Source organism: Coregonus clupeaformis, unplaced genomic scaffold (assembly GCF_020615455.1).
Source record: "Coregonus clupeaformis isolate EN_2021a unplaced genomic scaffold, ASM2061545v1 scaf1604, whole genome shotgun sequence".
NCBI lineage: Eukaryota > Metazoa > Chordata > Actinopteri > Salmoniformes > Salmonidae > Coregonus > Coregonus clupeaformis.
In genome coordinates, this window is record NW_025535058.1 from 3898 (window position 1) to 74147 (window position 70250).

Here is a 70250-nt window from a genome sequence, read left to right on the forward strand (position 1 = left end):
AGATTGCTGTACACCAGCGGAACCCATCCAACTTGAAGGAGCTGGAGCAGTTTTGCCTTGAAGAATGGGCAAAAATCCCAGTGGCTAGATGTGCCAAACTTATAGAGACATACCCCAAGAGACTTGCAGGCATACCCCAAGAGACTTGCAGGTAGCTCTACAAAGTATTGACTTTGAGGGGGTGAATAGTTACGCACGCTCAAGTTTTCTGTTTTTTTGTCTTATTTCTTGTTTGTTTCATAATAAAAAAATATTTCGCATCTTCAAAGTGGTAGGCATGTTGTGTAAATCAAATGATACAAAAAACCCAAAAAGCCATTTAAATTCCAGGTTGTGAGGCAACAAAATAGGAAAAATACCAAGGGGGGTGAATACTTTTGCAAGCCACTGTATGGGGACAATTAGAGGAGAATAAATTGCAGAGCAATATTTGAATTTACTCATACCACCCATCCTCTTTTGTTCGCTGTTTTCCACAAGAAAGTGAGAAAATACACATTCTTTGTGGGGACAAAGGGTTGATTCTGCTGCACCAGAGCCGACAGTGAGGCCCGAGTCAGAGATGGGGCCATGGGTCTACTGGGTGAAGGCTAGTGTGGTTATGCTGGACTGGGACAACACATTCCACCACTGCAGCACTGGGCTCTGGGGCTCTCTCAATGCCCTCTCTGTTTCTGTCACCTCAGAAACGACAAGAACTCTGGTCCCCTCTGGGCGAGGCCTGTGGCCACAGTGCTTCTGAATGTGAGAAGCAGGGGAGGGCTTTGAGAAAAATAGAAAATATGAGAGTGAAAGAGAAATAGGGGAGGGGGAGAGGATGTGCTAAAGTTGTTTCGAACATCTATTTCTGAACATTAAGGCACCTATGAATATCTTGAATTGAATTTATGTATTTTTTGTTTGTAGGCCTCATTGCTTTGGCTTCTATGGTAGGCCCTTCTTCAGTCCAGCAGCTCTGAGACCCTGGTCTGCTTGTTTGTTCAGGGGATGTCCAGGGACTGAGGGTAGCTTGACATTTCCTGTCAGTGTGTCAATTGAAAGACACATTCGTCTGTCGGGCACCCCATATTTCCTGTCTCACTTTGTACCATAACTGAGAGACACATTCCCAGTTAATTTATTACTATTAAATATTTTTATTGTGCCTTTTTTGTAATTATATTTTTATTAGAATTGTATTTCTTTTTTTGATTAGGGTTCACACAGACAACAAAACAAAGTGCACCACAAATATAGAGTACAGGGAGTTAACACACTGCCAGTTTAAACCCCCCTACTGTGCTCAGGCCAGACGCACCAGCCTGTATGCCTCTGCAATGACACTGCTGACTTCTGTTGTAATAACACAGTATCTATCTTAACTGTACGCGTTGACTGTGCTTATCTGAACCTCATTGCTAAGGTAGCAGCAGCCTTTCAAAAGTAATTAGATAATATTGAAATTAAATGATGTGTCATTGTGTATGTAAGGTGTGTTCCCTCTATTGTAGACTTTTGATGACTAACCTTTATACTGCTACAGCAGTTTTAGGTAATAGGTTTTCATCATGATTCAAGACCTTGTAGTAAAGGAGAGACAATGAATGAGTCAGTGCTCAGTGGACCAGGCCAGAGGAGTCACATGCTGGGCAAGAGCCTCAGGGTATAGCTATCTAACAAAACATAACATAGGACAAAACTGAATTAATCAAAGATGTAATAAAAACAACTGGTGTTATTGGTGTGAGCAAAGGAACTTCCAAAGATATTGACGAAAGAAAGAAAGATAAATTAAACTGAGCAACTTTGTAAAGCAGTGGGTGGATTGCTCCACCTTGTGGAAAAGCCCTTCTCAATCCCCTCTTCAGCTTTAATACCCAATTGCGTTGAAGGGAGTGAAATCTAAAAGTTCAACAGCGAAAATTACTGACCTTCAAGATCTTAGATCTGTATGGCCTGTTGAAATGGAAGTTGTCTTCTAGGCAACTGATGTCTGGTTACATTTTAACTATGGTAGGCTTTCCTTTTTAACAACATTTGTTTAAAGTTAACCATACACTGTGTGCACACAAATATCTATTTCCAAAGACCAAGACCACTTTATTGCAGGAAATTAGCTTTAACGGTCGACTTTGGCCATGAAAAACGGTCCTAGCTCCTCCGCTTTCTCAATTTTCAAACAGAAATGTTCCGGGGGAGCACCCCCAGGACCCCCGTTTACTGTTCGTCCCCCCCAATATCTACTCCACAATTTCGCCCTTGCATTAACCAGAGATACAGTATTTGGGTTAACCTGGCTTTAACCTAAAGTAGCAGGCTTAAAAGAAAACGCATGAGAGAAGTACCACAGCCTATGTTGAATTAGCTGTATCCCTGAAAAAAGGATACATCCAGTTGTTGGAAATGTATCCTGGTTTGGTCATCTGGAATGATCGGGCCAGTTGTGAACAATTGCTGATTGGTGGAATATGGCATGTGCAGGCGATTGTGAGGAGGCAGGACCGCAAAGTTGGGGAGGAGTGTGATACTGCGTCCCATGTACAACACAACCAGCTTCTCAACGCAATAGCATAGCCAGAGTGGAATAGTAGTTTACGGTTCTATCTCATTCTTGACTTTAAAGACTCATTCATCCTTTTATGATTGATCGAAACGAAAAGTGGAATATCTGTCTGAGGAGATTGCTTACAACATCCTTGACAATGAGTGGTAAGTGTGAAATTAAGATTTCATTTTGTCATGTTTTTTGTTTTTTTACAGATGATGTTACAGAATTTCTTGTCTGACTTTTTCAGATAAAGTTAGACGACTCAATCGGGGTTGAAACGGTGTGGCACTGAATGACACTTCTCCCTCCTTATTGTCTTGTCAGTCACACTTATTTTTGGTATTGTAAACTCCGGTCAAATAATTTAGCAAATATTCATATAGCCAAGTAGTCTAAGGGGTGCTTTTTTATTTTGAGATGTTGACACTGCTCTGGAAAAAAGTTGTTCTTGACTACATGATATAGTAGCCTGCATGGGCAAAAGAGAGAGATGACAGGAAAAGATTCCACAGATGTGTCTCGACTTGTTTGTTTGTTTGCCTATATAATACAGGTGCGCGATGGGGTCAGGGTTATGGAGCACATACCCCCCATTGTCGGTAAATAGTTAACTTAAAAATATACACTATGTTGCTTTAGCAGCATATGGGCAATTCCATGGTAACTGAATTATGCTTTGACTCAGTTTTTTCACTTTAAAATGTATCTCAAACGAAAACCATTGACTTCAAAGTTTAACAAACCATACAACTCTATGCACAAGGACTACTTTTAACAATTTCCACTGAACATTTTACAAAAACTAATTTAGTGGAAGAACTGTGCAGATGCAAACTTTGGTAATGGAATTATGGTAAAATCTTCATCAGGTTTTTATGAGACCAGGTTTAACAAAAATTATATTAAATATCTGCTCCGAATTAAGATCCAAAGAGTTCTGCAGAAAGAATGGGGTGTCAGCTATGACATGTCACCTTGAGTTGGAAAAAATCTATTTTGGTTATTGAACTACAGTAAGTGAAGTGGAATTACACCCGGGAACGGAATTACAGTAAACGGAATGACATGTACTACTAAACTTGTTTGTTTGACTTTTTGAGAGCTTTTTTCTCTCCCTCCATCTTCTTGTGGAGAGTCTCAATTGAACATGTTTTTTCTTAGTCCAGGGAGTTGGTACAACTGCTCCTCAGTAGTTGAGGAGGTATTTTTCTGCTATCACAGTAGGTTTTTAAGTGTAAGATATGAATCACAACAGTGTTTGCATTCTTGAGCTCTGAGACAGATTGAATGTCCTCCCTATCATTGTTTATGACCTACCAACCAACATTGTGCACCACCAGGAGAAACTTGAGTAAATCATTGGTGCAGATAATGCACCATCAAATGTGTTCATAGTACTGGAGGTTAATCCTACTGCCTGGTATATGTTAAATGCCAAATAATCCCCTCCAGTTTTCCTTAGAGCACAGCCAGAAAAGCACCTCCTTCTGCTCCTTCTCACAATGCAGCAGACAATGGCCATAAACTGTATTATCAACATAGTTTGAGCCTGTTCTCTTTATAACACAGAGTAATTTTGGCTCCTCTTTCAAACCAGTCCTGTATTAACTTGCTTCCTCTGGACCAGGCATCACAGTATGGGTGAAGGATTATGACACGGGACAGGAAGAGGGGCGGCCGGTGTCCCCGTTCTCTGAGGAGTGCTGTGAGGAACTGTGGGACCGGGTGGAGGGGGTGAGGCAAAAGCTGACCCGCATCCTGAACCCGGCCAAGCTCACCCCCTACCTGAGGCAGTGCAAGGTCATCGACGAGCAGGATGAGGATGAGGTCCTCAACTCCACCCAGTACCCACTACGTATCAGCAAGGCTGGTGAGAGAGAGGAAGGAGAGGGAATGGGTGGGAGTGAAAAAGAGAGGGAGAATGAGAGAAAATGATGGAAGGGAATGAGAAGAGTGTAAAAGGTAAGTGAAAGGAGGCAGGGAGAGAGGGGGTAGGTCGGAGAGAATGAGGTAAGTAGGGGTTTGTGCCGTGTGAGAAAAAGATGGTTAGGAAGGATAGCGAGAGGGGAGTGAGAGACAGAGGGAGGGGAGACGGGTATGAGTAACGAGGCAGGAGATCAAGATGAAAGGAATGAGGGGGTGGCCACTAGCTAAGTAAAGGAGAGGGAGAGATAAAGGAGGAGGTAGACAGATGGGGAGGGAAAAAAGATGGGGAGAGAGAGAAACAGAAAGATGAGGTTAGAGAGGAAAAGACAACAAAGGGAGTACCTGGAACATGAGCAGCTTTCACACTTGTGTCAGTACAGTACTTACAGTATCTCCATCTTCAGGATGTATTGTCGTCTTCCTCTTATAAACTTTAATGATGTTATAACTGTTTATCAGGCCGTTTGATTGACATCCTGCATGGGCGGGGCCAGCGTGGCCTGCAGGCCTTCATGGAGTCTTTGGAGTTCTACCACCCAGAGCAATACACCCAGCTCACTGGAAAACAGCCCACCCAGCGCTGCTCCATCATCCTGGGTAAGGATATGTCCCCATATGTCCCCCTTCTTTGACCAGTGTTCCCCCATCCCCCATTTACCTCCACTGCTGTGTTCCCCCCAGATGAGGAAGGTCCAGAGGGCCTGACTCAGTTCCTACTGCTGGAGGTGCGTAAGCTGAGGGAGCAGCTGCGGGGGAGCCGTGTGTGTGAGCGCCGCCTGTCCCAGCGTTGCCGTGTGGCCGAGGAGGAGCGCAGCCGGGCTGAACGCAAGACATTGGACCTACGACACGACCGGCTGCAGATGGAGAGGTACACCACACGGGACCACACATACAGGGCTTAAAGCACTGTGAGACAAATGACACGATGAGAAGCACTAAACAAACAGAGTTTGATTCATTGAACTTCACAGGTAAAACCACACAAACATCTGGTTGTTATCTACAGTGCCAAACAATGTGCAGTTTTTTTTTCTCTTCACACATTTTATTGTTGAGCGAAGCAGAATAGCAACTGTTACCTAAAGTGAATGACGGTATTCAGACCGGAACTTGAAACATCTAGAATGATATACATAAACTACATTCATGATGAGCCGTGGTCCATGGCTGTCATACATTTTTTAATATGGATGTACAGTTTCTATGTCCAGTGTACTGAGAGCTCGCTGAATGTGTGTCTCACATACAGGCTGCGTCAGGACTGGGAGGCAGGCAGCAGGGAGCTGGGCCGGCTGAAGGACAGGCACCTGGAACAGGCTATGAAATACTCTTGTGCCCTGGAGGATCAGGCCAAGGCCTCCGCACGCGAGAGAGAGCTACTGGAACAGGTATAGAGAGGAGAGGGGGCCAAGCGGGTCTGTTGGGTTGTTGAAGGAGAGGAAGGGTGACTGGGACAGAAGAAAGCAGCTGGCGAAAGATAAAAGGATGGATGGAGGGTATCAGCTTTTTATTAAGAGCTGTTGGGACATGCCTTTATAGGAAGCCTTTTCCCTGGTAGGATTCCCTTGTAATATTCCTACTCAACATTTTCTACAGGTGGAGCAGCTGAAGACCAGACTGATGGAGGCAGAGAAAGAGACTGACAGTAGCCCTGCCTCTACGACGCCATTCAGAAGGAACAGTAGTGTCCTCCACTGCACGAACGGCGCCCCCGCTGTTCCCGAGATAAGGGAGAAGCCACTACAGCACATTGACATTCAGAAGGCAGGTCACATTGAAACACAGGTGAGAGCCGCCACTCAGAGTGAATCTAATTCACCATCTGAGTTTGTGATGTTTTCCCGCTCCGACTGTGCTGCTCTAACTCTTGTGTTGTTCCGTTTTGACCTCAGGCTCTGTTGGACATCCTGAAGCAGGACCGCAGGGAGGCAACAGAGCAGAGACACGAGCTGTGTGGCGACATCGCCAGACTACAGGGAGAGCTGGAGAGCTCAGAGGATTTCAGGGACAAGGTGAGAGCAGCAAACAAGCCTATTCACGCCATTCTGGCCCATCTCCATGTGTGATTCACTCTCAGGAGTCACTGAGCTGGTGACAGTTTTTCAAGTTGTCTTTGTTAAGGTTTCATACAGTGTTAAAACATGCTTCTTGTATATCAACACAATTGTATTATTCTGTCTTTGATGGTGTGTTGTGTTGTGTTGTGTAGCTGGAGTCTCAGTGTGAGCAGCTGCAGCTGAAGGTGAGGACTCTCCAGCTGGATTGGGAGACGGAACAGAAAAGGAGCATTTCCTACTTCAACCAGATTATGGAGCTGGAAAAGGAGAGGGACCAGGTCAGTAGGTCTGAGTAGGGATATGGGTTAGAATCAATGTATGGTAAAGTGTTTGTTTCTGTTGGTTACAGTAATGGTTAAAGTGGTTTAAATAGTTCATGGCTGTTTGGACACTGAATGCACATGCACAGAGGAATGTTGAGGTCGGAGTGTTGAGTTTGAGGCCTTTTTGCTGGATAATATAAGGCCTTTCTTTGCATGTTTGCCCCATGCCATTACTCACCGTAATACATCATTTTTTATCTAGTCATGCAGGTGTTTCAACTACTCAGTATCTTCTCCACTCAGTGTCTGTCTCCTCATAACTCACCTCTCTGGCACGTTCTCTCCTCCTCCCTCTGATACTGTTATCCTTCAGGCTCTGCGCAGTCGAGACAGCCTGCAGTTGGAATATACTGACTGCCTATTGGACAAGAACCGCCTGCGTAAACGCATCGCAGAGCTTCAGGCCAATCTAGAGCAGCAGCAGAGAGAGCTGGAGAAAGAGAAGGACAGGAGCAGGGAGCAGAGTTCCCCCTGTATGCACTGTGTGAGTCTCAGCTATGCACACACATACAGTTGAAGTCGGAAGTTTACATACACTTAGGTTGGAGTCATTAAAACTCGTTTTTCAACCACTCTACAAATGTCTTGTTAACAAACTATAGTTTTGGCAAGTCGGTTAGGACATCTACTTTGTGCATGACACAAGTAATTTTTCCAACAATTGTTTACAGACAGATTATTTAACTTATAATTCACTGTATCACAATTCCAGTAGGTCAGTTGACTGTGCCTTCAAACAGCTTGGAAAATTCCAGAAAATGATGTCATGGCTTTAGAAGCTTCTGATAGGCTAATTGACATCATTTGAGTCAATTGGAGGTGTACCTGTGGATGTATTTCAAGGCCTACCTTCAAACTCAGTGCCTCTTTGCTTGACATCATGGGAAAATCAAAAGAAATCAGCTCTCAGAAAAGAAATGGTAGACCTCCACAAGTCTGGTTCATCCTTGGGAGCAATTTCCAAACGCCTGAAGGTACCATGTTCATCTGTACAAACAATAGTATGCAAGTATAAACAGTATGCAAGTATAAACACCATGGGACCACGCAGCCGTCATACCGCTCAGGAAGGAGACACATTCTGTCTCCTAGAGATGAACGTACTTTGGTGCGAAAAGTGCAAATCAATCCCAGAACAACAGCAAAGGACCTTGTGAAGATGCTGGAGGAAACAGGTACAAAAGTATCTATATCCACAGTAAAACGAGTCCTATATCGACATAACCTGAAAGGCCGCTCAGCAAGGAAGAAGCCACTGCTCCAAAACCGCCATAAAAAAGCCAGACTACGGTTTGCAACTGCACATGGGGACAAAGATTGTACTTTTTGGAGAAATGTCCTCTGGTCTGATGAAACAAAAATATAACTGTTGGGCCATAATGACCATCGTTATGTTTGGAGGAAAAAGGGGATGGCTTGCAAGCTGAAGAACACCATCCCAACCGTGAAGTACGGGGGTGGCAGCATCATGCTGTGCGGGTGCTTTGCTGCAGGAGGGACTGGTGCACTTCACAAAATAGATGGCATCATCAGGAAGGAAAATTATGTGGATATATTGAAGCAACATCTCAAGACATCAGTCAGGAAGTTAAAGCTTGGTCGCAAATGGGTCTTCCAAATGGACAATGACCCCAAGCATACTTCCAAAGTTGTGGCAAAATGGCTTAAGGACAACAAAGTCAAGGTATTGGAGAGGCCATCACAAAGCCCTGACCTCAATCCTTTAGAAAATGTGTGGGCAGATCTGAAAAAGCGTGTGCGAGCAAAGAGGCCTACAAACCTGATTCAGTTACACCAGCTCTGTCAGGAGGAATGGGCCAAAATTCACCCAACTTATTGTGGGAAGCTTGTGGAAGGCTACCCGAAACGTTTGACCCAAGTTAAACAATTTAAAGGCAATGCTACCAAATACTAATTGAGTGTATGTAAACTTCTGACCCACTGGGAATTTGATGAAATAAATAAAAGCTGAAATAAATCACTCTCTACTATTATTTTGACATTTCACATTCTTAAAATAAAGTGGTGATCCTAACTGACCTAAGACAGGGAATTTTTACTAGGATTAAATGTCAGGAATTGTGAAAAACTGAGTTTAAATGTATTTGGCTAAGGTGTATGTAAACTTCCGACTTCAACTGTACTGTGTACACACTTTTGATTATACTTGTGCAACACAAGTGTGTTTTCCCTATTCTGTCAGACATACAGTTTCACACACTCACAAAAACGGATAATCAAATTACAGTGTGGACCTGTTAGCCTTCTCCTATACTCTTCCAATTGTCTCTCTGTCCCTCTCCTAGTCTCACCTGTCTCTGTGCAGTGAGGACCAGTGCTACGGGCCCTGCTGCTCCCTAGACCTCAGCCCTCTGCCCAACTGCACTCACCAGCTGCTCTGCAAGGTCAGAGTTCATCTCCATCTTATCATCTTCATTGGCCGCAGCTAGAATATTAGCAACATTATACTGTTACCATCAACAGCAGCCTCAACATTTATCTCTTCATTATCATATAATAAATAGTCATTGAGGGCTGTTGCAGTGTTGCTGTCCAACCCGTCTTTTCATTTTACTCATTCACAGAGTTGTAATTAAGTAGATACCATTGAGCTGATCCCGTAACAATAATTGTACTTGTTATGATTATTCATGGTCTACTTATGGAGAACTATGTGGGGAATATTATTTTTAGACCAGGGTGAAGCAACTCCTGTGTGCTAATTAGGTCTCATTGTTGTTTTGCATAGAGTTAGAGATATGATGTTGCCAGAGATGAATTTGTGTAACTGTCAGCATGCTGGTACCTGTAGGATATCTTTCAGTGAACAGATGTTGATGATGTCTCTGTTTTCATTTCTGTGTCACAGTCTCCCTCTACAGGCCAAACCCATGACCACTCCAAAGGTAAGCCTATATTTCAATTGAGATGAATGCAGTGTTTCCCAACCAGGGGTACTTGGCCTATCCACAGGGGGTACTTGAGAAGACTGATGAGACCATAGGCTTACTGGTAAAATGCACACGAGGGGGTACTTCAAGGGTACTCTGGGCAGAGCAAAATGTACTTGGTGGTACAGTAACCAAAAAAGGTTGGGAACCACTGGATTAGGGGGTTGGGGTTTGTAAGGATAGCATTGTAGAAAAGAGCATTCCTGAGTTAATCCCTCTTTTTGGATAAATTCAGTTTTCATGTTTGCTTAATTTATTCTACGTTTACAGCACTGTAACTGATTAAGGATAAACCTTGTATTTGAACTACTGTTTGAATAAGACATAGTAGAAATAGGCATGGCCAAAACAAATGTCTTTTTTTGACAACTTTGATGAGAGAGGATAGGCTTAGACTTCTAAATACCAAATTTTGTCTGCAGGTTCCTGCTCAAACTCAGAAGAGAATCTCTTGACACCAGTGAGTTGTTACATTACTCCACAACACCTTGTGACATGCCGACATATCAAAGCATCATGTCTCATCTAGCGTTCATCTATATTATATGAACAAATGTGTTTTTCTCACTGAACAGTGTAGCTGTTAATATACACAGTATATGTCGATTGTTGAATAATCAATCAACTTTTTCAACTTGTCAAGGAGGCAATGAATAGGTTTAAATTATGGGCCTGCATCGACACTTTAGTCATTCTCTATTTCACTCTTTGTTTGTGTCCTGTGTGTTTTACAGACAGTGGACAGTGAGAAGGATGTTAACAGGCTCTCCATATTCCCCTTCCCTCCCTGTATGAACTCCATCAACCGCAGGGTCAACATAGAGTATGTCATACCCATAGAATAAGGAATTAAAATTATTACAGTGGCTTGCGAAAGTATTCACCCCCCTTGGCATTTTTCCTATTTCGTTGCCTTACAACCTGGATTTGGGGGGGTTGTATCATTTGATTTACGCAACATGCCTACCTCTTTGAAGATGCAAAATAATTTTTGGGGTGATACAAACAAGAAATAAGACAACAAAAAAGAACTTGAGCGTGCATAACTATTCACCCCCCCAAAGTCAATACTTTGTAGAGCCACCTTTTGCAGCAATTACAGCTGCAAGTCTCTTGGGGTATGTCTCTATAAGTTTGGCACATCTAGCCACTGGGATTTTTGCCCATTCTTCAAGGCAAAACTGCTCCAGCTCCTTCAAGTTGGATGGGTTCCGCTGGTGTACAGCAATCTTTAAGTCATACCACAGATTCTCAATTGGATTGAGGTCTGGGCTTTGACTAGGCCATTCCAAGACATTTAAATGTTTCCCCTTAAACCACTCAAGTGTTGCTTTAGCAGTATGCTTAGGGTCATTGTCCTGCTGGAAGGTGAACCTCCGTCCCGGTCTCAAATCTCTGGAAGACTGAAACAGGTTTCCCTCAAGAATTTCCTTGTATTTAGCGCCATCCATCATTCCTTCAATTCTGACCAGTTTCCCAGTCCCTGCCAATGAAAAACATCCCCACAGCATAATGCTGCCACCTCCATGCTTCACTGTGGGGATGGTGTTCTCGGGGTGATTAGAGGTGTTGGGTTTGCACCAGACATAGCGTTTTCCTTGATGGCCAAAAAGCTAAATTTTAGTTTAATCTGACCAGAGTACCTTCTTCCGTATGTTTGGGGAGTCTCCCACATGGCTTTTGGTGAACACCAAACGTGTTTGCATATTGTTTTCTTTAAGCAATGGCTTTTTTCTGGCCACTCTTCCGTAAAGCCCAGCTCTGTGGAGTGTACGGCTTAAAGTGGTCCAATGGACAGATACTCCAATCTCCGCTGTGGCGCTTTGCAGCTCCTTTAGGGTTATCTTTGGTCTCTTTGGTGCCTCTCTGATTAATGCCCTCCTTGCCTGGTCCGTGAGTTTTGGTGGGCGGCCCTCTCTTGGCAGGTTTGTTGTGGTGCCATATTCTTTCCATTTTTTAATAATGGATTTAATGGTGCTTCGTGGGATGTTCAAAGTTTCAGATATTTTTTTATAACCCAACCCTGATCTGTACTTCTCCACAACTTTGTCCCTGACCTGTTTGGAGAGCTCCTTGGTCTTCATGGTGCCGCTTGCTTGGAGGTGCCCCTTGCTTAGTGGTGTTGCAGACTCTGGGGCCTTTCAGAACAGGTTTATATATACTGAGATCATGTGACAGATCATGTGACACTTAAATAAAGTCCACCTGAGTGCAATCTAACTATTATTACTATAATTATGTGACTTCTGAAGGTAATTGGTTGCACCAGATCTTATTTAGGGGCTTCATAGCAAAGGGGGTGAATACATATGCACGCACTACTTTTCCGTTATTTATTTTTGTAGAATTTTTTGAAACAAGTTATTGTTTTCATTTCACTTCACCAATTTGGACTATTTTTGTGTATGTCCATTACATGAAAGCCAAATAAAAATCCATTTAAATTACAGGTTGTAATGCAACAAAATAGGAAAAACGCCAAGGGGGATGAATACTTTTGCAAGGCACTGTAGTAATTGAATAGGATATCTATGGTCATACCATTGCAAGTCAACTTTTACATTATTCTCTAATATAGAAATATCACTCTTAAATCACACGTTATGCTGTAAATGCATTTAAAACTAAATAAATGATGATGAAAACTCCTCTCTTGTGATCTTATCCGTTTACAGGTTTGACCTGGACTCCTGGGGCAGTGATGAAAATGAGAACCTCACAGGTTTGGTTCAGTTCAGTACATCCCCTCCTGTTTGTCTAAGTCTATAGCTACCTGTAATACCTGTAACCCCTGCTAAGTATAGATATGTGTAGTGATGTCTCATTATATTGTGTTTCAGGAGTCCAAAGTGAGGTCTCCCTGTCAAACTCCTGTAGCTCCCTGCATTCTCACCTCATCCCCCCTGACCTCGTCAACCTGCCCCCTGTCCCACCCCACAAACCCAACTACAACAGTCTCGGGTATGTCTCCATCTCTTTGCTGCCTACATCAGGGCAGCTAATCCAACGTAGTGTAGGTACACTTGCTAACCCTTTATGGTGTGAGATATAATCTAAACTGTATACTAAGAAGTGTAATTACCATCTCTCTTTCCACTTCCTCTTTCAGTTTAGAGCTCCTGTCCCCCTTACCTAGTCCCCCCACTACGCCCAAAAGAGGAAGAGGCAGCCTGGCAGATGACATCACCATCATTGGGGGCAACTGCACAGGCATCTTTGTTAGCAGCATCAGAGCTGGTTCTCCTGCTGAGCAGTGTGGTCTGAAGGAGGGCAGTGAGTTACTGGAGGTGAGAAACAGAGGCATACAGACAGATGGACAGGCAAACAGATTGTAGAAAAACAGCCACACAAGCCTGAGTATAACTGTCTCTTTCTCCCTGCCCAGCTGGAGAAGGTTATGTTTGGTGGGGGCAGTGTGCTGCTGGGCCAGTGCACAGGAGAGGTGGCCCACTTCTCTCTGCAGTGGTGGACAGAGCCCTCCTCTCTCAAACATCAGAACAACACAGAGGGTGAAGTTCTGAGACAGCTTTTACAGTGGTTTTCCTTGACTGATGTGCTTTTTCAGTACAGTACACCTTTATAGTGCATGGCCTTGGCCTTTATCCAGGTGTCAGACTGTTTATAAAACAAAAAAATATGAAAGAATAGAGTGTGTGTAACTAACTTCCCACCCCTTTTCCTCTTCTCAGCCTACTCCAAGTTATGTTCCCTGCTCCCTTCTCCTACCTTCTATGGCGCTGACTCTTTCTATGTGCGCGTCAACCTGGACCTGGACCCTCATAGCGACCTGCCCTGTCTGGGGGTGCGCTGTGATGACATAATACACGTCACTGACACCCGTTACAACGGGAAGTACCAGTGGCGCTGCACCCTGGTGAACCCCCACACAGCCAAGCCCCTGCAGGCGGGGGTCATGCCCAACTACAACAGGTAAGGGAGAGGTACCATGCACTGTAATAATACCTTTGTGACAGAGTTCAAATGAACGGGTTATGTAATGTAATATATTTTAATATGCATGAGAAGAAGATTAAACGTTCCATTAATCTATGACATTTGTGCAAATGTTTTGCTTTGTTAGACTGCACTCACAGAGTACATGGGACACGTGGTGATGAATGTGTATCCCCCTAAATCTTTCTCTCTCTATCTCAGAGCCCAGCAGCTGTTATTGGTGAGGTTACGTACCATAGCCCTGGAGCAGAAGGATTTCAAGAAGAAAGTAAGTCTCCTCTTGTCCCTACTGTGTGTGAATCTCTGGTAACCAAGGGTAACCAGACTACTGATTCCTCACTGTAGGTATCCAAGAAGGGCTCTGAGCGTGTGCGATTGGTCAAGGCTGTGTCCCCCAGCTGTCGTGGGATTGGTTCCACCCCACAGATCCTTTACACACTCAGCAATCGTAAGCTCCTCCCATATGACTTTATTGATCTTTTTTTGTCCTTTGAAGACAATAGTAAGATAAAAATGCATGAACCTAAATGTGTATGTGTGTCTTTGCTCAGGTCACGAGGAGCACCTGATTCCTTACAGTATGGTCCAGCCAATACAGGTCAAGACCAAACGGCCTGTCATCTTCTCCCCCTCCCTGCTCTCTCGCGGCCTCATAGAGAGACTGCTTCAGCCAGCAGAGTCTGGACTGGACTTCAACACCTGCCAACCAGGTACACACACGCATAGTTATTGACATACTGTCACTACACACTCAAAATCTCAGAAGCACTAGTTGCATGCTTGTTGTCCTTCTTGCATGATCGGCTGTGTTTAAAAGTAATTACTTGATATGTTGTCTCTCTACCCCTTCTCATGGAGTGATGTATTTCAGAGCCAATCCAGGCCACAGAGAGAAATGATAAGAGTGTTTTCCTGCTAGATGCTTCCACCCCAGAGCAGGCTCTTGGGATCAGGCTGCAGTCTATTCAGGATGTAATAAGCCAGGTATACACTCTTTCATTCATCCTCTCTCTCTCTCTCTCTCTCTCTCTCACACACACAAACAAACACTTCCCACTGGGCAAAAACTGGTTGAGTCAATGTTGCTTCCACGATATTTCAACGAGTTGTGTGTTATGTAATGACGTTGAATCAACTTGGGAAAATGATTGGATTTGAAAAAAGTCATCAACGTAAGGGAATTTCTTTTTTTCACCAAACATTTAACCTAAATCCAATGACATGGTGACATTTTTTGTTGATTTCACGTTGAATTTACATTAGTTGACAACTCAACCAAATATAAATCAAAACTAGATGTTGAAATTATGTTTGTGCCCAATGGGTTACCTCTCCCATATCGGTCTCTGTGTCTTGTCTCTCAGGACAAGCACTGTCTGTTGGAGCTGGGCCTGAGCAGTGTGGAGGGCCTTCTGAGGCAGGAAGTCTACCCTATCGTCATTAATATCCCACCCAAGAACAAAAAACACAAGAAGCTAAAGTAAGTGACTGGCTGTCTGTATTTGTGTGTGTTTTCAATACACTTTTAGCATCATAAGTTATTCTATTTTTGTAGTTTTCTGTTCTCTAATCCAATTTAGAAACAGTAGTAAAAATGTATGCACACATGACTGTAAGTCGCTTTGGATAAAAGCGTCTGCTAAATGGCATATCATTATTATATTATTAAAGTCTATCTATTTTGGCCCATTGACAGGAAGTTGCTGACCGGGAGAGGGGAGGATGGTGTGATGGAGGAGGTGTGTCAGGCGGACGAGCTGCAGCTAGAGACCCTGCCCCTGCTCTACCACACTTTGGAACCCAACACCTGGAGCTGCACCGACGATCTGCTGCTCGCCATACGCAATGTCATCCACAGCCAGCAGAAAGCACTGCTGTGGGTTGAGTTGGAAAGGCTCCAATAGATCTCAATGTTATCACCCAGTGTTATTGTTTTACTAAACTAAATTTGATACAATTAAAGATACATTTCACACACACCCATTTAGATACCTAGTTCTACCACATAAAATATGAAGTTTCATGTTCATATGATGAATTGAACCTTCAATTGTTACAAGCTCAGTAGTAATGTATCTTTATGTTGTAATGTTATATTTGTCTACCTATGCTAAACATCAGCATTAAACAACCTTCATTAGTTAATAGAGCATATTTTTTAATTCTTGAATAATTCATAACAATACATGGAATTTGTATAGCGCTTTTCTAACACCCAAAGACATTACTATTAGTAGTTGGGATTTGCCTACATTTGCCTTCGGTCACTAGTCACAATACATTAGCTTTTGAAAGTTATTCTAAAAAATAAAGCAAAAACTTAGGACTGCTTTATGGTTAGGAAAATGTTGGCCTTTAGAATGTTGCTTTCAAGACAACTGGGAACTTGGGGAAAAAACGAGGTCAAATCGTGACGTCAGTTATCTTCAGGTCAGAAAGTCGGACCTTAAAGGCGCTGCATGGTCAATACATCTGCATTGGCCATACAGCATTTACTGCGATGTGGCCTCCGCAGAAGTCAGAGCAAACATACTTTTTGCGCTTTGCAGAGCAGCCCAGAGCTGTTGTGAAGGAAGTTGTCAAGGAAGTGAGTTTGTGTTTATACAGGACCTCCCGCACTCATCTACTGTCAACCAATCAACCCTCCGCATTGTTACATAATTTGAGAGGTGCATGGTGATGCAGTACAGAGCTCAATTTGACCTCTGCATGCCTATGGAGACTCCGCAATTGTGGCACACCATCCATACGGCGCCTCCGACCACATTTTCGGATCAAGCATAAATTGGCTCTTAGGATGATATCGCAGAGGTATAATAATGGCGAGTTCAAAACAACTGGGAACTCAGAAAAATACGAGGTCAAATCATGACATCAGTGATCTTAAGGTTGGAAAGTCAGAGCTCTAGAAAGAGGCCCGAGTTCCCAAGATGGAATTCCGAGTTGGATGACCGTTGAAATCGATTTTTCCCGTCTGAGCTAATTTTTTAGGGAGTTCCCAGTTGTTTTGAACGCAGCATAACTCAATAATTCTCATCACTGTACACTACTTTGCTCTGTTTTCCATTATTTTGAACAATACTCCAATTCTCCTTGATTCTACCGCCATTGGATTCAGAATCCACTTCATTGTCCGCTTCCGCCATCTTTTTCCGCTTCAGAGCTCCCTTTCGTCTCTCAATTCTTCTTCTTCTTCTTCAATGAGGTTTAACGGCGGTTGGCATCCGATTTGTTGCATTACCGCCACCTACTAGACTGGAGTACATCTCCCTTATCTTTTCTTGAAAAATAACATAAAACAAAGCAAAGAAATATCCTACCATCTAACACTACACTCACAACTTCAAAACTACTACTAATAATTAACCCCACCCTTCTCCACTATTTAAATATACTCACTCCTACCTCTTGCCCTCAACCTGAAATGATGGGACATCACCACTTAACACTCCCTGTAACTCTTCTGCTGTCAAGTCTCGCACACCCAAATACCTCTGCAGCTGCCACCACAACCTCAATTTTCTTCGATTTGCGTTCCATTCCTGCAGTACAATGAATAACCATTGCTATAAACACTAAAAACCCAATCTTACTGAAACATATATCACTTGCTTGCCTATCCCACTGTACTGGTATACATATCCTACTCTCACCACTCCCCCCCTTGACCCCTCTTCCTCTACTTTCTCCACTGCCTCCGCATATGACAACTTCTTCTCTACTCTTACCCTGGAAACCTCAACCTGCCTCTCTCGCACTGGACATGTCTGATCCCCAGCCCCATGGCCACCCCTACAATTAGCACATACCACCACTTTCCCCACTGCTTCACACTCCTTAGTCTCATGCCCTTCTGCACACTTCTCACACCTTGGAATCTCCCTCCTACATACTGCTGCCACATGCCCATAAGTTTGACACCTGTAACATCGTAATGTACTCGGCACATAAGCTCGCACAGGATAATTGATATATCTTAACTTCACTTTATCCGGCAAAGACTCAACTTCAAAACTCAAAAGAACAGACAATGACTCTTCTGTTTCCCCACTCTCGCCACCCTGTTTACGTCGCACCAAACGACGAGCATCACACACACCGGGAATCTTCTCCTTCAGTTGATCCACTTTTACATTTACTGCTACCCCGTATTCACTCCTCTCAATGGCGCCCTTTTCTTAAGAGCGAAACAATTCACAATTCTTTCCCCCATTTGATTAACTCTGAGCGCCTTCTCCCTCTGCCCAACGAAACACAAACAATTATCACTAGACCACTTCTGGTTACCCTCACCGATTCCACTATACCCAACGCTTTTTTCACCCATCTTGAAACCACAAATGGATCAGCCAAAAGGCAAGGATCCACTTTTTCCACAAACTTCACTCCTACTGTCACAGACTCATCTTTATCCTGACCCTCTGCGCAAGCCTCTGGCTCCAAGCACTTCACCACACCTACCACCTCCGATAGGTCACCCTCTTCCATTTATACTCCTGTCTTCAGCTCACTTTGCTTTCATTTCCTACCACTCTTCTTTAACAAACCTTCTCCCCGCCATTTTTTACCGACTCAAACTCACAGTCTTCCTCCCTCTCTCTTAGACCTCCTCTGCCTCTCTTTTTCCCGCCATTCCTCCTCATTCATCCAAGTATACGTCTCCTTATGATAATACTGCATTTCTCCTGACCAATATCTATTTCTTGCCTTCTCAAAGGACTCCATTTCCCCCCTCCTTTCCCTTCCGGCGTCTATTCTATCCTCGGCTTCACAGTCCACAATGACCTCTTCATTGCTCCTTCTGGCGTCTATTCTATCCTCTGGACATCTTGGCCTGCGTCTTCCATCGGAAAAAATGTGGTCCGCCACATAGTCCCCAATCGCCCGACGTCATTCCTGATTACGGACTCCTCCACAAAAAACAGCTTAGTGACGGGTGCTTGGCGAAGAAATATGCCCACCAAAAAGAGTTCGTCTCTCGATGAGTCCGCACTTCATTGAAGTATCCCTGCTGTTGACCAATCACCGACGAAGGGGCGTAGACTTCGGCGACCGAGTTCCGCTTGCCTTGATAGAAAAAAATGGTGTACCCGAACAGCCGAAAAAAACCTTGCCGAAGTCCAAAACAAACAAAAACATCACAAAATGTCATCATAATATATGCAGGAACTGTTCTGAACTGTTTCGGCTGTGAAGCATGCGGACGCCATTAGGCTACAAAAGAGAAAAACAACAACATGCTGGAAATGTTAGGCTATATAACAAGAGAGTATCAATAAGTCAGATGACGCTGGGATTTTGAGGTCAGTCTTATGATACAGAGAATACATTGTGTTCTGGAAAAGGTATGATGACATATATCAACGAACTGGTGAGGGCACTAGAACAGTCTGCAGCACTCGGCCTCACCCTACTAGAATCTGAAGTAAAATGTCTACTGTTTGTTGATGATCTGGTGCTTCTGTCCCCAACCAAGGAGGGCCTACAGCAGCACCTAGATCTTCTGCACAGATTCTGTCAGACCTGGGCCCTGACAGTAAATCTCAGTAAGACAAAAATAATGGTGTTCCAAAAAAGGTCCAGTTGCCAGGACCACAAATACAAATTCCATCTAGAAACCGTTGCCCTAGAGCACACAAAAAACGATACATACCTCATCCTAAACATCAGCGCCACAGGTAACTTCTACAAAGCTGTGAACAATCTGAGAGACAATGTAAGGAGGTCCTTCTATGCCATCAAAAGGAACATAAAATTTGACATACCAATTAGGATCTGGCTAAAAATACTTGAATCAGTTATAGAACCCATTGCCCTTTATGGTTGTGAGGTCTGGGGTCCGCTCACCAACCAAGAATTCACAAAATGGGACAAACACCAAATTGAGACTGCATGCAGAATTCTGCAAGAATATCCTCCGTGTACAACGTAAAACACCAAATAATGCATGCAGAGCAGAAGTAGGCCGATACCCGCTAATGATCAAAATCCAGAAAAGAGCCGTTAAATTCTACAACCACCTAAAAGGAAGCAATTCCCAAACCTTCCATAACAAAGCCATCACCTACAGAGAAATGAACCTGGAGAAGAGCCCCCAAAGCCAGCTGGTCCTAGGGCTCTGTTCACAAACACAAACAGACCCCACAGAGCCCCAGGACAGCAACACAATTAGACCCAACCAAATCATGAGAAAACAAAAAGATAATTACTTGACACATTGGAAAGAATTTACAAAAAAACAGAGCAAACTAGAATGCTATTTGTCCCTAAACAGGGAGTACACAGTGGCAGAATACCTGACCACTGTGACTGACCCAAAATTAAGGACATCTTTAATTATGTACAGACTCAGTGAGCATAGCCTTGCTATTGAGAAAGGCTGCCGAAGGCAGACTTGGCTCTCAAGAGAAGACAGGCTATGTGCACACTGCCCACAAAATGAGGTGGAAACTGAGCTGCACTTCCTAACTTCCTGCCAAATGTATGACCATATTAGAGACATATATTTCCCTCAGATTACACAGACCCACAAATAATTCGAAAACAAATCCAATTTTGATAAACTCCCATATCTATTGGGTGAAATACCACAGTGTGCAATCACATCAGCAAGATTAGTGACCTGTTGCCACAAGAAACCAGTGAAGAACAAACACCATTGTAAATACAACCTATATTTATGTTTATTTATTTTCCCTTTTGTACTTTAACTATTTGCACATCATTACAACACTGTATATAGACATATGACATTTGAAATGTCTTTATTATTTTGGAACTTTTGTGAGTGTAATGTTTACTTTTAATTCTTTAGTGTTTATTTCACTTTTGTTTATTATCTATTTCACTTGCTTTGGCAATGTAAACACATGTTTCCCATGCCAATAAAAGCCCCTTAAATTGAAATTGAATTGAAGAGGGAATGCATTGATTATACTTATTCTCATTCAGGAGCTGAATGTAAATCAAAGATGAGAACGGACTAGGTTTTTGAATCGTTTTTTTTGTGCAATATCTAAGTTCACTGAGTTACGGCAGAGGTAGTTCAGTTTCCACTGTCTAGCTATGGCGCTGTACTGTTGCTTTGGCTTACAACTTTGTGTCATCTCTGATAACACTCTGGCTAATTGGATGTAAATGACGTCACGCCTGGGAGAGAATACGCCCCCTTGCTGCAGAGTGCAGATATGCATCCAGCCCCCCCATCCCTCCCTCTGGTCAACAACACAGCTGCACAGAGAAGCAAAATGGCCGATAGTAAACTAACCGATCTCACAGCGCTTTGCAACCACCAAGAGGTTATGCATGTGTAGTTTACAGCGAAAACTACAGTCGTCCGAAAGGTTATACGTTAACTGAATATGGCTATTATGAACATTTCGCCTTTTGGTGATGTTATTTTTTATTCGGTTTAGCCTTGAAAGCCTCGAACTACCGTTAGATTGCTAAGCTAGCGTTAGCTAACTAGGTCTGCAAGAATTTCATAAAGTACTTTATGTTGTGTGTGATTCCTGAGGTGAGTAACTAAAACATTTCACACTTTGTAACATTATGTTGTTTATTACAGAGTTGTAAAATATGTGTGCTATTGGGTTTTTTCTTACCTTGTTACGTTTCATACGTTATAAGCGACAGCTAGTTAGCGTTAGCCATCTAGCTAGCTACAGAGAACGTCACCGAAGTTTTATCGTAGCTTCTTTGGCCTTGTCAGTCACTTCAGTCCAGAAATGACAGTTGATTGTACAGACAAGTTATGCTATGAAGCAGTATTGTTGTCTAGTGTGTATGCATGAATTATTTGAGAAACTCAATCAATTCAATTAAAAAATTGCACAACTATTTTCGTTAGGCACGGAGTTCTCAGCTAGGTAACTGTACATATGTGTAGCCGATGTAATGTATGGGTATTTTTTATTTATTATATTTTGTATTTGTTGTTATTTTTATGCATGGCGCTTAGCTATGGGAGCTGGTTAGCAAGCCAGTTGTACGTCGTGTTCCCCAGTTACATGGCTTTACCTTTTTGGAGCGGTAGTTAACGACGTCAAAGTCGCTCGCACGAAAGCGCTATCTTACAGCTAGTTTATGTCTATTATTTTGACGATTTAGCTAGCTAGGTTAACACACTTTTGGGTCGTTGCGTGACTTTATTCACGGGGAGTCTGTTTCGTCCGTTTTTCAAGTCCACCGCTACCGGGTGTCCAGCTTGGGGCTTCTCTGTACTCGAGCTCGAGGCTGGAATAGGCCTTTGCAAACGTCAGAGCGAGACCCCCAGTCAAGCTTCTACTAGCTAGCTAGCTGATTTGTATTAAGTGGCACTAGCTAGCATAGCTAATGTAGCTAGCTATTATGGGAATTCTTTTTTTATTAAATGCTGCTTTAGATCCACATATAACATGGTTTAACTAGTCAATAAATAGCTAGTTTTTACTCTAACATTAGATTGTTAGCTAATTATTTTTCTCTGACAAACTTGACTGCTGTCCTTAAATTGTATTTACAGACTAGACTACTACTTCGCAATTTGGACAAGCTCTTGTTCAAATTGCCAAAATGCCTTCCATAGCGCGAACTTGCTTTGTTTTTGTTTCCCATACATACACTCAAAAGACCCCACATTTTCAGCTTACTAGCGTTTTCAGTGGAGCGCTTTTGTAAAGCTGAGTCAAACGGGGGTCTAAAACTAAATGCCACCCCGTGACACCTGACCTATCTAGCCAACTAGCTCGCTCTATCCTGCACACACTCACCTTCTCGCCATATCTACTAGCTCGCTAGGCCTTGGCCTACGTGATAATTACATATTTCTACTAGCAAACGGGTTCTCTTTTATCGACCAGTCAGGTACTGCCCAGTCTTACATTGCCTCTCTGTTGGTGTGCATGTGTTGCATGTTGGTTGGAGTTGTAATCGTTTGCTTTCAGATGAATAATTCAGGGTGGCTACCACAGACTTTTGCCAAGGTTGTCTGCTTATTACTATAGTTCTGACATTAACTAATTGTGTAAGAGTTCATTTTGATAAACTGTTGATAAAACGTTTTTAGGCAAGTTGCAGAAAATGTATTTAACTCGATGTTGATTCCTATTGCCCAATAGCAATGCCCACATCCATTTAAATGTGTTCCAGATAGGAGAATCAGGAAAGGGAACAGCCGTTCATGGAAGACAAGAAAAAGAAGAAAGAGGATAAAAAGAAAAGGGAAGCTTCCCAGAAGGTACATGATATAATATCAACTTTTCATCTGGAAATTAGGCCTACATAATTCAGAGTGCTCTGGTATGTTACTCAAAACAGAATTATTTGATCCAGTTCCATGGCCCATTGAAAGTCAGAGCCACACTGTTCCGGCTGTGTTCTAGTTGAAGTCGTGACGGCAATAATTATTTACTTGGCCTGCACTCCATAGGTGCTTGTGGTATTAGCGCTTGACATTCATTACGATAATCTGTGGGCTGTTTCATGGCACTGACAGTCTTCTGTACTTTCAGGTGACTGAACAAAAAGTCAAAGGTATGTTTTTGTTGTATGTAGTCCTGTATATACAGCATTTGTAACACCCCTTCCTTTCATCAACCAAGATAATGATGAGAGGAAATATTCAAGTTAAATTATGTAGCATAGCATTATGATTAGGATGCATTCCAATGTTGAGCAGCTTTGACTTTATTGACTTGGTTCATTCTTTTCATTTTCCTTAAGTGCCAGAATCAACTAAGCCCTCCTCCACGCAGTCACTAGCCACTCCTGGCTCTGTGTCTCCCAGCCCTGGCCCCGCTCCACCATCGTCCCCCTGCCCTGCAGCTGGGTTCGTTGTTCCTCCGGGCGGGAACAATGCAAACCGGACGGCTGTGGCCAACGGACAGCCCCCCACCGGAACTCAGCGCTACATGCCCAGAGAGGTGCCCCCACGATTCCGCTGCCAGCAGGACCACAAAGTGCTTCTGAAGAGGGGCCAGCCACCACTGTCCTGCATGCTGCTGGGGGGAGGCAGCGGTAGGGGAGACACCCCCCCCCTTTCACAGGGAGAGGCCCCCAATGCAACCACATCTGGAGCCACAGGTGGGTCAACATTGAATTGAAAAAATGTGGTTTGGATCTGAAGTCGGCAGCAGAGTGAATATTCGTCCAAGTGTAATTAACATGCTGTTTTAAACCAAACACGGTCCTCAAGTTAACAAAGTATGTTTGCTCATTTTCTACAGATCCCAATCTGGGTTCACCTTCTCCTTCACCCCCTCACTCCTCACCCTCATCTTCAGTCGCTGCTTCTTCTACTTCAACTTATGCAAATTCCACATGGGGGGTGGGCTCTGGCAGCCAGCACCCCTCTCAGGGCTGGGAGAAGGTGATAGTGGATGGGAGTGACCTTGAGGAGTGGCCCAGCATTGTGGGTGGGGGCAGAGCGGGTACCGAGGGAGCAGAGCAGAATGGCCCCAACAACATCAGTGCCTCACGGAGTGACAAATGCACCCAACAGCAGCTGAGGCCAGGAGGAGCAGGAGCTGGGAGTTCAGACAGTCCCTCCCCACCCCACTCCTCCCCCTCGTCACTCACTGAATGTGTCCTGTCTGGTGTCGTGTGGGGCTCTTCCAGTCAGCCTGGAATGGGAGGGGCCGCGGCAGCAACAGCAGAGGGGCCAGTGCTCTACAATTCCAAAGTCTCCTCTCTTCCTGGGACTCAGGAGAGCCCTCTTAGTGTGAACAGTGGGATTCCTGGTGCCAACTTCAACCCTAATGCCAACCCTTCAGCCTGGCCTGCCCTTGTGCAGGATGGAACGACAGGGGTTGGTGCAGCTACCACCGAAGCTGTGCCCTCATCCATGACAACCTCCTTCTCTGCCAGTACCACACATACTCATCCACTCTCCTCTGTGAATCAAGCTATCCATCAGCACCAACTCCATGAAATGCCTGGCAGGGATGGAGAGCATCTTCATGGGGATTGGGGGGGCTTGGGGCCGGAGCTCGGAGCAGGACCAAATCAAGGAGGCAGAGATCTTGTGGACAGTGGGGTTGTTGGAGGGAGCGGGAATCTCTCTGCCTCTTCTTCCTCTTCATGGAGAGCCTTGCCTCCCTCCTCCTCTAACCTCAACACAGGTGCCTCTAAGACTGACGGGTGGGACAGAGAAGGGGGAGATGCAGCTCAGGGGCAGGAGGCAAACGTGTGGGACTTCGGCAGCCAAGGTGAGAAAGCAGGGTTGGCAGGAGATGAGGCATGGGTCAGGGGAAATGATGTTGGCTCAAATACCCCAGTGGTATCTCAGGGAGCATGGGATGGGGGTACAGAGGAGGGTTGGGGTGGTACACAGGGGTCGACAGGTGTCAGGGGTTCCAGCAACCCAGCAATAGGAAGTAGCGGTGGAGGCGGGAGCAGCAAGAGCAGCAGCAGTGGAGGTAGCGGAGGCGGTGGTGGCGGCATATCTCAGGACTCTGCCTCACCAACGTTTGCTACTATGACAAGAGCTTGGGACAATCAGAAAGGGGTTGATGCTGACGACGGAGTGGTGGGGGAATGGACAGGCCAAGGTGGCAGAAGAAGTGGAGGCCCCTCATCCTCCAGTGGAGGAGGGTCCAGGGCTGGGAGTCACAATCGGCACCAGGAGCATTCCCGCCACCGATCCAGCAACCCACCCCCCAACCCTGAAGTGGCCTTACAGAGCATGCTCAGCCGGCCGGACCTGGATCCCAGGGTGCTGTCCAACACCGGATGGGGGCAGACCCAGGTACAGCAGAATGTGGCCTGGGACCTGGATACAGGAGCAGCCAGTCGAAGTGAGGGAAGCAGTTCCCCTGCATTTCCATCTCAAGCCGTGAATTCTACTGGTCGGGCTTCTACTTACCCCGCAAGCAACAGCGCAATTACTGATCCATCTGCTGGGGCCCACATGCCTACTATGAACACTGGTCCTGGCCCTGTACCTTCAAGGGGTGGCTGGGATGACGAGCCAACCTGTGCTCCACCATCCAACATGCAGAATTCTGCTGCCTCTAGGACGCCAGTGGAAGATATTGATGGCAGCCAGGGAAAGACGAGTGGAGGCTGGGGCGACATCAGTACTTCAAAGAGCCAAGACAAAGGCTGGGGCAATGAGGAGCAGGAGGGGAGGGACCGCAGAGGGGGCGGTGGAAGTAACTGGAGAGATTTTGGAGAACAGGGTGGCGGAAGAGGGAGTGGCTGGGGAGGTGGTCAGGAGGAGAAAGGGACTGCAGGGGGTTGGAAAGAGATGGGTAGGGAGGGATGGGGACAAAGAGGGGGAGGGGGAGGCGACTGGACGCAGCGTGAACCCAAGACAGTCAGTGGAGGCTGGGGGGAAGGGAGGGGCAGAGGTGGAGGCAACACGGACAAGGGGTCTTGGGGTAACCTAGATGAGGGAGGCCCACAGAGGGGTTGGGGAGGTGGAGGTGACATGGGTGGCAAACCGCACCAGGACTGGAGCATGAAGCCGCATTCAGCACAGATACCAAACAGCCAAGCGGCAACACTGAAAGCCCCAAATCAACAGCAACACCAATCACAGACCCAACAGCCACCAGGAGGCTTAGGCAGGTCAGGAGGTCCTCCCACCCAGAATCAGAACCAAAGCTCAGGCTGGACTGCTGGCCCCATCCCTCAGATCCCCGTTGGGCCTGCTGAGGCTCCTGAGCCCAGCGGTTGGGAGGAGCCCTCCCCTCAGTCCATCAGCCGCAAGATGGAGATTGACGATGGCACTTCTGCCTGGGGCGATCCCACCTGCTACAACAGTAAGAATGTGAACCTGTGGGATAAAAACAGTGCCCCCTCTGGTCAGCCACCGCCACTTCAAGGCCATGCTCAACAGGGTCCACCAACATCCGTACAACAGCCACCACCAAGGAGACAGCCTGGGATCCCAGCTAACCGGGACTCAAACCCTGGCAATGAACCTGGAATGGGTAAGAGATGCCAGATTTTTCCTTCAATGGCCAAAAATGTGAATATCCGGCAGATTTTCTTAATCTGGTATTCTCTGTATTACTAGGCCCAGGTATGTGGGGAGGGGGTGGCAACCTCGCTGGACAATCTGTGGATAATGGCACCGCTTCCTGGGGGCAGACTTCTGATGCACCATCTGGCTGGGGAGACCCAGACGACTCAAGCAAAGCCGCTGGTTGGGGAAACCCCTCATCCAAATCTGGTGAGACACTTCAATGAGTTTTCATTGTAAGGCAAACGTGTTGTTGGTTGTTGCTCCTTAGGACATTGCATGACCCCCCTATGCATGTCCCATAGGCTCAAAGTCAGTGCAAGAGAGCTGGGGCAAAGGAGAGGGCCCTGTTCCAGCCTCTCGACACTCCAGCTGGGATGAGGAGGAGGACGTTGGTGGAGTTTGGAACAGCACAGGCTCCCAGGGCAGCAGCAACTACAACTCTGGTGGCTGGGGGCAAGGCCCCGGGGGAAGGCGAGGCAACCTCAAGGTATGTTGTGATTAGGGTCTGCTTGCTCAATTTTGTTTTTATGTCCTAATCTGTTGATCTATGAAAGATATCTTTCTGATTGAGGGATTATGTTTCGCTACATTGTGTGTTTGTTCCTTAAAGGGTGGAGGTGGAGACCACTGGATGAACCCCATGACACGACAATTCCAAAATATGGGACTCATGGTAAGCCCTTTTATGTCTCGGAAGAAAGGATGGTGATGATGCATTTTATCTGTTGAAGGGTAGGTAGCATAAACATAACCACATGTAACATATGGATTTGCATTAGAATACGCATCAAAAGTCCCAATGCAAAGTTTCACCTCAGTTTTTCTGTTTTTCAAGTTATTACATAAAACTGATCAGAATGCCGAAGTCATGCCGGAAAAAACATTTGAGGGGTGTGACATAATATGGAGGACCCGGCAAGGCAGCCTATTCCCTATAATGCAAACCTTCTGCCTATTGGCTACTTAGCTTATTCCAGCCTGTGTCGTTTTGTGCTCTTGTTGGAAGCAATCACTCTTCTATTGCTGACTACAAATGATCTATAACTGGGCTAATAACTCACTAACTAGCAAAGGATATGAACAAAATGTGGCAACATGCAGCTCTCGCTTGGATCTCAAAACAAGCCCATCTACTCATGACCGCTCATGCTGTAAACACAGTCCAGTTCAAAGTAAATGGCACAGATCTATATATGGCAATGGTCTATTTGCCTATAGAGCTACTGCAGTTCTGATTTATGTCGCACTGGTACGGGCTGAGTAGTGCGTGTCAATGCAATAGAATTCTACTCCAATGCGTTCTGCCTACAACAAAATCTCTTACATAGTTCGTTTTTGTTTTGGTATGTTGCATTGAAGCGGCTACTATTGCGTTGATTCGATCACAATTGCCACAGTAAAGGCAACATTAACCAATTAAAAACAGTACTGTAGCAATCAGGTTTGTGCAGTAAGCTATAGGCCCAATACATTATCACCACATATTAGCTTCGCTTGAATTGCCCTGCCATTGCATTGTTGTTTGGGACATTTTTGAGGTAGGCTGTATGAGCACACCGGTAATAGATCCGTTGTTGTATTACTTGAGGCACAGCTGAGTGAGCATACATTTAAATAATTAGCATTGACATTTTATTTTACTGGGCTGATGGTGCCTGCATCTGATGGTCAGTCTCAGCGGAGGGAGTGAGCAGCAGACTGAGGGTCCGCCGCTCAACGTCCCTCCGCTCTCCATTTCCTCCACTGACACTGACCAAAAAGGGACACCGTCTTCCAGCTGATGGCGAAACTGGAGTCGCACCGCATAATTGCACAAATTCATGTTACTCCTATGAACAGAGTGAAATATTCCTCGATATTAAAAACAACCTAAGCCGCTAAAAATAACGCAAGCCTACAGATACTTTCCTACTCATCCATTACTGCTGCAGTGCTTGTTGTAGAGCTGAGTGGAAATGGGAAGAACGCTCATTTTATGGCTTGTAAAAGTGTTGAATACAAAGTGTTGACAGCGCTGAGGTAAGAACTTAAATATGAACTCACTCATAAAAACAATCTCTTTTGCTGTATTCGTTGAGTCTCTCGCTAGTCATGGTTTTAAACGTTTTGAAATCTCACAGTATCAACTTTGCTGTAGTTTCCTTTTATGCCTGCTACGTTACTGTAGACACGGTCATCTGAGCCATCCGATTGGCCAGCGGTAGGCCTATAGTGCACTTGATTTGCTCTCTGGGCCCGCCGGGAAGGCTGAGTTTGTACCTTCAGACACATGAAATGGTTCAAAATGGCAACCGTTTGCCTACCCGGCGCGCTGACCAGCTGAATCGGGTGCACCTACCACCAACAGCCCGAGACGAAAAAACAAAACAAAAAAAAGGAACACAACGCTTTATCGTTGGGTCTTTTACAGAAATGTTTGGCGATCGACTAGTAATGCCTTGGCGATCGACCGGTTGGTGACCACTGCTCTAGAAAGTTGAGTGAAGTTCAGTCTCGTGCTTCTCTCTGTGGGCTGATATTTCTGCGCAGCAGTCCCGGGGGAGCTGTGCTGCAGTCTTGGAGGGAACATTGGTTAGCACTGCTTGAGTCAGCCAGTTGCTGTCAACACCTAGCTTACAGCTACATTAAAGTAAACCAAAGTTTTGGAAATACATAATGCCATCTAACCAGTTATCAAGTAATGTTAGCAGTATATGCAGTTCATAGCAAGCCAGTTTAAAAAGTTAGTAATTTTAGCCTGCTAGCTAGCCTAGCCGGCTAACTAGCCTAGCTAGCCAATCACCACGGCCGACATGGCTAAGTAGTAAGCCAGAGAACAACTAGTCTAGCACGGGGAGGAACCCACAGTACATGACAAAAAAGCCAGAGTGGAGACTTAACAGTTGACGGCTGAGTTAGCTATCAAAGAGACAAGGAGAGGACTTCAGAGGGAGAGTCCGCTAGCTAATCGAATAGCGATATAGTGAGGTAAATCTACATTGAATTTACACGGTTTATCTCATCACTGCTGACACTATGTACCGGTAGGAAATAGAGCAGAGATCATCAACTAGATTCAGCCGCGGGATGATTTATTTAATTTTTTTCTTGAGTGGATGGTCGGGGGGCCGGAACATAATTACAAATAATTTGTAGACTGCAAATTGACCACGATAAGCCCAAACCGATATAATGTTTGACTAAAACATAATCATTTCAAACCGTGCTTACATTTTTATACGATCACGTGTCTCTTTATTATGCGTGGGAATACTTGAACAGATTTCCAATTTTTTAAATCATTTGGAACTGTTTTACTGGTATTTTTTGTCTTATGTCCAACAATGAACAATACAAATATATATATATATATATATATATATATATATATATATATATATATATATATATATATATATATATATATATATATATATATATTTTTTTTTTATATATATATATATATATATATATAATATAACAAAAGTGGACACACCTACTCATTCAAGGGTTTTTCTTTATTTTTACTATTTTTTACATTGTAGAATAATAGTGAAGACATCAAAATTATGAAATAACACATATGGAATCATGTAGTAAACAAATGTTAAACAAATCAAAATATATTTGAGATTCTTCAAATAGCCACCCTTTGCCTTTGACAGCTTTGCACACTCTTGGCATTCTCTCAAGCAGTTTCACCTGGAATGCTTTTCCAACAGTTTTGAAGGAGTTCCCACATATGCTGAGCACTTGTTGGCTGCTTTTCCTTCACTCTGCGGTCCAACTCATACCAAACCATCTCAATTGGGTTGATGTCGGGTGATTGTGGAGGCCAGGTCATCTGATGCAGCACTCCATCACTCTCCTTCTTGGTAAAATAGCCCTTACACAGCCTGGAGGTGTGTTGGGTCATTGTCCTGTTGAAAAACAAATGATAGTCCCACTAAGCCCAAACCAGATGGGATGGCGTATCGCTGCGGAATGATGTGGTAGCCATGCTGGTTAAGCGTGCCTTGAATTCTAAATAAATCACAGTGTTACCAGCAAAGCACCCCCACAACATAACACCAGGGAAATACACATGCAGAGATCATCCGTTCACCCACATTGCGTCTCACAAAGACACGGTGGTTGGAACCAAAAATCTCAAATTTGGACTCCAGACCGAAGGACCCATTTCCACCGGTGTAATGTCCATTGCTCGTGTTTCTTGGCCCAAGCAGGTCTCTTCTTCTTATTTGTGTCCTTTAGTAGTGGTTTCTTTGCAGCAATTCGACCAGGAAGGCCTCATTCACACAGTCTCCTTTGAACAGTTGATGTGTATGTTACTTGAACACTGAAGCATTTGTTTTGGCTGCAATTTCTGAGGCTGGTAACTCTAATTAACTTATCCTCTGCAGCAGAGGTAACTCTGGGTCTTCCATTCCTGTAGCGGTCCTCATGAGAGCCAGTTTTATCATAGCGCTTGATGGTTTTTGCGACTGCATTTGAAGAAACGTTCAAAGTTCATAATTTTCCGTATTGACTGACCTTCATGTCTTAAAATAATGGACTGTCGTTTCTCTTTGCTTATTTGAGCTGTTCTTGCCAAAATATGGACTTAGTCTTTTACCAAATAGAGCTATCTTCTGTATACCCCCCTACCTTGTCACAACACAGCTGATTGGCTCAAACGCATTAAGAAGGAAAAAATTCCACAAATGAACTTTTAAGAAGGCACACCTGTTAATTGAAATGCATTACAGGTGACTACCTCGTGAAGCTGGTTGAGAGAATGCCAAGAGTGTGCAAAGCTGTCATCAAGGCAAAGGGTGGCTATTTGAAGAATCTCAAATATAAAACACTTTTTTTGTTAATACATGATTCCAGATGTGTTATTTCATAGTTTTGATGTCTTCACTATTATTCTACAATGTAGAAAATAAAGAAAAACCCTTGAATGAGTAGGTGTCCAAACTTTTGACTGGTACTGTGTGTGTGTGTGTGTATATTTCTCAGCAAAAAAAGAAACGTCCTCACTCTGTCAACTGCGTTTATTTTGTAAATATGTGTATGAACATAACAAGATTCAACGACTGAGACATAAACTGAACAAGTTCCACAGACATATGACTAACAGAAATGGAATAATGTGTCCCTGAACAAAGGGGGGGGGGGGGGTCAAAATCAAAAGTAACAGTCAGCATCTGGTGTGGCCACCAGCTGCATTAAGTACTGCAGTGCATCTCCTCCTCATGGACTGCACCAGATTTTGCCAGTTTTTGCTGTGAGATGTTTTTTTATTTTTTTATTTTTTTGGCATTTTGTTTATTTTATTTGTTTTTTTTTTAATCTTTATTTATTTTGTAAAAAAATTTTTTTGGGGGGGAATGGATCGGCTTAATATTGCATCTTCTATCAATGTAATTGTCTGCATCACTTCCAATCCCCCATGTTGCTGTGAGATGTTACCCCACTCTTCCACCAAGGCACCTGCAAGTTCCCTGACATTTCTGGGGGGAATGGCCCTAGCCCTCACCCTCCGATCCAACAGGTCCCAGACGTGCTCAATGAAATTGAGATCCGGGCTCTTCGCTGGCCATGGCAGAACACTGACATTCCTGTCTTGCAGGAAATCACGCACAGAACAAGCAGTATGGCTGGTGGCATTGTCATGCTGGAGGGTCATGTCAGGATGAGCCTGCAGGAAGGGTACCACATGAGGGAGGAGGATGTCATCCCTGTAACGCACAGCGTTGAGATTGCCTGCAATGACAACAAGCTCAGTCCGATGATGCTGTGACACACGGCCCCAGACCATGACTGACCCTCCACCTCCAAATCGATCCCGCTCCAGAGTACAGGCCTCGGTGTAACACTCATTCATTCGACGATAAATGCGAATCCGACCATCACCCCTGGTGAGACAAAATCGTGACTTGTCAGTGAAGAGCACTTTTTGCCAGTCATGTCTGGTCCAGCGACGGTGGGTTTGTGCCCATGGGTGACGTTGTTGCTAGTGATGTCTGGTGAGGATCTCCCTCACAACAGGCCTACAAGCCCTCAGTCCAGCCTCTCTTAGCCAATTGCGGACAGTCTGAGCACTGATGGAGGGATTGTGCGTTCCTGGTGTAACTCGGGCAGTTGTTGTTGCCATCCTGTACCTGTCCCACAGGTGTGATGTTCTGATGTACCGATCCTGTGCAGGTGGTGTTACACGTGGTCTGCCGCTGCGGGGGCGGCCAGCGGTCCGCCCGGCTCCCCTGTGGCGGGGTCTTGGGCGTCTCTCGGTAAGGAAGTTGGATGTTTTGGTCCTCGCCACATCTGCAGTCCTCACGCCTCCTTGCAGCACGACGAAGAGGAGGCATCTTTCTTTTGGTGTTTTTCAGAGTTCGTAGAAAGGCCTCTTTAGTGTCCTAAGTTTTCTTAACTGTGACCATAATTGCCTCTGTCTGTAAGCTGTTAGTGTCTTAACGATTGTTCCACAGGTGCATGTTCATTAATTGTTTATGGCTCATTGAACAATCATGGGAAACAGTGTTTAAACCCTTTACAGGGGAACCCTGAAATGGAGCTAGCAGGCTTCACAAATAACACTCGGCACAGCACCTGGTTTCAGTCAGTCTTATTCCGAATCCTGCCTTCCACTGGTTATACTAAGCCATCGAAGTCCTCCGGGGTGAAATGAGCACCGCATACAGTAGATTCCCATATTCCACCAAACACACAGGAGGAGAGGCGTTGCAGTTTTTTGCATGAATTTATGCGTTTTCTTCTTCGTGGATGTACTTAGTATCTCACCATGGTTTGGAATGTAATTACATGCTAGCATAGCTAGTAGCTAACATTAGCCAGCTGGAACTAGCTAGGTAGCACCGATTCTCCATATGATGTTGAGAAATGGGTAGTTCCGAAGATATATACTTAAATAAGTTAATAAATATGTTTTAAAAGCTAAAACATAACCATGTTTGTAGTTATAGTTAACCAGATCGTGACTACAACTAAGTTACTAAGTCTTTGACCACACTGTTGTTACTTTGGTGAGTAAAAACTCATGCTTCCTACTCTTTTTTTAATAGGGCGAGGACTTGAGTCTTGATAAAAAGCTGGAAGGAGATAAGAGAGGGATGAACGACTACAACGGTGAAATGCGGAGAGGAGGAAGAGGTGGAGGAGGCTACCGTATGCCCAGTTCCAAAGACATGGGGCCTGGAGACATGGGGCCTTACAGTGACAAGGTAAGAGAGTCATACTCCTGTCAAAGGGTTCAAGGTGTCCTTGAAGCTGTGCTAAGCAATGTTTGCATGGTCCGTCGATTGGCCTAGGTGGAGGAGGCTAGACATGTTGACGTTATCATTAGCTAGCCAGCTAACATCAACTAGCTTTTTCTGTCAACTAACTTTATAGATATTTTCCTTTTATCAGCTCTCACTGTTCCTTTTTGTAATTTCATATTTAACTGTACTCTTCTGTATATCCATTATTCCAGATGGGTGGTCATGGTGTATTTGGTGGCAGCGGTGGGATGCCTCGGGGAATGCACCAGCCTGGGATGCATCCCATGAACCCCTCCCAAGGGTTACGCGGACAAGTGCCTCATCAATTCTTGTCTGCTCAGGTGCGTTACCTGTGTACCTCATGAATATTAATGTTGTTTATTTTGAAAGTTGTTCCACGTTGGGTATGAGCAAGTGCTCTAACAGTCAAGAACAATATTTTCTAGCTTGTCCTTCTTAGATCACCATTTTTGGAATATTGGCCAGGTTGTCTATCAAAACTCTGCATTCTATATCCAAGAGAGCATTTTTCTTTATCCAGTGTCCACAATGTTGATGCTTAATTTTTTTATTTCACGTTGCAGGTGCCAGGCCCTATGCTAAAGCAGGTTCCCTCTCCTGGCAGCAGTGTTGGAGGAGTTGGAGGTGTCGGCGGAGGGGTGTTCCCACCTCAGCTCTCCCCACAGCAACTTGCCGTGCTTAGTAACATTTACCCCCATGTGCAGCAGTTCCACCTGGTAAATATAGTCTCTGCCTCGGTGTTGTGATTCAGGCTGTCTGTGCAATCAGCACCATTTATCACAATTTTCCAAATTGCTCAGTAATTCCTTCTGACTTTAATGAATCTTGATTGGATATCAAGTAATTGCCACTGTAAAACGGCTACCACACTGTCTCTCTCAGTGGAATAGAATAGTCAAACTACTTACAATGCCTGCCAACCCCCATACCTTCCTCCACCCCCCAGGCTTGTCAGCTCCTCCTGCAGCAGCAGCAGCAACAGCAGCAGCAGCTTATGCAGAACCAGAGGAAGTTCCCCCAGCCCCAGCCTATACGCCAGCAGCCTGATCCACAGCAGGTACTGAACGTCCCATAGTAGTGTAGGGCCTTATCACTATACACATAGCAGTTCAGACTAATTTAAATATTAGATGCAATAGTTGTGCTAGACTTTCAGCATGTAGTAGCTTGCTAACCAGCTTGTCTTTAGTCTCTTGATGCAGTGTTTTGTTTGTGTATGTAGTTTTCAATCTTTTCTCTTTCCCTATGTCTCCATAGCTGGCTAGAATCATGGCTATTCTGCAACAACAGAGACAGCAACAACAGGGAGTGGTAGGCGGCGGCAGTGGGAGCTCTAAACTGTCCCCATCTCATCTTGGAGGGGCACCAAAACAGCCGATGGCAGACTCCATGCCCCACCCTGGTATGGGTGGGCCCTTGTCAGATCTTCATGCCAAAACACAGGGGATGTACTCTGGTAAGTTGCTTAGGTTTGGGCTTCGTTATTATCTCTCCAACATCTCAGTCCAATCTCTCAGTTTAGAGCAGTCTGCTCAGTATGAGGTCAAAGGCAAGGCATCACTAAATCATATCCAACTAATTTGTGTAAACAGTAGCTCATATATCACTGTTGCCGTGATGAAAGTCTTTCATTGAAATCACCTAGTCCCTATTCCGTGGTGTTCGATTTCAGGGGGATTACACTGGCCCAAGTTTTATCAACACAGCCATCACCTTTGCTCATGACTGCATTGAATGAACCATCAGGCTGTGACATCTGACCATGTTTTTTCCCGGTATCTCAGGGCTTGCTCCCGGAGGCAATCTGTCTGGGCTGGAGCTGGGCTCCATGGTGGGGGGGGTGAAGGATGGAGGAGGAGGGCAGCAGTCCCGCTTCAAATGGATGATGGAGGGTCACTCTCCGGCCCCCTCTCCCCCAGATACATCCCAACACAAGAATGGTGAGTCATTAAAATCCAATGGCTTGCTATTGAGATACTATTGACATGAATAATCATACCAATATAAAGCCATAAAAGGAAATGACATGTCAAACTGACCAAAATGATTTGTATTTCTGTTTTTGTCTTGTGTGCTATTGCAGGTCCTTTACCCATGCCCATGAAAGTTCGAGGGGGCTCCCCATATTCACAGTATGAGTTGCTTGGGGTTGATGGTTTGGGAATGCCCCCTCAGGGCCCCTCTGACAACTGGCACCGTACCCCTGGAAGCAAGATGGGCACCATGACTGGGACATCCAGCTGGCCCCCAGGTAACTTGCTTTCAGTACCCCAAGTGCCCAATGCACAATTTAAATGCACATATGAAACATTGCAGTAGCAAAGAATGTCAATATTGCCAAGCTCACTAGTCTTTCCTGTGGTTTCTGCGGTGACAGAGTTCCAGCCCGGAGTGCCCTGGAAAGGAATCCAGAGTGCCGACCCGGAGTCTGACCCTTACATGACCCCTAGCAGTGTGCTGGGCTCCCCTGGACCCTCCAGCCTCAGCGACTCTGACCACCAGTTACTGCGAGACAACACAGGTACTCACTGTGTAATCACTGCTTCTGTATAAGTATTGAATGAGATTAAACCTATTGGCACACCTAGGGCTGTTGCGGTGAATGTATTACCGCCACACCGGCGGTCATGAAGGCAGTCAAATTCCACGTGACCGTTTAGTCACGGTAATTAGGCTTCACCAAGCTCTGATGCTGCTGATGGTCATTAGTAGCCTACCAAACTTGCTAATTACCTGGTACTCAGCACTCTATTGTCCCTGGAATCACTCTGACATCAATGCAAATAATTTCGAAAATCTAATCAAACACTTCATGAGAGCCCATGAGCTCATGTTGCGCAACATTTCAATTGGCTATGCAATTGCGTGAGAAAATAGAGGAGGATCAGCTTTCTATAGGTTAGGCCTACTATATTTATTTCTCAACTTTCCAAATATTACGCACATTGCTTATATTTACAACAGGAGTATAGCCTACCTGGCTGGCATGAAAATAAACCACGGGGAAAAGCATCCTCCATTCGCTATTTAAGTGCATAGATGACATGTATTATTTCTCGCTGCCCCTGTTTCGATACAGGTGTATGATAATGGTCCATTCTAAATCAAAACGAATTTCACAAATTATATGATTTATTATATGTAAAGACAAGATTAAATCAAGAATAGTCTGATGGGTGACAATATTAGCCTATCACTTGTGAATTATATATTATCACCTGTGAATGATAAGTGAATGCCCAGCATAAACAATGCCTTTTTTTTGCGACTTTTTCTAATCATAGTCGCACACCTCATGTAGCCTAGCTCATAGGCCTATATGTTTTAATAAGGTTTGTATCACAACTAAAGTTGCCAAATAACTTCTTTAAAATTAAGCACATTAATCCGCTTTACAAGGGGTGTAGAGCCTAACTGGCATACATAAGCAGCACGTGAGTTTCAAGATTGGGGAAGATAATTTTCCTCATAAAAATGCACCTTTTTATAATACAAGCATTACATAAATAATTGCATTTGCGGTCATTTTTGATAATGGTGTTTTTCCGCTATAGAATAGGTAGACTTTTGTACTATTGGGGATAGTAGATTGACATAGGCTAGTGCTTTTGGTGTTTGTTAGGCCTACTCATCTTGTTGGCTGACGAAAAGTAAATGAATATCTTCCAAGATCTTAAATATGCACCTCGAATTGGATAAGGATGCACGTGAAAGGCGCCCCCAATATGTCTGTCTTCACTTGTAGCCTGCAGAGAAGGACCCGATCATGTGATGTAATACGCAGCAATCTTCGGGAGAAGTGCACAACGCCACTGGCCGCAAAACAGATTAGGGATGCCATTACGGCCACACAAAGGGATGGAAATTCAAGGTATTATCAAGTGCTTGTCAAATTGTAAATGAGTGATCGATGTAGTGTGTATAGCCTGCGCAAAAAACCAAGCAGAGCTCATGCCGTTTCAAGTGATTTTTCAAATCATCATTAGTCGCTGGCCATGCAGCCTTACAATGTGTGGGGCACCTAAACATAAAGCTCCAACGCTTGTAGGACAACTAAAGTTACGTTAATAACTTAAGCATAGAGGAATACTCTATTTCTTTGCTAACCGCTCAACACAGGTGAATAGAATGTGCGCACTCAAATCGGTTGGAGAAAATATTCTTATTTATTCAGCTTTGTTAATGTATTATTCGTGATTTCATAAAATAATGAGGAATTTGGGTAAATCTTGTCTGCTAAATTAACTAGTGTAGCATAGCATTTGGCATAGCAGATCAGGACCTAACATAAGGACAACTCAGAGTATGCTATTGTTTCTGAAATAGACTAATTATTCATATCATGCTTCTTAGACTGACTAAAATAAGTAATGAAATTGTGACGGTGTAGGCAATATTACATGGATCTATTAGACTTTTTAAAATGTAGATATTCCAAAGGTCTGCATCAGTGGCTTGTAGGCTGTGTGTGGAAGCCAGGAGATGCTAAATGTGCTTATGTTAATTAACTGTCAATTACTGTGAGACCGACAGTTAATTGCTTGGTAATCACTGACTGACTAAATTTCGTGACCGCCACAGCCCTAGGCACGCCATATGTTGTATTGCAGTATTTCTTGACACATTCTCTCTCGCTCGCTCGCTCGCTCACAGGGCCAAACCCCTCCCTCAACACCTTGCTGCCTTCACCAGGTGCCTGGCCCTACAGTGCCTCAGACAGCCCCCTTGGCAATGCACACAGCACAGGTAGCGGCACTCTCTAATATATGAACAGCTTTAAAGTCTCATGTTTGAAAGAATGAGCTTCTAACCAAAGCTCTGTAAATTGATAATATATAAAAATTAGCTATATTTCCCTTGGTCATTTATTTGGTATGTTGAAAGTTGTGCTTGTTTCCTCAGCAAAGTACTCTGAGTACAAACCCAGCTGGCCCCCAGAGCCCATTGGACACAACAAGCCGTGGAAGACCAATCGCGTCAGCTCCCAGCTGCCACGCCCCCCTCCTGGACTGACCAGTCAGAAACAGGCCTTAACATCCCCATGGGGCAGCGGAGCCCCACGGTTGGCCAGGGGCTGGGGAGAGGGCGGAGCCAGTCAGGATTCAAGATTTGGGACAGGTAATATTATATCTCTGGAACAACCCTGTAGCGATTTTTATGTTTCCTGGCCAACTTGATACGGAACCATTTATAGCTGTTGGTTTTCAGAACTCATTGTAGTAAGATATTTATTAGATACCCATGTGTACACTCACTGGCTTTACAACAGAAAAAAGATTCAAAGAGTACCCTTTGTTTCTGACTGCCCTCTCTCCTCCGTAGGCTCAGCGTGGAGTGATGGTGTGGCCTCCAGAGGCAGCTGCTGGCTGCTGCTCAGCAACCTCACCCCTCAGGTACAGACAGGGAGAGAATTGATAAAGATGTTAGCACTAGCACCAATGAGTAGAAGGATGAGGGGGGGAAAGGGGGCCCGGGGATTATGTTATGGGTGATTCAGAATTTTATGTTTTCTGACCCATCATCGAAGCGGAATTTATCACAGCTGTTAAACAAAATGGCCATTGAGAGAGGTGGGCATGAATTTGAATACATTAAATAATAATTTCTTGTTCATCAGCATTCTCCTTTGGTGTATCTTATGCAAATGAGCTGGTATCATGCGTGACCCAAGTGTTATTGGATTGTGAAGTTGGCTGATCCATTTAATCAATTAAGGATTGCATGAATGGCTTTGGCATGAAAGGGCTGCTCAGGGAAAAACAGGATGGAAAATGTTTAATTCTACTGCCCGCCCTTTTACAGTCTCACACTTGCCCACCACAGACACACTGGTATCTCATTTTAAGTTTTCCGTTCCCGTACAGATAGATGGCTCCACACTACGGACTATCTGTATGCAGCACGGCCCCCTGCTGACCTTTCACCTCGGCCTGACTCAGGGCAGCGCCCTGATTCGCTACAGCACCCGTCAGGAAGCAGCAAAGGCCCAGAGTGCACTGCACATGTAGGCTACTACCCCTCGACACACTAACACACACCGGGCTGCTGCCTAGTGTCATGCTTAACGCCTTTAATAAAAGATGTACAAATGTGCTGAAATGTAATCTCCATGCAGCATGTTTTCAAAAGTAGTAATTGCTCGATTTTATCATTGCAATGATTAATATATTTGTTGCAGTCTTGAGCATTTTTTCATTTACGCACACAAAGTACTTTCTTTTTAAAAACAAGTCTTCTCAGATTATAATGCTGAATCAGAGCCTGATGACCATTCAGTTAATGTAAAATGTCTACTACTTCACCTGTTTACTAAAGGACACTAGACTAAGCCAATGGCCCTATTTTTGTTTTCTCCAGGTGCGTTCTGGGTAACACCACAATCCTGGCGGAGTTTGTGAGTGATGAGGAAGTGGCTCGCTATTTTGCACATTCCCAGGTTGGAGGGACGGAGGGGGCCAGCCCAGGGGCAGGGGCAGGGGCGGCCCAGGGCTCGTCAGGAACGCGCACAGCGGTGGGAAACAGCGGAGGGGGCTCCCCGGGGAGTGAACGAGCAGCAGCAGTAGGAGGAGGAGCAGGAAACAATTCGGGTGGAAACAGTGGGGGAGGAGGGGTTCTGGGTAGTGTGGGGCCTTCCAGCTCTGGCTGGCAAAGTTTGGATGGTACGGGCAGCTCTCCGGAGGCCACCTCAGCCCAAGGACCTGGGCTTGGTATTTTTGCTCAGTGGAGCGCCAACGGGGCTGGGAAGGGGGTAGGGGGTGGGGTGGAGGCAGGGAGGTCTGGGCTCTGGGGGGGTGTGACCCCAGGTTACTCCAGCAGCAGCCTGTGGGGTGCACCCCAAATGGAGGACAGGCACCAAATGGGCAGCCCAGCTGCCCTGTTGCCTGGTGACCTGCTGGGAGGAGGGGCTGACTCCATCTGACACACCTTCACATAAGTATATATTTAGACACACTGACACAACATACACTGGGAAACACACATAAATACATATAGAAATTACAATATATAACCACGTTTAACACAAGCAGAAATGTGAGACATGCTTACACACATTCTCATGGCCAGACTTAAGCTATTATATAAACAAATGCAGGGACTGTTAGATGTGTATAAGGCCTTTTTCCACAGATGAAGATTTCAACTGCTAGACTTGAACCTGAAAAATTAGTCTGTCAGTCTGAGAGACTGGCTGGATTGCATTGTGCTTAGTAGGTGATTTGATGACAGACTTACATGCACACACCAAATATTAACTAGCCTTCAGACAGATGGGCACTGTAACAGCATTACTCGCATCATATAGGAAAACTCTACGTGATGCAGGACAACCTGCAGTTTCCATTCATGTCCCTTATGGAGACTGAATCAAAACACATGCAAACACACTGCTCTGATTGATGACAGAACTGTATCTTACTGTGTATGTTAGTTTTCTGTTTGTATGGTTGTTTTATTTTGAAAAATGGAATACTGAAATGTAATTGTTCCTTTCAAATGCTGACCTCCTACTGTTGTTTTTCTCTCAATCACGTGTGTTACTGTTACTATGATAATTGTTGAAACTCTGGCAGTATGAGGCAACGTTGCATTTCTCAGAGAGTGGGATACTGTGTGTGGAATACTCAGTGTGTGTGTGTGTGTATGAGTGCGAATGAGACCAAGTGGGAAAAACCCCTGTGTGTGTGTGAGGATAATGTATGTGTGCATGTTACTGCCTGTCATGAGTAGTGTGCGAGGCTGCTTACAGAAGATCTAAAAGTATGTTTTGAGTGCATTCGGTATACTGCTGACTGTTCAAGAACATTGGCACTAATGCTTTGTTTTCTCATTTTAAGATTTTTTTGCAGACTGTCTTTTTTATCGTCCGAACTGCAATAATAAAAAATAACATTTTAATGACAAAGAGCTGAAGGCATATGTATTGAAAAAAGGACATGCCAAATCTTATCAAACTGTGGAGTGGTGGGGGGTTGTTTACAAGACACAGAAAATAGTTACCGTGTGTTTTTATGTTTTGTTGTGTATCGTTTTAAATTAAGACAGGCTTTAACACTCCTGTTCAGTGTTTCGTTTTGAGATTTTACAAAGGAAAATTTATTTAAACAAAAAGAACAAGATTAATAATAAAGATTAAAGTATTGGCTTCTACTTGTTTTGTGGTCATTGAGATTTGTCCATCTATACAGAATGGCCTCTTATCCACCGGTGTCTCAACACCTTTGACGCACAGGTTTCTGTGTCCACGTCACACAAACTCAAATAAGCCTGTGTCCACCTGCTCTGCCATCTTAACCAATCCTATTTACTGTACAAGCCACAGCCTGTAAGAAACCTGTGCTTCTCCAGTGATCTACCATGTTGTGGTACAATTAGTGTGACAGTATTGAGTATTATTTCAATCCTGTATGTGAAAAGCCAGACATGCAAAACCAGAGATGGGCAACTTTGATGGGGGTGGGGGCCACAAAAAATCTGAACTCATCATGAGGGGCTGCAGTGGCTTGTGGGTCTGAGTACCCACATCCACACCTGCAGTCAGAGCCGGCCCTAGCCTTTTGGGCACCTTAAGTGACATTTTGTTGCCCCCCCACCTTCCGAGCAAAACATTTTAGCGGCCCCCCTCTTGACATCGAAGAGAAAAATGATTAATTGTGCAGTTTCCTGCAATTCTACACATTTTGCCATGGGGCAGAGAAATTTAGCAATTTTATAACACATTCCCTGCAATTCTACTAATTTTGCCATAGGGTGGAGAGACATTTTTGCAGTTTTGAATGATATCTGAGTGAGAGTGACTAACAAAATCAATGGGGAACCCCTGGTTGGTATTTGACCATGATTACTACAAGTTTAGATAGCTGGCAAGACTAATTTACCAATCTAAAAAATGTTAGCTGACATGGGCTAATTGAGTGACTGTCAGTGACTGACATAACAAGAAAAAAACAGCTGATGCACAACCAAATTTGGAAATTGTACCTTGTGTATTCTACTATTCTGACATTCAACATTAAGTTGAGACCCCAACTGATTTCCACAAAAGAGGGGGCTGCCAGTTGCCCATCACTGTGCAAAACCACCAAGGTCCAGAGGTACTTTATGGGGACCTCTGCTATCCTTTCACTTCTGCTGGTTGTGTCCAAACTCCAGGGTGCAGGACTATGGAGCACCCTTTGGTAATGTGCATGAGGACTAATGTCTGGATGGAATCTTCACTATCTTTAAACCAGAACCATTACTATTTGTTATGATAGCTCTTGTCTTCACTCTACTATCCTTCATAACAATGTTCATAAGAATATAATCATCATGCAAAGGCCTATTCTGTGAATAACTGAACAAAAGCCAACTATCTATGGCTGTGTTTACACAAGCAGCCCAATGATGATCTTCTTTACATTAATTAGTCTTTTAACAAATCACATATCTTTTCATATCAGCTCTTTTTCAGCGCTGATCTGATTGGTCAAAATACCAATTAGTGAAGAAAAAAAATTAGAATTGGGCTGCCTGTGTAAATGCAGCCTATTTTCTGAGGCTACCTATTCCTCAAATCTGTAACATTTAAGAATGTCTACATTTCTAGATGTTCTATTTCTTTAAGGCAATCCGGGTGCTTCTGACATCATCGATGTTGTTAATGGTGCGTTGCAAGTAACGAGAGGGGGAGACAGAACTCTGATAGAGACGGCCATTCGTATTGAAGCTTCTCGGGGACTATCAACAGAGAGTACAGCCGACGCAAGAGGAAAATTGGGGCATGAGAGCCACCAGAATCCGTTCCCATCCTTCGCTGCCCGGGGCCCAGTCTGACTGACAACCTTCGGATCAGCACCGCCACCGAACCACCTCTCGGATAAACCTAAAATCGTGTGAGTAGTGTACTGGGGAACCGACGAAACCAGGGGGGAAAGGGGACTTGATTCGGCCGAACCGGAGTCTTGTATTCAGGCGTCGCAGAGGGGGAGGGGGCGAATAGAGATGGCTATCACTGGAGAACATTGGGTAGGTACCTCAGTGTAAGGGTGTGGCTAGAATAAAGTCAAAATGTTACATAATAGCATACACTGTCAACTATTTGTGAAGCTTCAAGGTATTTCTTTAAAATGATGTGAATGATTGGTACTTGTTAAAAGCAGAAAGCGTATTCTCAGGCTACTTACTAGCTAGGCACAACTAATGCTAGCATACCACTACTGTATACGGACAGTTGGTATCGTCACAGTAGCAGCCCAGGCAACCATTTGTTTGAAGTGTACGGTAGATGTTGTTATTATTATTGTAATTAGTTCGACTTTTGAGTGATATCGTAAATGTCACATAACTATTCAACCTAGCTGATATGCTTCCCTTTTGATTGTTACCAACGCAGCGACAGCTTTCTAAAGGGTGACGTAAGAAAATAGAGTAGAGAAGATGTTTAGATGGGTTGTTGGTACTCAAACGATGCATCCATAAAATGATTTTGTCCATGCAAATGTTACATTCCACGTTGCCATACCTAGCTAATACATTAATGTTGACACTGGGTGAAATAAACTGCCATTATGTAGGCCTAGTTGTATTGTTTTTGGAAAAATACAGTCTCTTTTTTTTGTTAAAACAGAATTTCTCTGAAAGAGAACGCTTTGTAATTCTATGTAGGTTACAGGCCCACACTGATGAAATTATTCAAGTCAGTGAGTACTCTGTAGTGTTTCATGGGAATAGTAGTAATGGTTGAATATTGCAATACATGGTGCCAGAGTGTATGGTTTACACTAGTTACCAGGTCCTGATCCTTTCCTACCAAAATATAATGCCTGGCTCTGAACTGTGAGTGAACAACTTTGATCTATTGATAAAACCTCTCACATGACCCAGTAGGATTAATCAACTGCTAAATAATTTATGTTAGGCCTGAGCCGGGACTCTGCAGATGAAACCCTTATGTTGTAATGAAACCTAATCCATCTACTACCATCACATCTGTATTTATGTCTGTCACCTAGTCAGCTGACACTTCTTCTGACAACACCACAGGCAATGGAAAGAACCTCATACCAATTTTTTGGAATCATTTCCCGGAAAGATATTTGGTCCCCCTTTCTAGTCTAAATACACACTAGTCCTGCACAATTTATGACTTTTTCCATTCCTGAATTGGTATGCCCATTGCCCACAAAACTGAGGTTGACTGAGAATGCTTCTTCTCGTTCTGCTCTGTCATGTGCCACTTGCATTTCCAAAGTATTATCTTGAGAGGAAGTAGATCTGTAATCATGGTGATGTAAAGAGGTATAATGTGGTCAGTGTTGTAGGATGGCCTAGGCCTAATCGTAGGAAAAACATGACAAGATCATACACATACAATGAAAAGCTCTAAAGTAGTAGTTTAGTATTGAGAACTAACAGTCATGCTTCCCATCTGTCTGTACTACATTGTCAACTGAGAGGTGGAAAAAGCTTTACTATAAAGAGCGTTGTGGCGCTCTTCTATAAATTATGCCTAATATCCTTCCCCAGGTCTTGCTCTGAAGTTCATTGCAGTCGTTTCTGGGCTTTGACACACATACAGCCCGCGCAGCAGCGCCTTTGCAGTGGCTGCAGAATATGGTGTGGTTGAGAGTGCTAAATAAATGATGATCCTGCTCCAGTGTCACGTGCAGTTTGGCTCAGAAGACTCACTTCCTTCCCTCCATCGTGTCTGCCAATTTCTACTATCCAGGCCCCAGCTGACTCTGGAGACCGCACCCGGGCCCTTCCAACCGGATATGTTGTTGCTCTGTCTCGTCTCTCTTTCGGTCTCATCTTCCATATTTCCCTCTGTATTTCTCTATTTCCCACTTTCTATGTACCACCTCCCCCCAACAGCTCTACAAATGTAATCGTGTAGCCTATCGCTGGAATCCAGACAGCTGTCTGCTAATCAACCTGCTCAAGCTACACACTCACTCAGTTCATTTAGTTGTTTGCAGTTATTGGTCATCCTGTATTGGAATGTGCAAAGTGACCATTGTAAGACTGCCTACTGCTGGTTCTGGAAGAAATGTTCCATTAGTCAGCAAGTTTGCCTTCGAATCAAGATCTGGTGAATTATGTTGGATTTGTATAATTTCTGTTTCTCTTCATTTGCAAAGTAGCCTATGCCATGTGTCAAATTTAAGACTGTATGTTCATGGTTGCCTCGTAACATCTTGGCCTCTTCTCATCAAATGTTTGTTCTTCTGTGTCCATAGTGAACTTTCAACGCCATGGAGCTGAGAGTGGGGAACAAGTACCGGCTGGGGCGGAAAATAGGGAGTGGGTCCTTTGGAGACATTTACCTTGGTAAGTGGAAGTGCTCCATCTCCCTCTGTTGGCATTTCTCTTCTTCCTTGTCCATTTGCCACTCTGTCTACTGGCCTAGCCCCAGTATTGGCTTTTTTCCTCCTCTTAGCCTTAGACTTTATCTTTCCATTCCCTGGGTGTTCAACCGGAGTATCTTTCCATGTTCATGGCTCCTGAGTCTAGCCCTGGTGTGTGTGTGTGTGCGCTTCCTCAGGTGCCAACATTGCCACAGGCGAGGAGGTGGCCATTAAGCTGGAATGTGTGAAGACCAAACACCCACAGCTGCATATCGAGAGCAAGTTCTACAAGATGATGCAGGGAGGAGGTAAGGCGAATGGGGGGGAAGCGGATGACTGAGAAGGAACATTAGTGAATTCCTAGTAAATGCCATGTTGACACATCTGAGTGTATTGTGATCAAAATAAGTAGTGACTATCATCAAAAATGGTCAAATGTACACAGTTATTGAATTTATTTTATTTTAGAAGTATCATGTTCACCAAAAGAATCATGTGTTGAGCACTGAAACACTCCTTTGCTGACATTTTTGTTGTATGACATTAGCCATAAAGGATGTATGCGCAAGTGATGTAACTATGGTTAGATGCACACTAAATGCTACTTTATTTGTGCCTGCCTGACAGTGGGGATTCCCTCGATAAAGTGGTGCGGGGCAGAGGGAGACTACAACGTCATGGTGATGGAGCTCCTGGGCCCCAGTCTGGAAGACCTCTTCAACTTCTGTTCCCGCAAGTTCAGCCTCAAAACAGTGCTACTGCTGGCAGACCAGATGGTACAGAACAGCCTCTCTCATGCAGCTGCACTCTAAGAACTCTTATGGTGTCATCTTTTCCCCTCAACGTTCATTGTACTGTTTGTCCTCTATACCCTTTACCTCTAGCTCTGTCTGCTGACCTAACTTTGCTTGTGTTGCTGTGTCCTCCTTTTCTCTTCTAACGTTGTTGTGTAGTCGTATCACTCTTCTATAGTCTTTGGCTGTCATTAACCTGTGTCCTTTCTCCACTTCCTGTCCTCCTCAATGATCTTCCTTTTGCTCATATTTGTTCTGTTACTTATTGGTGTTTCTGTTTTTACCAATGTTGTGCCCCCAACAGGCATTGGCTGTTGGAGGGTTTAAATTACTGTTAGCTTACAGTAAGGCGTCAAGGCTTTTACAGACCATCCCAGCAGAGCTTTCTGTTGAGTCTCACGTCTCCTTTTCTTCTAAATCCCCCTCTGTCCTCTCCAGATCAGTCGCATCGAGTACATCCACTCCAAGAACTTCATCCATCGTGACGTCAAGCCCGACAACTTCCTCATGGGGCTGGGGAAGAAGGGCAACCTGGTGTACATCATCGACTTTGGCTTGGCCAAGAAGTACAGAGACGCACGCACACACCAGCACATCCCCTACAGGGAGAACAAGAACCTGACGGGCACTGCACGCTACGCATCCATCAACACCCACCTGGGCATCGGTAAGGGACTTTAAATCAACTCCTCCTGTTTGGCTGAATATCTAAATGTCTTTATGAATGTGATTTCATTTTACCCTCCAATGCTCATGCCTAGTGTTGAGATATAGGGACTATTGTCCCCTTGTCCTTAGCTTACATATTTTGATACTCCTCGATCCTGTCAATGTCCTAAATAGCAAATCATTCAAACCTGTCTCCCGTCCTTCAGAGCAGTCACGGCGTGACGACCTGGAGTCTCTGGGATATGTCCTCATGTACTTCAACCTGGGCTCTCTGCCCTGGCAAGGCCTCAAAGCCGCCACAAAGAGGCAGAAGTACGAACGCATCAGCGAGAAAAAAATGTCCACCCCCATCGAGGTGCTCTGCAAAGGCTACCCCTGTAAGTGACTGCTAGTATCTGTCTGGGCTATGACATTTGTATCAATGTGTGTGGACAACTATTTTCCTTCCCCATTGTAACAAACTTTTGCATATACCACACTCTCAATCCTGGGTTTTTGCTCACCCTTCCCTTTTATTGGCATTGCTTGTCTGCAGCCGAGTTCTCCACCTACCTGAATTTCTGCCGGTCGCTGCGCTTTGACGACAAGCCAGACTACTCATACCTTCGGCAGCTCTTCAGGAATCTGTTCCACAGACAAGGCTTCTCCTATGACTACGTATTCGACTGGAACATGCTCAAATTTGTGAGTTTGCCACACCAAAGCTCTTATTCTTTACAAGGAACTAAGTGCTACATTCTGTCTGTATACACCAGGACTCTCCAACCCTGTTCCTGGAGAGCTACCGTCAAGTAGGTTTTCGCTCCAACCCTAATCTTGCACACCTGATTCTTATAATTAGCAGGATGATAAGCTGAATCAGGTTAGTTACGGGTTGGAGCAAAAATCTATAGGAGGGTAGCTCTCCAGAAACAGGGTTGGAGAGCAGTGGTATACATTATCCATAGTGTCCACATAATCAGAATGATTCAGAAAGATTTTGATGTATTCTTCTATGCATGTAGAGGTCTGTGTTTGCTGTAACCTGCGTGGTCTCCTCTCAGGGTGCCAGTAGGACAGCAGAGGATGGTGAGAGGAGGGGAGCCGACGAGAGGGACGAACGTATCGTAGGAGGCCCTCGGGGATCTGCTGCACGGGGTCTCCCGCCAGGGCCAAACCCACCAGCCGCCAACAGAGTTAGGAACGGACCAGAGCAGGCCATCTCCAACCCCGCCTCACGGGTGCAGCAGTCTGGTGAGCACACACCTGTGCTCTTTTAACTAGAGCAATAGTTGAATGGAATAGAAACATTAAGGAAATTATCCAAAAGGGACAATTGAGATAGTCACGCACTAACACATTTCAGTTAATTACTATAGCTCTTGCCTTCTGCCAATCAGTGTAATTTATAAATGCCGGATCTCTATGGCAAGACGCATCATTAATCCAAGTTTCGTCAAAATTGGCCTAGTGCTGTCTGAGAGATTGCGTGCGACTAATGTACGAACGAACGGAGACACATTCGCAGACCACTCCCCAATTTCATCGTGGGGGACAATGAAATAGCTTTTGTAGATAAATACTTTTGTAAACACCTTGACAGAAATTATGGTTTGCAAAGTGAACAGTTCTGACTATTTCTAAATGGCCTCCTCCCTCGTATTCTACCTCTTTAAGGGAACACGTCGCCGCGGGCAATCTCTCGCGCTGAGCGTGAGAGGAAGGTGAGCATGCGGCTCCACCGAGGAGCCCCCGCAAACGTGTCATCCTCTGACCTCACAGCCCGTCATGACCAATCCCGAATTTCCACATCGCAGGTACGCTAACGCTACCTCCATCATACGTCATCACAAACCCTAAAACTCAGGTGCCATGCACCTGAGCCCAACTCCTAACTGCTACAACCAACTTTTTGAAGGGGAATATCAACTAGAAAAATGTTCAATCTTCCAGAACAAGATTACATTTCTTGTCAGAAGTTTCAGAGGACTTCCTATTGGTGTTTAGCTTCTATATTATGTAGCATGCAGTGTGTTTATTTTTTTATTTTATTGTGCCATGGTGGTGGCACCCACTTGATCGCCCTCTCATTTGCACTCCAATTGTCTGAGTCATTTGTTCTCTCACCTCCTTTATTCTCTGCAGGTCAGCATGCCATTTGAGCACCTGGGGAAGTGAAACCTTCAGCTCCACATGCACTGGATACTGATAGGTGAGGATGTCTCTTTCCCTATGTTGACACACAGGACTTAAGTAAATGTACCTAGTTTGTCAGACAGTTTTTGTTGTTATTTATCACATATCTACACATCTGACTAAATATGTAATCTTCCATTGCAGGGCTTCAAGAGATATCCTTCGTTCCAGTTTTTTATTTATTTAGTGAATTTTGGCCAATTGGACAAATAAGTGGATCTTGGAGGAACGGACAGAGAATCATAAAACAATGAAAAAAAGGATTACAGTTGTTCAAGGACTGCAGGAATCTCTCCCCTCCACCCTAACTTTGATGGGATGACCCTGGCCTACAATAGTACAAGGATAAGAGAATGAATAGCATACCCTCCTCTCCACTGACCTATTTACCCCATGGTAGCTTGGATCATGCACCCCTCGCCACAAACACCTTTGTCCCTCACCCACTATGCTCTGGGCAGCTGGCAGAGGTAGAATACTGATTTGGGGGTCAAGCAGGTGCTCCTTTGCCAAATATAGCCCCGGGCACAAACGCGTTCCAAACCAAGAGAAGGTCAACTCGAAATGTGGGCTTGTGTGGATTTAGCGATTTCTGTTTACACTGCGAAGACCACACCACACAAATGTACCCATGTATGTTTTAACCAGTTCATTTATAGAATAGTAAGGGGCTGTACTCATAGGTATGATCTACTGTGCATATTTTGTGAATAGATCATATTCATTTTGTGTGGGTCCTGTTGAGGCTTGGGCGATTTTAGTTTCTTATTTGATGTTTTAATTGGGAAAGGTACAGATGAAGAGAAGGGTTGGAGAGATGGGTGAGTGGTAGATGATGAAGGGAAGAGCAAGTGATTATTAGCTGTAATGGTGTAGAAATAGTGTTGGGTTCTTTTCCCCTACTTCACCTCTTACTGAATTGCTAATCCTCCACTTTAGCCTTGCATTTAGGCTACTTCAGCCCGCTTTGGAACTGATGTTACCCAAAGCCAACACCTCACGCAGAGATTGAGGTGAACATGCATTTTTCTACCCTTCTCCCGCTCTCATTTATTCACCACCACATCCACACTTTTTTTTTATCCTCCCTTTTCGCCCACTTTGGCCTCCATTGATTTGTGTTCTTTGGTCATAATATTGGGTAGGTTGGTAAGGTCAAAGTAACCAGGCTTATTTTAAGAGACGGTGCAACACTCTTAAGACATGGGAGAATCACAAGCTTGCTTAATGTATTTGACCAGAGACTGAGATTAACAAGTTGGCCAATGATGGTGGTTTTCATGATTGTTCTTAATGGCAACTTTTTTTAATTTTTTTATGCTTTTCTTTTTGGAGGTCTGATGGGACGAGCTCTAATTGATTGAATGGTGGAATGGATTTTTTTTTAACGTCACTGTAGATATTTTTTAATTTCTGTGTAAAGCCAAAATGTGGTTGGTTGTTTTTGAGGTGTAATGTAGAAGAATACATGCAAAATGCATAAATTGCGGCTGGGGATCAGAATTTTAGAAAATATTAAGTGCTAAATTGGGAGGGATTTTAGCCATTTTTACATCGCCAACTGGGTCATATAACTAGGCTTTGTGTGTCAACAGAATTGTAGGTCTGGTGCATGGACTCTCAGAATTTCATAGGTCCCCTGTTAAGATCACAGGGCTGCTCGGGACAAACTGCAGGCTATACATTTATCATGCCTCATTATTTGAGATTGTCTGTCTCTCACTGTTATTTATTTTTCTTAAACTCCATTTTGTTTCTCTTGTGTATGAGGAAACTCTTAAAGTGCAATACTTTGTTTTTCCTCTTTTTGTCCAGTGTATCTTATTCCCAGCAGTTTGTTCATAGCCTGTTGAGACTTTGTCACTACACTGTCTCCCCATCACTCCACTCCAAGCCTTTCCTGGAGAAGCTGTCCATGTTCTCCACCAAGGACCTGATATAGGGATGACTACTTTTCCTTTTTAAAACAAAAGCACACTTGAAAAAGGGGATGCTGACAGTGGGTTGATGTCATCGGCGCCTTCTATTGCAAAATAGAGGTCCCTGGATGTCATTTACCAGCACCCTTGATGTCATTGATGATAACTGGGACTCGGATGCAGTCACAGTGATGTCACAGATTCTGGTAATGACCTGTGTTTGTGATGTGTCCCTTTGACAGGCCAGTGTGACCCAGTGGCAATGTAACTCAATGGGGAGGGGAGGGCTATTGCTGGTCAGGTTATGGGGAGTATACACTTATGTATTGTGTACTGATATCTTGTACAGTTCTTTAACACACTTTAACTTTATTTACAACAGTATTTGTGTATATTTTATGACGTAATAAAATACAAATTTTAAAAAAATGTTCCTAATTTTTATTTATTTTAATGGCTATAATATTCTACTTCAGTTCTATGCACTTTTTTGTTGTGTACTGTTTATTTTTGTAGCTGTACACTGCATTTGGGAAATGACACATTTGTGTTATTGAATCTTAAAGAGGACCATTTGAAGGGGACTTCGGAGGAGTGACTGGGTCTGAACAACACAATTCAAATTATATTGTCAATACATTAATGAGAAACATCTCAGTACATATTTTTCAATCTGTAAACATACAATAAAGTAAAAGTCACTACACTTGAATACATGAAGATGTCAGGAATAATATAAATTTTACATTCCATTTGCAGATACAAATTTAAAAGGATCAGGGGTTACATTTGTTTAAAATTATGTAAGAAAATATTGGTCTTGTAAATTACTAATTGTAGAGATTTTAAATATTCAATTGAAATTCTTCTGGAACGCATATATTACTGAAATTGAATGGCAGAAAGCTTGGTTGCACCTTTATTTGTATATCAAATAAAGTGAAAGAAATTCACTTTAAAATATTGCACAAAAGATACCCTTCTAAATCAAATTTTATTCGTCACATGCTTCGTAAACAACAGGTGCCTACCCCGAATATTGTGTGACGAAGGGCTAACTATTATTCAAATGTTTTATGAGTGTGACTGAAGTTATTTTGGAGCGAGCTAAGTAATTGCATTTTTTATTTCATTAATAAAACCTATGTATTTACAATTAAATATGTAATATATTATTCGAATGAAAACAAAGCTACTGAATGAATTAACTTCTTTATACTACCTGGTAAATTCTTCATACACAAACACATTTCTGAAATCTGCGTTTGCACAACAATGCAAGACCAGCTGGCATACGAGTTACAACTGCAAAAATCTCTGAAGCTGGAGACACTTATCTCCCTCACTAACTTTAAGCATCAGTTGTCAGAGCAGCTTACCGATCACTGCACCTGTACACAGCCCATCTGTAATTAGCCCACCCAACTACCTCATCCCCATATTGTTATTTACATTGTTATTTATTTAGCTCATTTGCACCCCAGTGTCTCTATTTGCACATCATCATCTGCACATCTATCACTCCAGTGTTCATCCTAAATTGTAATTATTTTGCAAATTTGCACTATGGCCTATTTATTGCCTTACCTCCATAATTTACTACATTTGCACACATTGTATATAGATTTTCTACTGCGTTATTGACTGTACGTTTTGTTTATTCCATATGTAACTCTGTGTTGTTGTTTTTATCGCACTGCTTTGCTTTATCTTGGCCAGGTAGCAGTTGTAAATGAAATCTCAACTGGGCCAGTAGAAAAATATATATATATATGTATTCACTAACTGTAAGTCGCTCTGGATAAGAGCGTCTGCTAAATGACGTAAATGTAAAATGTACAACTGCCTTACCTGGTTAAATAAAGGTTAAATTAAAAAAATTAAAAAAATTAAAAATAATAATAATGGGAAAGTGGCTCAAGGCAATGAACTACTGCGCCTGCGTGAAAGCAGGAACAGTGGAGGAGTTCCGCTATCCTGCTACTGTAAAATCCTAGCGTAGTGAATCGCTGGGAGAGGTACAGGGGAATAACGGAGGCGAATTCACGAGCGTTCCCCGATAGTGTTATTTTGAAATTATAGTGACTGAATACAGTTTATCTACATGAGATGGACTATTAGTACAGACAAACGTTTTTATTTGCCTAGGCTTTGAAGAGTTTGCGAGCAGCTACCTAACTAGCTATGCTAACGTTAGCGAGCGAGCTAGATAAAACTGTAAACATGGTTTAAATTGGTCGCTCACTTGACGTTATATTGCTGTAATTTAAATTTAGTATGAATTATTATTTTATCAATGTGTGTCTGCCTTAGCTAATAACGTTTAGGATACATTTATGCTTGGATTCAAACAGCCGCAGTGTGTGCACAAATCAAACAACTGCAGCAAAGGCAGGTAAGCCACAGCTCGCGCTGTGTTTTTGTGTTCGGAATGGATGGAAAGAAACAGTGTTTCCAAACGAACGACGAATGTAGCTTTCGCTTGTTGACACAGCTGTAAGTTCAGCTCCTGTTTTCACTTTGTTGTACAATGACCATTTTCATAATGAAATCATCCATAAAGAGGTTTTTGGTAGCCTTTTCTTCTCATATGAAAATGGGCAGCTGCTATTGTTTTCATGTTTTTTCATGTAGTCTTTGCATGGAAATTATTTTGTTATTCATTTATAATAATAATAATATGCCATTTAGCAGACGCTTTTATCCAAAGCGACTTACAGTCAAGCGTGTATACATTTTTACATATGGGTGGTCCCGGGGATCGAACCCACTACCCTGGCCCTACAAGCGCCATGCTCTACCAATTGAGCTACAGAGGACAATTATCATTCTCACTACAACACCCTATATTATCCTTAGTATGTTAAGCCTTTGGTATATCTGGAGAGGAAAACTGCAGTAATGTTGTGCTTGTTTCATTTTGGCATCAATGTCAAAAAGCCTATGTTGGATGACTGATAGGATTTAGGTCAAAGTACAATAGATGTTATGAAATGCACCCTCAGGTTCAGTCAGCAGGAATTGATGGAGTGTCCCCTGTCGTGTCTCAATGAATTATCTGGTCATTGAACCAAACGAAATGCACCAGACATGGCTCGCAATTTGAACTGAACAGCAACATACCTCATCAAAATAACTAGTTTGCTGTTTTTAGAAGCCATCAATATTGACCAAAACTTTCATTCTTTACTACTGTCTCAAACCTTTCCCCTTTTCTTGAATAATAAAGCATTTGTTTCATGGGAAAATCACATTATAAACCTAATAGGTATTCATTCTCTAGGCCTATACAGAATAGGCCTACATATAGCTGATATTCAACCTCAATAGTCATCAGTCAATAATCTATGCTTATCACGAACCAATAGTTTATTGAGAAACTCTACTTGAGGGAAACGAGTGTGACACTCAAATGTAACTGTCCCCTCAAAGGTAATGCATACAGCAGGCTTTGTCAAGCAACGTGAGTCACCCATGGCCACGGCCTGCCTATATTTAACCATGTGTATGAATTGAATCCTCTTTTTAAATCAGTTTTATTCTGAATGATTAGGTTATTGCCATCATTGGACTCCAGACTGATGCATCTAGTGATCACATTACCTAGTGAGCATCACTAATGCCTGGATTGAGTACAAGGGTGTGGAGAATCCTCCGTCCATCTTTCTAATGTTCACTTAGTCTATAGTTTTCCATTAGAAAAATGCTGTCTGGCTACTCTGCAAGAAGTCAGTATTACAGACCTAATGAGCAATAGGTGTCAGTCACCTTACTGACTTTTAGAATTGATCATGTGCTGCTGACGGCTAAAAACCCAAACCAACCTCATAAATGTTTGAATGTTCACAATTTTTCTGTCTTTCAATTAATTCCTCTCATATTAGCTATATGTCCCACTGGCACTGATACACCCAGTCTGTCCTTCAGTCTGCTCCATAGAGATTTATTTGTGTGTATTTGTGGCTCTCCTACACTCTACCTTGCTCTCCTCAAACCAGGAGAGGAGAAGGAGAATTTGGGTCAGTGGGCCCTCAGCCCATGTCACACCAATTTGCTCTGTCTGACTGATTCACTCTGTCCCTGTGTTCTCTCTCAACTTCCATCCCCCGCTCCTTCTTGTTCCCCTCTTTCTCTCTCCTCTCTATATCTTATTCTGATTTCTCTGTCCACTAGGATGTTAGTTTCAGCTTTAATTGTTCAATTGAATAAATTAGTAGTTTTTTATTGTTATGCCCGAGACAACCATCCATGTGTAATGTGTTCGATAACCTTAAAAGAAACTAGGGTTTTGGTCCCTTGGAAGGCACACTGTTCCTTAATGGAGCTCCACATTTTCTACATATTTAGCTACTTTTGTTAATGTGATTGTGAGCCCACCATATCCCCCTGTTGTCTCCCTCCTCTCCAGATGATGGAGGAGCTGTGGCGACGTGGCATGCCCCTGTCAGATCGAATGGAAAATGACTCCCCAGCAGATATGGCCCCAGGGTCCCCGACCACAGCGGCCCCGTCGGGCTCCAATGCCTCCTGGGTGCCAGAGGCCCCCCTGGTGACCCCCGAGGAACCCTACTTCCTCATGACCTCCACTGCCCAGACCGTGTCAGGGTTCTTTGTCTGGACAGCCCTGCTAATAACCTGCCACCAGGTAAGGGGCTAGTGAACTATTTCTCACACACACACTCCTATGTTTTTCTGTATGCTACATCTAACATATGCTTCAACTGTGTGTACTCTAATCATATGTTATTGTGGTCTCCCTGCTGCATAAGATGGATGCCTAGTGCCTACAGTAGTTTTCTCAGTATGCACAAATCAAATTGCAGATAGAAGCTGCAGAAGCATATCAAGGCATCCCTTCAGATTCCTCACACCTGCCACATGCACTCTGGAACACACCCAGCGTGGAACACCTCAGGCTGTTCAGCCATGATGAAGTAGTTGTGGCAGGTCTTCAAAGATCTTCAAATATGTAGTCATGTTGCCTACAGACCAATATAACCTGCTGTAGGTTCAGAGCTACTGAAAGGCCCAAGTTAATGATTCCTCTCCATTGTGTGTTGCTGCTTACACAAAGGGTTAAAGATGAGCCGTCGCTCTGACAACAGGTGCACCTAGCTCTGCAGTGACATCAGAGAGCAGGGGCTGTTGCCTAGCAACAAAGCTGGGTACAGTGCTCTCTGTGTGCGAGCGCCCTACTGTTTGTTATTTTACCAAAGGTGTGTGTGCCCAGGCCAGGAAAGGTGATCGGTGTAGCATTGTGTAAGTGGAGACCTGGGACAGGGGGACGGATGAAGTAGACAAAAGGTACTGATGACAGAGCCTGCTTGTCCGAATGGAAAAACACAACACAGATCCACAAATCACACAAACACACGCACGCACAATGTCGACTGCTCTCCCCAGGATGTGGGCAGGACAACAAAGTCACAGTCACAGAGCCCTGGTGAAAACACATTGATTTCATGAGACACTTGTTTCAGCTAGCCCATTTTTAACTAGCTCACGTTGACAGAGCTGTGGTCCCTCTCAGGGAGAAGGAGGCTGTTGAATATTCAAACACAATTACCCTCCTTTCACTCCAATGTCTATTTAACTGTCACGTTTATAGTTTTTTGAATTGTTCTCCTACAATGAAGTACATTATAATCTAGCCAGGTCCTTTAGGAGCTTTGAGATTAAATGTATCTTTCCCTATCTTGCTCCCCATCTGCATTTCTCCCTTTGACAGATCTACATGCACCTGCGCTACTACAGCTCTCCCAATGAGCAGAGGCACATAGTTCGCATCCTCTTCATCGTTCCCATCTACGCCTTCGACTCGTGGCTCAGCCTCCTCTTCTTCACTAACGAAGAGTACTACGTCTACTTTGACACCGTCCGCGACTGCTACGAAGGTTAGAGACTAACCCTATCCTTCCCACCCTGTCAATGGTCTATGAGGATATAGACAGAAATGACATTTATTACTCTTAACTGTTAAAATAGTGTTTTTAAATGTATTGGCATGAATAGAATGCCTTGAGAAACATAAAATACATACAAGTACATTTATTTTAGAGAGAAGAGATACTGTGGTTATATACACTATAACACTATACACACTATATACAGTGTTGGTCCCAAAAGATCCCAGAAATGTTCCATATGTACAAAAACTGTATTTCTCTTAAATTTTGTGCACAAATTTGTTTACATCCCTGTTAGTGAGAATTTCTCCTTTTCCAAGATAATCCATCCACCTGACTGGTGTGGCATATCAGAAGCTGATTAAACAGCATGATCAATACACTGGTGCACCTTTTGCTGGGGACAAAAGGCCACTCTAAAATGTCACACAACACAATGCCACAGATGTCTCAAGTTTTGAGGGAGCTTGCAATTGGCATGGTGACTGAAGGAATGTCCACCACAGCTGTTGCCAGAGAGTTTAATGTTAATTTATCTACCATAAGCCGTCTCCAACATCGTTTTAGAGAATTTAGCAGTATGTCCAACTGGCCTCACAACCGCAGACCACGTGTATGGCGTCAAGTATTCACAACACATTTTTGGTGGACATAATGTTCACTGATTGTGTTTTTGCATGTGCTCTTTTTTTGTGTCCATAGCAGGAGTTGGGGAAAAATGTATTTTTCAATCATTTCGTTCAACAGAACCATAATTTTTCACCATTCCATTCCACTTTTTCGACCAGCAAAATAAAGTTCTGAACCAGTTCGAACACAAAGAAGTACCGGTTTATATCGTTCCTTTCTGTTCCTTTCTAAACCTCTTTTTCTTTTTTTTTTACATTTAGCTCCACATTTAATTACTTCACCAATCACACCGTGCGGATAGAGCAGCTTGCTATGGAGCGGGCAAGCCATAGCTCAGTGAGTTTTTTACATGCGTGATGGAAAGAAAAGTGTAGGACGCGAGATGCAACTGACATTTTGTGGGTGGGGAGAGAGCGAAAGAGGGTAGAGGCTTCGCTTGAAGCGCTGAGCATCTTGTGATGACATGCATTATCTGAATTAGGCCCACAGAATTATACCTACGGAGGAGCGGCTTCTATGGAGGAACTTTGAATGTCTTTGAACTTTAGAGTTGGCTTAACGTTGGACCAGAGCTAGCTAACAAGCTTGTGTGTGCAGAGCGGCACCAGAATTAAAAATACGTCTTACCTTTTTGTAGTTAATAAATCCAATGTGAATTTTGATAACTATAGTATCCCTAACTAGCATTGAAAATCTCTCTCCCTATCTTCTGAATCACACTTGTAACGTCAGTAGGCTACAGCTATGCTTCGGAGAGGGAAGGGCAGATAGCCTACACGCACACTGGCAAACATTTTCAGCTGGCAGGCAGTAAGGGTGTGCGGACATGGCCATACTCGTATTTGTAATCCTATCCATAAATTGACAGTTGATAGTCGGATCAGTTGATACTAGTGATCGGAAAAAAATGAAATGTTTTAATATGCCTAAGTAGATGTTGGCAAAATACCTATCTCCCTGTATGTTTATAGACCAAACAAGCTTCAGATTAGGAGCCGCGGAGGGATGTGTGTGTCTTCAATTTGCAGCGGGCAGACAAGTTTGCTATCAGTCAGAATGCGCGTCAGCATTTCATATTTTTCCCTACCCTCGTCCCGCTTGTTAGATATTATGCACATTGATAGTTTGATACCAAATGCCCTTGCCATTTGATTTATCATAGTAGGAGGCAGCAGCAGTCTGAATGATCAGACTGAAACAGAGAAGTGAAAGTGATCGGGTGAAATTATGAAGCGAGTGGACAGAGAAATACAGCTTCACTCTATCCAATCAGAGCAACAGGATCAATATACAGCCCACCCTTTTCTTTACAGACAGGCAAACTAGCCAGTTGAGTTATTTAGACCACGTAGCACCTCACTTGACTGACATGAGAAAGATGCGTGCTGGCACTCAAATGTATTAATTTATTCGATCACGGATAATTACAGAAAATACTCTGATCAAATCGTATCCAGAAAATTGCCCATATCCGTTATGATACTCGTTTTGTCCGACTACTCGGCACACTTCTAGCAGGCAGACACTAGAAGAAGTTTTTGATTGACAGGGGAGGGCTTAGCGTTTTTTTGTGGGACCAAAAAAAATGCCCAGAACGTAAAATAACATTATTAACCGGTTCCCATGCTTTTACAATAACTGTTCTGTTCAGGAGAAGTATAGATCACTTTCGTTCCCGGTTCTGATTCTGTTCCTTGAAAAATGTCCTTTTCCGGTTTTCAGTTCTGTTCCCTGAACCGGTTCCAACCCCTGGTCCGTAGAAACGAGTGTGTGGGAATCTGTTCTGTCCCCAGTGACAGATGGCCTTTGCGGTCTCTCTGCCTTTACCATAGTGGCAATATTTGTTATCTTGTTGTTTCCAAGGCCTGCTGGGATTGCTGGGGAGGGGAAGCCTGTTCCCTAGCAACAGTATGCAAACGACTGAAGCCTTGAGAAGAGTTTTAGAAACCACTCACTTATGAACAGATAAATCGTCTGGCTGTTCTGTACCAGCCGGCTGTATCTCAACAGAAGTAACATCAACAGAAATTGGCATTAGCATTTTGTTACAGTGGTTACATAATACAGACACCCCTGTAAAAGTAGGTGGTGTGTGCCTTGGTTACCGGTCTCGGTCATCAAATTATGCCTGACAAACTCTATTGTAGGTACAATGAACAATCCTATGTCTGTTTGGGGGGAAAGGGGGATCTCCGTTTAGAATGCTCAGTGCGAAGGTGTGCTCAATGCATGAACGAGTGCTTTGCGCTGCACACTTTGTCTACCCTGTGTCAAAGAGTGTTGTGTGATTCTACGGTGCGTGAGAGAATGCTGTGTGTGTGTGTGTGCTGGGAGAGCAGGGATTGATGGCAGGGGAGCTGACAGCTCGGCCAGGCTGCAGTGGGCTCTCCCTGCCCAGCACATGTCACACCGCACGGGCAGCAGCTGTGGCCCCAGGGCTCCACACTGCTAAATATAGAGAGGGCCGCAGTGCTGTCATATAGTTACACACTCTCTCACACACACACACAGCAAAGTACATACACAGTAATGCACACTGATGTTGTGTATTTATACATGCATGCTTGCACACATTCGAACAGCAGGAGTCAATACCATAAGGATGCCACTGGGATTCCCCTTATTGTCTGCTCAGACCTCTATGCTCTGTGCAGTGTGTAAATACAATATACAAGGAAAGCAAATGGAAGAGGCAGTGGTCCTTTATGGCTGGAGTCTCCAATGCCAGAAAAGAGACAGAACAGGAGAAAGAGAAGCAAAGCTTCAGGGTTGAGTCGTCCTGTAGTTGCTTCACCACCCTCAAATTAGCATGGACTGAACACCAGGGACAGCAGCTGAAACCACATTCCTCCCAGTCAATGACACCAATAACAGTGTTCAGAGCCAAAGGAGAGACAGCCTCTTCTGCCCCGACGAACTGGAAGTGATTCAGTCTGACTGGAGAGGATTGTCTCTGTCAACTCTCCATCTGTCCCAAACTGTGCTCTGTTAATTTGAAACAATTTATTTAATTTCTGAAGAAATTGAAATCTCTATTAACTATTCAAATCTCTTAGCTCTGTGGAATAATTTATGCATATGAATGGATTCAAATAAACAGGCTATTATTAGATTATACTAGTACTGTTGTTAAATAGCATGGTAACTGTGTTTTGGACTGAACATTCAGCTGGATCGATTTCAATATATGGGAATCTCTCTAATACACATTGTCACACACAGACACAGTGGGGGAGGGTAGCTTTGTGTGTGCACACGGGGGGACAGAGCGATGTTGATCCAAGCTAGAATGGAGGGCGGTTTAGCCGGAGGCCATTGGGGACAATGACTCAGTCTCCCATCTCGTTTTGCTTTCTACACTGGCCCATGCACTGACACCGCACATCAGCATTCATCTCATGGGAAAATGGGGACCAAGGCTGTAATACTGTAGAGAGGAATCTGGCCAATGCCTCTAGGTGGAACATGTTTACTTCTGTGTGTGTGTTATTGTGTTCTTTCTCGTAAATGTTTCTGGGTTCTCAAGGGATACTGATTTGATCAGAGTCCAACCAGACCAAACACAGATAGACAGATGGGGGATTGATTTTGGAGATGAAAGCTTTGCTGGGTTAACAGACTGCTGTAGTTGCATAGTGGCAACTACCCCCATATTCTCTCAACTCTCTGACACTGCTTACATGTGTTTGTGTGTGTTTCCTCTGCAGCATTTGTGATCTACAACTTCCTCAGCCTGTGTTATGAGTACCTTGGAGGGGAGAGTGCCATCATGGCTGAGATCAGAGGAAAGCCCATTGAGTGAGTCTCTCTATTATCACTCTTTGTCCTTATAATTAAAAAGACAATTAATATATAATCCAATAATTTCATTCAAACATCCCACAACTGTAGAATAGTGATGTGTATCAATACTTTATTGAATGGTTTGAACCTCTTTTCATACCATTTGGATCTTGAGGAGACAGACTACCAAATGCTTGTGTCTTGGCTGTCTACAGGTCCAGCTGTGTGTATGGCACCTGTTGTCTCTGTGGCAGGACTTACTCCATTGGGTTCCTCCGATTCTGCAAACAGGTATTGTGAAAGCTTTCTTCTCACACTCGTTATTTGTGAGCAACCCTTACATATGAACACAGAGTTGTTACAGCATTACATTCTCTCTCTCTCTCGCTCGCTCTCTCTCTCAGGCCACTCTACAGTTCTGTGTGGTGAAGCCTCTGATGGCCATGATCACTGTCATCCTGCAGGCCTTTGGGAAGTACAGAGATGGAGACTTCAAGTACGTAGGGCTATGGCACACTGTCATTCATTCTACTCTATATTATATCAGAGTATGTGCATAACCTCTATTGACCTCAAAGTTAATTGGTTCAAAAGCCACAGAGGATTAATGTTTGTCTATAATATCTACTACTGTTCTGTATGGACAGTTGAAATGTTATTTATTTGTTCTCACAGATGTTTTTTGACATTTACACTAGTCTGGCTGTAAATCTGTTTTCACCTAAATGTCGGGGTTGTAGTTATAAAGCATCTCAGAGTAGGAATTATATTACTTAATCTCTAAGACAAGACTGTGCTAAGACATCCCTATGTGTTGACACTGTTCTGATAGCTGGTTGTGCCTCTCTCTCTCTTTCTTCCCCCCCAGTGTGGCCAGTGGGTACCTGTATGTGACCATCATCTATAACTTCTCTGTCAGCCTGTCTCTCTACGCCCTCTTCCTCTTCTACTTCGCCACCCGCGACCTGCTGGTCCCCTACAACCCCATGCTCAAGTTCTTCATGGTCAAGTCTGTCATCTTCCTCTCCTTCTGGCAGGGTAAGGAGACCTCTCTCGATCGACACACACACAATGTATCATAGATAATGCGGCATCCAAGTGTGCTGACCCTCTCTCCAGATAATACACACAATGTGATTTGACAGTACTCTGACCTCCTTCCTGTCTTTCTCTTTCTCTCTCTCTCTCCGGGGGATAAGGTATGCTGCTGGCCATCCTGGAGAAGTGTGGAGCCATCCCTAAAATCAACTCTCCCGAAGTGTCAGTGGGGGAGGGCACGGTCGCCGCCAGCTACCAGAACTTTATAATCTGCATTGAGATGTTCTTTGCCGCTGTGGCCCTGCGCCACGCCTTTACCTACAAGGTCTACATGGACAAGAGGCTGGATTCCTATGGTAAGAATGCAGAGATAGAGGGACTATCCAGGCAGATTAGAGATGGAATTGTTTAAGTAAAAATAAATCAAGTCATCACTAGCAAATTAGTGTGTATTCCTTACTAAACGACACATGCAGTTGCTTATGTTTCTGGAACTGTGTTCAGTGAGGATTCAGGACACTCTGGTTGTCCATGGTTTCTCTTCAAGTCCATTTCAGTGACTTTGTTCCACTGACCTGCTCTCTCTCTCTAAATCTTTCTTCCTCTGTTTTATTCTCCCTTTCTCTCCTCTCCACTCCCTCTGTTTTTTTACTCAATTTTTATTTTGTTGAATCCCTTTTATCTTCCTTATTCTCCTGTTTTGTTCTCTCCCCTTCTCCTTTTTGATTGTTCAATATTCATCCTTGTATATTTTCTGATGTCCCTCTCTATCGTTATCCCTCTCTCTTTGTGCTGCACTATAAGGGTCATATCCTATTTATGGACAGTACGGTAGGTCTACTACTTTCTGGTTGACTCCATTTCCGTGATGTGCTCATATTTTGTTATTCTATTATTTGTAACTGTTTCTGAGATATATAGTTTAATTTTGTACAAACAATTTATTTAGAGCATCCTCAGTACATTTGTATTGCCATTATTGTACAGTATGTGCTGCTTTTATCAATGTATTATTTTGTGGTGTATATGAGTTCTCCCCCTGCAATGCATTAGGAGCTCCACTGCCTGTTGCTGTCTTTTTGGTTCAGTAGCTTTGTGATCCTCAATTTTGTTTACTCATGGCATTCAGGTTGCTCATTGTATGGTTCCACTCTTCCTTCCATTATCCCTCATCCTCCCTCTTCCATCTATTTCCATCCTCTCTCGGCAGGTCGCTGCGCCCCAATGAAGAGCATCTCTAGCAGTCTGAAGGAGACCATGAACCCCGGTGACATGGTGCAGGACGCCATCCACAACTTCTCCCCGGCCTACCAGCAGTACACACAGCAGTCCACCCTAGAGCAGCGCGGGGGGGCGCCGGTGTCCCGCAGCCACAGCAACCTCAGCACCCGCGACAACGAGAAGACTCTGCTGCTCAGCTCCGACGATGAGTTCTGAGCCGCTCTACACACCGACCGGTGGTACTACTGAAGGGGTGGAGAGGGGAGGGGCTTTATGGACTCTACTATAGTGCCGTACCAAATCGACAGGCTTGAGTCCTTTGGCTGATCCACTTCATTGCATACATGAACATACCACTGCCAATATGGATCAATACAGATACACACACACGTGCATAGACCATTCCCAGGTCTCTTCAGGCTGTGTGTTAACACTACAAAGGCCTACCACACAGAGAAACACTCACCAACGTGCGTGCCATTGACATGAGTGCCATTGAAATATTGTCAATCATACAGTCCTCCATTTTGTTTTCATTGGACATTATTTCTTATCCCTTACCCTCCTGCCAGCTCTGCCTCTTGCTGAAATGTTGCCAAATAGAGGGAGATCCCACTTGGTCAGCAGGACCCTCTCTAACTAAAGATTTAGATTTCAGAGTGACTTGGATAAGACACTCTAAGGGACCCCTAAATCACTGAGTTGTATATTTTGATGTTTATTGACCTGATGGTATACTTCTCATTTTAAACTAATCTATTATGAAGGGAGGTTATTATTATATTATGTGTGTTTGCATATGAGTGTGTTGGCATGAACAGGGAGGTACAGTGAGGATAATATAATTGGGGGGGGGGTTTGGGGGTCATTCGGGGTGTCTCCCTGGATGTTATTGTTGTTGTCATATTGAGGGAACAGCTGTTGATAGAGGTTTGGTGTGGGCGACTGACATCACCCACACGGATTACAGATTAAAGAGGAACGGCCTTCTCAGCAGAGCTGGACCCGGCCGCAGCAGACAGGATTAGAATCCCGTAATTGGGGCATTATGTGCGCCACAGATCAGGCATGTTTTTACCGTCACGTTGGTCTAACGGTCATATCGCGCCGAACTGCGCGTGTGCTGGCCGTCAAATCAAAGGCTCTCTTTAGATAACGTTTTTGGGACGAAAATGAAAACGTGTCAATTTGTTAATTTAACGAGGTTGGAGTAATAACATGTTCAACTACTTAAGACATGGCTCTTTAGATTGAGAAAATAAACGACTAAGGAAGAATTTCACTGTTCTCATTGACGTCTCAAACCTCAGCCTGGTCTGATTCGCAAGCGTTCCTGGAAGTTTTGCAATGTTGCACCTCTGGGTTTAGAAACTATGTGGTGAAGTTGTCAAGGGTATCGGGACCAAGCAATTCTTCCCCCTGGTGGCAGGAGGCAGAGCGATTTCCAACCCAGCCTCTGGGAGGAGCCTGTTGAGCAGAAATACATTTCCTTTGAATACATAGGCTTGGCTATCTTCAGCATTAATATACCTCAGTTATGCCTGAATATACATGCTTTCTTCATCATGGCTGTTTTCTTGCCTTGTTAGGGTTGCTATGTTGCTGCTCAGTGTCACTACCCTCCTCGTTGCTTTTCCCTTTTGAGAGGTATTTTTGCAGAAGACAACACACATAAACAGACAATTTTGAAACATTTTACTCATGAAACCCCATCTCATTGCACTGTCAATTCCAAAGCTGTAGTTTTATTAAAGAAGTAAATAGGAACACTACCCATATTTTAATACCTGAGTGAAGTGTATTTTCTACAGCAGGGGTTCTTAAACTTTTTCATCTCGAAACCCAAATTAGAAATGTACCGTCCTCCAGTGACTCAAATCTTCTTCCAACGACCCAAATTAAGAAGAAATAGTGTGTTATTATAGATGTATTCTCACAACTCGCGACCCACCTACCACATGCCCAGGGCCCACTTCGTGTTAAAAAAAACCTGCTCTACAGTAACGGGAGAGTCTAATAAATATATTTCATAGGTTTGAATGTTGAATGATGCGCCCTATGCTGTGTCTTTTGATTAAAATGAATATATTATTCCTGAAAAGACAGGATAGTGTATATAAAGTTGAACTAGATAATGGAATATGTTTATTGATGGGTATAATAATGATAAAGCTCAGAATGCTTAGTTTTGTACCGTCTTTGTTCCATATTCCTTATATAATTTTGTTTCATATTTTTGTGTTCATTTGTATATTGGTATTATTCTTTATAGATTCTGATGCAATTTTTTGTCTTTGTGGTGTTCAAACAACCGCAAAATAAAAGACAACAGACAAAATTGAAAAGTATTTTCATTTGGTCCTTTTGTGTGTGTTGAGTGACTACAGAGCGAGAGGATCGTCAATGGGATTGATTGATATTGCATTTGTTCATTTTTTTGTTGGCTGCATAAAAAGCTAAAAGTACCACTTTTAGGAGCTGGTCAATTCCCTATACAGAGAAGCTACAGTCTTCTGGTTCAGAGATTTATGATGCTACCAGGCAATATAGTTCTGTTTAGGTTCCAATAAGGCCAAGTTTCAAGTTTTGTCACGTATACAAGTACAGTGAAACGCCTTTCTTGCAAGCTCTAAACCCAACAATGCAGTAATCAATATCAATGTAGTACTACAAATAACATAGGGTGGAACAAAAACACACGAGAAATAGAAATAAGAACACGAGAAAGTAAGAAACTATCTACAGGGTCAGTTCCAATACCATATTTACAATGTGTAGGGATACTGTAGTGATAGAGGTAGATACTGTATGTATAGGGATATGGTGACTAGGCATCAGTATGTATGATAAACAGAGTAGGAGCAGTGTAAATGAAGATTGTATGCAATTGTGTGTAGAGTCAGTATAAATGTGTGCGCATGTTATGTGTGTTGGAGTGTCAGTGTGCGTGAGTGTGCATAGAGACAGTGCAAAAGGTTTAATAAATACAATGGTCAATTCAGATCTGTGTCTGTGTAGCCGTTTTGTTAGCTATTTAGCAGTCTTATGGCTTGGGGATAGAAGCTGTTCAGGAACCTGTTGGTGTCAATGGCTTGGGCGGCTAGAGTCTTTATCGACTTTCTGGGCCTTCCTTTCACACCGCCTGATATACACAGTTTACAAAACATTAGGCACACCTTCCTAATATTGAGTTGCACCCCCTTTTGCCCTCAGAACAGCCTCAATTCGTTGGAGCATGGACTCTACTAGGTGTTTAAAGCATTCCACAGGGATGATGGCCGAAGTTGACTCCAATGCTTCCCACAGTTGTGTCAAGTTGGCTGGATGTCCTTTGGGTGGTGGACCATTCTTGATACACACGGGAAACTGTTGAGAGTGAAAAACCCAGCAGCATTGCAGTTCTTGACACAAACTGGTGCGCCTGGCACCTACTACCATACCCCATTCAAAGACACTTAAATCTTTTGTCTTTTCCATTTACCTTTTGAATGGCACACATACACAATCCATGTCTCAAGGCTTAAAAATTATTATTTAACCTTTCTCTTCCCCTTCATCTACACTGATTGAAGCTGATTTAACAAATGATTTCAATAACGGATTATAGATGTCACCTGGATTCACCTGGCCAGTGTATGTCATGGAAAGAGCAAGTGTTCCTAATGTTTTGTACACTCCGTGTAGAGGTCCTGGATGGCAGGGAGCTCAGCCCCAGTGATGTACTGGGCTGTCCGCACCGCCCTCTGAAGCACCATGCGATCGAGGGCAGTGCTGTTGCCATACCAAGCAGTGATACAGCCAGTCAAGATGCTCTCAATGGAGCAGCTGTAGAACTTTTGGAGGATTTTAGGGTCCATGCCAAACTTTTTCAACCTCCTGAGGGGGATGAGGCACTGTCGATTCATCTTCACGACTGTGCGTGTGTGTGTGGACCATTTTAAGTGCTAAGTGATTTGGACCCCGAGGAACTTGAAGCTCTCGACCTGCTCCACTGCAAAATGTTCTGATTTTGAGGATGGGGGCGTGCTCGCCCCCCCCCATTTCCTGTAGTCCACGATCAGCTCCTTGGCCTTACTGATGTTGGGGGAGAGGTTGTTGTCCTGGCACCACACTGCCAGGTCACTGACCTCCTCCCTGTAGGCTGTCTCATCTTCGCTGGTGCTCAGGCCTACCCCCGTCATGTCTTCAGCAAACTTGATGATGGTGTTGGAGTCATGCGTGGCCCGCAGTCGTGGGTGAACAGGGAGTACAGGTGGGGACTAAGCACACACCCCTGTGAGGTCCCCGTGTTGAGGTTCAGCGTGGCGTAGGTGATGTTGCTTACCTTCACTACCTTCGGTCGGCCCGTCAGGAAGTCCAGAATCCAGTTGCAGAGGGAGGTGTTCAGTCCCAGGGTCCTAAGCTTGGTGACGAGCTTGGAGGGGACAAGGATGTTGAACGCTGAGCTATAGTCAATGAACAGCATTCTCACATAGGTGTTCCTCTTATCTATGTGGGTGAGGGCACTGTGGAGTGCAATTGAGATTGCGTTGTCTATGGATCTGTTGGGGCGGTATGCAAATTGGAGTGTGTCTGGGAAGATGGAGTTGATGTATGCAATAACCAGCCATTCAAAGCACTTCATGATTACATATGTGAGTGCTACAGGGTGGTAGTCATTGTGGCATGAAGACTTAGAGAAAATACTGTAAATGAACACTTGAGGGAAGTCTAAAAGGCCTCGTCTCCTTTGGTATTTTATTTGAAAAAGTAACAGTAGTAGTAACAGTGGTTTGAATTATGAATATCTTCCTTTTTCAGAGAAAAGGCTGTAGGTAGCTAGAAATAAATATTCTCCCTATGGTCCTGGTAACTTTGATTTGTGTAACAGTTAGCATTTATAGCTGGCTATCATGAAATGAGAGATTGATGTATCAAACAGAGGTCAAGGTACAAAAACAACTGAGATCAAGGGAAGAAGAACTGAAGTTCAAGTTCAGTTTTAGCACAGAGGTTGAATAGCAGTTTGGGGACATTAAGATATGGCCTCCCAAAGCCCTTTACCTGGTGAGTGTATTTTTTCATACAGGACTTATTCAGTCAACCATACCAATGTTTTCATGTGGTCGTTAAGATATTGTATTTCAGTCCTGTTTCGACTAAACGATGCAGAAGAAATCTATTCAGTAGACTAGAGCAGGGATTCCCAAACTTTGTGGGGCCGGGGACCCCCTTTGTGAATGCAAATTCATCAGGGACCCCCTCAAAATCAGAACATTTTACAGGTTTAAAGCTAATTTCATGCAATTCTACACATTTCCCCATGGGATAGAGAAACAATTTAGCAGTTTTAAAGCTTAACTTACAATGAAAACTAAATGTTTAGGAAATACGAGAAGTATTGAGTTGAAAACTCTATCATTGGAGTACTGTGGATCCCAGTGAGCCTCACATGCCATGTTGTGCATCTCAGGGTAGCCTATATTGTAGATTAATAATATTGTATTGTATCCTCTAAGCTTGTTCCACAGAACCCTTGGCCAAAATCGTTTAATCTGTTGATTCTAGCAATACTTCTTTAATTATAAAAAAAAATGAAATGTTAATTTAAAAAATATATACAGTACCAGTCAAAAGTTTGGACACACCTACTTATTCAAGGATTTGTCTTTATTTTTACTATTTTCTACATTGTAGAATAATAGTGAAGACATCAAAACTATGAAATAACACATATGGAATTATGTAGTAAACAAAAAAGTGTTAAACAAATCAAAATATATTTTCTATTCGAGATTCTTCAAACAGCCACCCTTTGCCTTGATGACAGCTTTGCACACTCTTGGCATTCTCTCAACCAG

The 70250-nt window shown here is 43.7% G+C and overlaps 4 protein-coding genes across 9 annotated transcripts; all 4 read left to right on the forward strand.

Annotated features, from left to right (window-relative positions):
• The first annotated feature begins 2541 nt into the window (after positions 1-2541).
• On the forward strand, positions 2542-15876 carry LOC121551507 (caspase recruitment domain-containing protein 10). The gene is made up of 24 exons (XM_041864201.2): positions 2542-2688; positions 4155-4397; positions 4913-5050; positions 5135-5321; positions 5703-5841; positions 6050-6238; positions 6346-6465; positions 6663-6788; positions 7147-7317; positions 9140-9238; positions 9703-9739; positions 10207-10244; positions 10519-10607; positions 12460-12506; positions 12625-12745; positions 12894-13071; positions 13170-13293; positions 13474-13714; positions 13940-14006; positions 14084-14186; positions 14290-14448; positions 14610-14722; positions 15103-15218; positions 15435-15876. The coding sequence occupies exons 1-24, from the start codon at positions 2619-2621 to the stop codon at positions 15640-15642; spliced, it is 3123 nt and encodes a 1040-aa protein (XP_041720135.1). The 5' UTR covers positions 2542-2618; the 3' UTR covers positions 15643-15876.
• Positions 15877-20956: 5080 nt separating this feature from the next.
• On the forward strand, positions 20957-42097 carry LOC121550933 (trinucleotide repeat-containing gene 6B protein-like). 2 transcript variants are annotated; one of them, XM_041863385.2, is made up of 21 exons: positions 20957-21254; positions 22868-22955; positions 23230-23251; positions 23441-23800; positions 23944-26652; positions 26739-26894; positions 26990-27174; positions 27298-27360; positions 33731-33889; positions 34141-34269; positions 34513-34665; positions 34896-35006; positions 35207-35405; positions 35734-35889; positions 36033-36200; positions 36327-36470; positions 38603-38695; positions 38852-39067; positions 39272-39342; positions 39814-39953; positions 40307-42097. In XM_041863385.2, exons 2-21 carry the CDS (start codon positions 22899-22901, stop codon positions 40866-40868), a joined length of 5853 nt encoding a protein of 1950 aa, XP_041719319.2. In that variant the 5' UTR covers positions 20957-21254; positions 22868-22898; the 3' UTR covers positions 40869-42097. The 2 variants fall into 2 exon arrangements, with proteins under 2 accessions (XP_041719319.2, XP_041719320.2); XM_041863386.2 differs by lacking the exon at positions 20957-21254 and adding an exon at positions 22496-22582.
• A 1487-nt stretch (positions 42098-43584) lies between these two features.
• On the forward strand, positions 43585-52265 carry LOC121550934 (casein kinase I). Of its 3 annotated transcripts, none has more exons than XM_041863387.2 (11): positions 43585-43819; positions 46168-46258; positions 46473-46583; positions 46903-47051; positions 47508-47736; positions 47945-48115; positions 48274-48422; positions 48782-48971; positions 49395-49534; positions 49863-49929; positions 50058-52265. In XM_041863387.2, exons 2-10 carry the CDS (start codon positions 46183-46185, stop codon positions 49893-49895), a joined length of 1248 nt encoding a protein of 415 aa, XP_041719321.1. In that variant the 5' UTR covers positions 43585-43819; positions 46168-46182; the 3' UTR covers positions 49896-49929; positions 50058-52265. The 3 variants fall into 3 exon arrangements, 2 of the variants coding, with proteins under 2 accessions (XP_041719321.1, XP_045074421.1); XM_045218486.1 differs by lacking the exon at positions 43585-43819 and adding an exon at positions 43884-43954; XR_006659711.1 differs by lacking the exon at positions 49395-49534 and having other exon boundaries at positions 43588-43821.
• A 1526-nt stretch (positions 52266-53791) lies between these two features.
• LOC121550936 (transmembrane protein 184B-like) lies at positions 53792-66156 on the forward strand. Of its 3 annotated transcripts, none has more exons than XM_041863388.2 (10): positions 53792-54227; positions 56241-56477; positions 57561-57726; positions 62076-62166; positions 62367-62442; positions 62556-62647; positions 63020-63189; positions 63351-63545; positions 63994-64020; positions 64400-66156. In XM_041863388.2, the coding sequence occupies exons 2-10, from the start codon at positions 56241-56243 to the stop codon at positions 64624-64626; spliced, it is 1281 nt and encodes a 426-aa protein (XP_041719322.1). In that variant the 5' UTR covers positions 53792-54227; the 3' UTR covers positions 64627-66156. The 3 variants fall into 3 exon arrangements, with proteins under 3 accessions (XP_041719322.1, XP_041719323.1, XP_041719324.1); XM_041863389.2 differs by having other exon boundaries at positions 53792-54223; XM_041863390.2 differs by lacking the exon at positions 63994-64020.
• Positions 66157-70250: the final 4094 nt, after the last annotated feature.

Bases quoted from the DNA above. Each gene is read 5' to 3' on its own strand.
- LOC121550933 (XM_041863385.2), top strand. From the start codon at position 22,899: ATGGAAGACAAGAAAAAGAAGAAAGAGGATAAAAAGAAAAGGGAAGCT. The intron at 26,895-26,989 runs GTGAGACACTTC...CATGTCCCATAG, and splicing joins AAACCCCTCATCCAAATCTG to GCTCAAAGTCAGTGCAAGAG. The intron at 38,696-38,851 runs GTAGCGGCACTC...TTGTTTCCTCAG, and splicing joins TGGCAATGCACACAGCACAG to CAAAGTACTCTGAGTACAAA.
- LOC121550936 (XM_041863388.2), top strand. From the start codon at position 56,241: ATGATGGAGGAGCTGTGGCGACGTGGCATGCCCCTGTCAGATCGAATG. The intron at 62,167-62,366 runs GTGAGTCTCTCT...GGCTGTCTACAG, and splicing joins ATCAGAGGAAAGCCCATTGA to GTCCAGCTGTGTGTATGGCA. The intron at 64,021-64,399 runs GTAGGTCTACTA...CTCTCTCGGCAG, and splicing joins TCCTATTTATGGACAGTACG to GTCGCTGCGCCCCAATGAAG.
- LOC121550934 (XM_041863387.2), top strand. From the start codon at position 46,183: ATGGAGCTGAGAGTGGGGAACAAGTACCGGCTGGGGCGGAAAATAGGG. The intron at 47,052-47,507 runs GTACAGAACAGC...TGTCCTCTCCAG, and splicing joins TACTGCTGGCAGACCAGATG to ATCAGTCGCATCGAGTACAT. The intron at 48,116-48,273 runs GTAAGTGACTGC...GCTTGTCTGCAG, and splicing joins GCTCTGCAAAGGCTACCCCT to CCGAGTTCTCCACCTACCTG.
- LOC121551507 (XM_041864201.2), top strand. From the start codon at position 2,619: ATGATTGATCGAAACGAAAAGTGGAATATCTGTCTGAGGAGATTGCTT. The intron at 4,398-4,912 runs GTGAGAGAGAGG...ACTGTTTATCAG, and splicing joins ACTACGTATCAGCAAGGCTG to GCCGTTTGATTGACATCCTG. The intron at 13,715-13,939 runs GTAAGGGAGAGG...TCTCTATCTCAG, and splicing joins GTCATGCCCAACTACAACAG to AGCCCAGCAGCTGTTATTGG.